The sequence below is a fragment of the Paralichthys olivaceus genome, chromosome 2, assembly GCF_024713975.1.
Source record: "Paralichthys olivaceus isolate ysfri-2021 chromosome 2, ASM2471397v2, whole genome shotgun sequence".
NCBI classification, from domain to species: domain Eukaryota; kingdom Metazoa; phylum Chordata; class Actinopteri; order Pleuronectiformes; family Paralichthyidae; genus Paralichthys; species Paralichthys olivaceus.
This window is the reverse complement of record NC_091094.1, coordinates 23,218,513-23,289,484: the sequence shown is the minus strand read 5'-3', so window position 1 is coordinate 23,289,484 and position 70,972 is coordinate 23,218,513. Positions and strand designations below refer to the sequence as shown.

At 41.1% G+C, this 70,972-nt stretch overlaps 4 protein-coding genes across 12 annotated transcripts in view; 3 read left to right on the top strand and 1 right to left on the bottom strand.

Annotated features, from left to right (window-relative positions):
• Positions 1–32,857, top strand: part of frmd4ba (FERM domain containing 4Ba) — a 45,223-nt gene extending 12,366 nt beyond the window's left edge. The window contains exons 1-24 of one of the 8 annotated variants that reach the window (XM_069512559.1): positions 3,787–4,088; positions 7,979–8,044; positions 8,159–8,253; positions 8,850–8,942; positions 9,259–9,343; positions 10,641–10,697; positions 11,026–11,048; positions 16,093–16,176; positions 16,936–17,001; positions 17,511–17,568; positions 18,110–18,196; positions 23,731–23,807; positions 24,333–24,471; positions 25,484–25,625; positions 25,736–25,869; positions 25,949–26,065; positions 26,426–26,654; positions 27,124–27,180; positions 27,286–27,421; positions 28,017–28,181; positions 28,285–29,033; positions 29,146–29,281; positions 29,587–29,819; positions 31,740–32,857. In XM_069512559.1, coding sequence (XP_069368660.1) covers positions 3,927–4,088; positions 7,979–8,044; positions 8,159–8,253; positions 8,850–8,942; positions 9,259–9,343; positions 10,641–10,697; positions 11,026–11,048; positions 16,093–16,176; positions 16,936–17,001; positions 17,511–17,568; positions 18,110–18,196; positions 23,731–23,807; positions 24,333–24,471; positions 25,484–25,625; positions 25,736–25,869; positions 25,949–26,065; positions 26,426–26,654; positions 27,124–27,180; positions 27,286–27,421; positions 28,017–28,181; positions 28,285–29,033; positions 29,146–29,281; positions 29,587–29,819; positions 31,740–31,750 — 3,201 coding nt within the window. In that variant the 5' untranslated portion in view covers positions 3,787–3,926 and the 3' untranslated portion in view covers positions 31,751–32,857. Of the gene's footprint in view, positions 1–3,786; positions 4,089–7,978; positions 8,045–8,158; positions 8,254–8,849; positions 8,943–9,258; positions 9,344–10,244; positions 10,440–10,640; positions 10,698–11,025; positions 11,049–16,092; positions 16,177–16,935; positions 17,002–17,510; positions 17,569–18,109; positions 18,197–23,730; positions 23,808–24,332; positions 24,472–25,483; positions 25,626–25,735; positions 25,870–25,948; positions 26,066–26,425; positions 26,655–27,123; positions 27,181–27,285; positions 27,422–28,016; positions 28,182–28,284; positions 29,034–29,145; positions 29,282–29,586; positions 29,830–30,143; positions 30,292–31,739 lie in introns of those variants that run through there. The other 7 variants (XM_069512556.1, XM_069512563.1, XM_069512574.1 and 4 more) reach the window with 7 other exon arrangements.
• Positions 32,858–37,330: 4,473 nt separating this feature from the next.
• Positions 37,331–41,716, bottom strand: arl6ip5a (ADP-ribosylation factor-like 6 interacting protein 5a). The gene is made up of 3 exons (XM_020086755.2): positions 41,441–41,716; positions 38,000–38,217; positions 37,331–37,642 (listed from the first exon to the last, which is right to left on the bottom strand). Exons 1-3 carry the CDS (start codon positions 41,617–41,619, stop codon positions 37,467–37,469), a joined length of 573 nt encoding a protein of 190 aa, XP_019942314.2. The 5' UTR covers positions 41,620–41,716; the 3' UTR covers positions 37,331–37,466.
• Positions 41,717–41,748: 32 nt separating this feature from the next.
• On the top strand, positions 41,749–47,887 carry trnt1 (tRNA nucleotidyl transferase, CCA-adding, 1). Of its 2 annotated transcripts, XM_020086752.2 has the most exons (8): positions 41,749–41,907; positions 42,030–42,159; positions 43,025–43,218; positions 43,674–43,812; positions 44,277–44,403; positions 44,532–44,725; positions 45,856–46,109; positions 47,014–47,887. In XM_020086752.2, the coding sequence occupies exons 2-8, from the start codon at positions 42,030–42,032 to the stop codon at positions 47,257–47,259; spliced, it is 1,284 nt and encodes a 427-aa protein (XP_019942311.1). In that variant the 5' UTR covers positions 41,749–41,907; the 3' UTR covers positions 47,260–47,887. The 2 variants fall into 2 exon arrangements, with proteins under 2 accessions (XP_019942311.1, XP_019942312.1); XM_020086753.2 differs by having other exon boundaries at positions 41,892–42,159.
• A 227-nt stretch (positions 47,888–48,114) lies between these two features.
• On the top strand, positions 48,115–49,955 carry avpr2b.1 (arginine vasopressin receptor 2b, tandem duplicate, 1). Its single transcript, XM_020086537.2, has 2 exons — positions 48,115–49,117; positions 49,607–49,955. The coding sequence occupies exons 1-2, from the start codon at positions 48,253–48,255 to the stop codon at positions 49,813–49,815; spliced, it is 1,074 nt and encodes a 357-aa protein (XP_019942096.2). The 5' UTR covers positions 48,115–48,252; the 3' UTR covers positions 49,816–49,955.
• Positions 49,956–70,972: the final 21,017 nt, after the last annotated feature.

Sequence of the window (70,972 nt, the reverse complement as noted above, 5' to 3'; positions counted from 1 at the left end):
TCTCTGATGAAAAAATAGAATTTTACTCTCTGAAATGGAAAAACCAGCTTGTTTGGCTCAGGAGTTGACAGCATGTGATCCTGACCCTGTCATATTGACCTCAATGTTATTGAGTTGATTATTTAATACACAGAGTTTGTAGCCGCTATAATCACTATTTTTATTATTACAATAGATCACATAAATGGTCTTCAGTCTGCAGTTCCTTGTAGCTATATAGAGCATTTTAGCACCTTTCAGCTTAATGTTTTGGTTTTACGGCCCACAACCATGTGTTTTGTTTCACTCTCATTATCTCAGCAACATTTCCAGTTACACCAGCTAGGGGCTTTCTAAGAAGAAGCACTCATAAACCCTCTGTCGTATATTCCCAACACCACAGCCAAAGTTAGAGACTAGCTAGTGAACACGATGGAGCATTTAGCTGCTAAAGAGCCAGATGTTTCCAATGAAAGCTGGTAGAAACCATATGAAGACTAAAATAAATTTGAATTTGGGAAATGAATGGAAACCCTCCAAATCAATGCTGCTGTTGCTGCCATGCATAAAGATGGAGGACATGACTGCTCCTCAAAAGTGAAGCCAAAGTGTCTCCGTCGCTACCTGGTGGCTGGCTGCAGAATAGATCACAAACCCTGCCTACACACATTTTCTGACATTTTTATCACACTGATTTATGTTCAAGTGAGAATATCTCCCCTGAGTTTTTATTAATCAGTTATTTGTGACTCAGACTGGCTCATGATTGGTCAAGTTTCGCTACTGCGCACACTCTGGCTCAAAGTGTGCCCGATGGCAGTGTTCATATCTGGGATTTTTTAACTTCCTTTCTGGATAGAGGCAGGAAGTGGAGACAAATCATCCATCTTTCTATACAGTCTATGGTTGCTTACATTCAGTGTATAAACATCCTAAAGTGATAATATGTCAGATGTTGTGTTTACAGCTTGTTCCACTGCCTCCAAGTGACCAAATCTGTGTATGTATGCATGTTAATGCTATACATATATTATCCATATTATTAGTGAAAGCTGCCACTGAGCTAAATGTTTGGATCAGACTTAAGGATCAGATCAGGCTGCTTATTGTATATCGCTGAGATTGTACATCTCGCAGACAGTTAATTCCCACTTTCCCCTGGGACGCCGTCTCTGAGCGTAGACTCCCACAGATTGATTCTCACTGAGGTCGTTGCCTCTTCCTACATCTTCACCTCACCAAACCCCCAGCGTAGAGCGTGGAAATCAACTGGGATTATTAGTTGCCTGCAGGCATTCCACATATGTGTGTGTGTGTGTGTGTGTGTGTGTGTGTGTGTGTGTGTGTGTGTGTGTGTGTGTGTGTGTGTGTGTGTGTGTGTGTGTGTGTCTGTGCAGCACGGTATGTGTGCAGCTCCCAGTAGACACAATGCCTGCATGCTCTTACATTGAAAAATAACCACTGCTGACTGGTTCTCAGTAGTAAATAGTGGTTATACGCTGGTAGGCTTCTGAATAGAAATGTATTGTTAATTTATGTTTTGTTGTACAATATTTTAAGAAAAGTGGCAACTTGTTTTCTGAAGTAAGTGGAAAGTTAACGTGTTTGTACATCTGAAATATGTGCCACGCATGCCTCAGTAATCCTGTACCCTGTGTACTATAACAATACGTGGACCAGAACACACTGCTCTCCTTCATACACGTGGCGATCATGTGTGTGATCACCAGCGGCTTGTGTCCACCATATGCTTGGCTGTCCTGACCGCTGTCATTCCAGACAGCCGTGCATGGCCTCACACGCCTGTCCATATTTATCATGGTAAGCTGGTCACGGTGCATCTATAAACCTCCAAATGGGTCTCAGATGATGAATCCTGCCCTCCAGAAATAGACCCTTCTGGTTCATGCATTGCTGGATTACAACATCCGTAGTATGTAATCCTGTTAGGACGCATGGAAACAACAGGAGAGCAATTGAATTTTCTCCCTCGAATAGTACTCATTACAGTAATATTTACTGTGTCATTATTTTTTATTACATTTATGTTTATCTAAATTTTATCCCAACTACCTCCACTATGTGTCAAGAAGCTGTGATTGTCTAAAGAGCATATTAAGAAATTGACTGCTGACCACAGAGAGCCTGCTATTTATTTTCCCATGTCGTGAAAAAATATTTTTTATCATTTTTCCACTGTTCAAAACATAGCATCTTGAAATAAAGATACATGTATTCTGTTAACAACACTAATCCATTCTAACCTTCAACATATCTAATAAACTGCGACCATGTTTCAATGGATATCTGATACTATCCACTTACAGCAATTCCTGCACAGCACCTCCTGGAGGAAGTCTTTTGTTTGTATGTGATAAATATGAATTTTAATTCAGCTGTCGGTTAGTAATGTAAACTGGAAACACAGGGAAACACTAGAACCTGGCTTCGGCCAATCAATATCCCTGGATGCTCATGTGCTACAAACAGTGTGGATATTTTTGTGCCAGAATGAAGATGCACATTAACACACGCCTCATCCTCATAATCCCATTTTCTATGAAAGCCCATTTTCACAGCTGCCTGCCGCTGCTCATGCTTAGTAAAGCCAGTTCACTGCCTGTATACATGCAGTAAATGACATGATTATTGCCAACATGTGTGCTTCAGACACATTCATGCAACTGCACACGTTGACTGACGCAGGCCTGACTGATAATAAGGCAGATCTTTGTAACTCAGGTGGACTGGATGGATGGATGGATGGACGGATAGATAAAAACATAGAGGTGCAAAATCCTCTATACTTAAACTAGAGTGACTGGCCTCATCAGTCACAGTAGATGAGGCAGAAAACAGCATTGCTCATTTACTCTGCTTTGTTTTTTATTTTGATCATTAGTATAACTGTAGATGTGGAGGTCACAGTGTTCCTGCTCTGCTCTGAGACAGTTATGTTGATCATGTTCAATGAACCTGCGCCTTGTTGACTGAGGACACTTAAGCATTCTGGGAAACCAGGGTCACATAAACAAGCAGTGTGATATTGTTTCCAGCTGAACTGCAACACGTAGCTGCTGAGAGCTGCTCCACTCATCTGTTCTTCTGCTTTCCTTTTTTCCTCCTTTGTTTATCTGAGTCAGGTGTACAGCCTGTGTGTGCAGCTGTACAAAGGAAGACGTCTGGTTGTGAGGCACAGGCACACTTAAGTTTTTTTTTTCACATCAAAAACTTTCTTAAAAGGTTTTCCCACGCAGTTTCGCTTTTAGTTTTGCCCCGTCAGACAAACACAACCAATTATCTTTAGTGTTCCTGCATAATATAGAGGGAGGAGATGTCTGGTCTCCTCAGGAAATTGCTCTCACATCCCAGACAAAGTGTCACACCATTCCCACACCCCATTTTTCAGACAGTGGAATTACAATACTTGCTAAAATAATAATAAAAATGATAAAAGATTAACTTATCTGCCTTAGCGGAGCAAAATTATATTACAATGGAGGAAAAAATATCTGCCAAACAAAACATTTTCACCACTGTGAGTCATAGAGCTGTGTATTTCTGACTTTAGAGGTTGAGTGGCCAGCCGCAGCTTGTTTCGGTGTTTGTATACAAGAGTGTTTGTGTGGAGGGGAGTTGGAGCCTCTGCAGCAGGGGCCTCGTGGTTCTGTCCTGCCCTCCCCTTGTGCACACTATGAGGCAGTGTTTTGGACCCAGGCCCAGGACCGAGCCTGAGGCACGCCGCTCTGCTCCAGCCTCTCCAGAGCGCCGACTCTCACTGACATTACATCAGCTGGGTAGACATAGTAGACGTTTGTGTGTGTGTGTGTAGATGCTGCTTTCAGCTTGTTGCTCTGAAGCAAAACAAAGTGGTCTGCAGATCATCTCGTCTCCTGGCTCTGAGTCTGTGAGGTGTCATCAGTAGCAGTAGAAAAGAGCACTCAGCCATGGCTGTGCGCATCATACGTGGAATGGAGGACCTGGTGGCATCGAGCAGCCAGCTTGTCTGGGGCCTGGCGCATCAGACCTTGAGGAGGTGGTACAACCGCGGGCTGATGCCATGCAGACGCTTCCTAGAAACCTGGTTCAGGATTGGGAAATGCTACCAGGTATGGCAGCTCTTTTAGCAGCAGGAGCATAAATGCTTTAATTAACTAGGATTTTTATTGATCGCTTTCTCGACTAATTACTGGATGGCAGATGGATTTCTTTGGTTGAATTTGTGTGTGTGTGGTTTATATTACCTATAATTTTGCAGTAACTTTGCTCCGTGTGAGGCAAGTGGGTAATTTCTCTCACTTGGCTCATTTCCGTATGCTCATGTTTATTTGTGCGACTGTGAAGAGGCTCAGGCTGCCTCTTAGTGAGTCACAAAGCCTGAGTTTTTTAACAAGGGTCTCTCTCCCTGCACATGTGGCAACCATTAGAAAGCAGCATGACCGGCTGTTTGATCTCACTGTCTGGTCCGAAGAGGAGAATTTTCAAAGTTGGTCTTTGAAATGAATTGTTGCTGGAACACCTGCGTGCTGTCTGTAGGGTGAACCTTATCCTCCAGATGAGATATATGAGTCAGTCAGCATTTATTACTTCAAGGTTCAGGATGTTTTACAAAACAGTTATTTGTAAAGATTCATTCAGATCACAGTCTTCTGAGTCACATCAGCTGACACAGCGTTCCCTCTGTGACACCTTTTTAGTGCATAAAACACCTGGCGCTCACGTGTTCACTATCAGAGTCTTTTCATTTATAAGCTGCTGTTTTTTCCCTTCAGAGTCACATATCAAATATGCATTAAGTATCCAAGCCTATTTATAAGAAGTCAAGTGAAAACACTGCTTTACAAAGTACAAAGTATGTATTAGCAACAAAATAAAGTCTAATTCCCACGTTAAGTACATATTACACTGAAAATAAAATAAATGGTGAATCACTTCAATTGGTAAAACACAAATGCATTTTTATTTTTATTTTGTAATTATCCCACATCAATTTGTGTGAATATTACCTGTTACATTCAGTTGAACAAACTTTATTGATTTGTGTGCTTCCAATTGATGCAATTTTGGAAATCGGTCCAACAACTTATTTCAGTGTATGGTAAATTGTCCCACTATGTGTTGTATTGTTATTATGTAATTGTATCTGATACAATAGGAATATCAGGAAAAAGGAATGTTGTTGGTTGGTGTGGAAGCTAATTGTAACTCTTCAGTAAATTTTTTTCTACATAAACTGATCATATTTTTTTGATAAAAGTCTTGATTTGAAAAGTAATGAGTAATAAAACATTTACTTAAGAAGTATGAGGAATTATGAATGAAATATGTCAAGTATTAAAGTCTGAGTAATTTGCTAGTTTCCAGCACTGTGTGTTTTATTGCTGTTCAGCCTATAGCTTGTGGTTTACCTCGGGTTGACGGGGGAAGTGGTTGTCGACCTGATCAAAGCGGCAGGGTGGGCCCGGCTCAGCCTGAGCAGGTCAGTGGCTGAAGGTCATGTGAAGAGTGCGCCATTATGAGCTCCGTACCCATAATGACAGGGCTGCAGGGGGGTGACGACCTCCCTGACACAGATGTGACCTCTCAGCGACATCACTCACGTCCTGGCTGTGGACAGAGAGCAGTTTCTGTCAGGATTATTAAATCTTCAGAATACTTTGTCACTTTTATCTGCTCATAACGGGATGCTGTTTAGATGTTTGTGAATGTAGTTGAAACTGGTAGTGTACTGACATGAGGAGAAAAGATGGAAAGATTTTAAAGGTGAATATAAAAGTCATCGTTGAAATCAGACTGTAAACTAAAGGCCTTTGTTCATTTCTCCATGTTTTGACGTCAGTGGTTAACAACAATGCCGCATTGATTGATTTGCAGTGGGAAGGATTGTTCCCTGGACAAGCCACAACAATTCATACAAGGGTTACTATAGTTATTAATCCCTGATTAAACTCTGGGACATACTGAATGTAATTAATAGCCAAAATCATATTTCCTACAGAAGCACTTCACTTACAGGTGTGGTTTTCAATCTCTAGTTATCTTCTTCTTGCCTCTTCTGGACCTCTGAGATATGGAGCTATAAAAGGTTCCTGCTGTGCCACTCACATCATACTTGGATGTACAGTAGGAGTGGGTATAGCGTTAATATCCATGGTTTCAGAGCAAAAGTTAGCACATTACCAAACTAGCGTGACTGCAAATAAAACCATTTGTTGAGGAGTGAGCTCACAGCCCACAGAGCAGTTAATCTCCCTGAGGTTCAGGGAGTTGGAAAAACAACACAGTGTAAAAGCAGCTTGTACAATATAAAAGTGAAATGAAGGCTCTGTTGTGGCGCAAAGGACAATGTGTCCTGAAGTTAAATGCCGTGCCGGAGAGAGTCTTCTCGCCCTGCGGTCACGCTGGACGTCAACATGACCCTCACTTTTCCAGCACAGAGGCCAAACAGTTGGATACCACATGTTTTTCATTGAAGTCGCAGAGAATGAAAGGCGCCCATGCAGGGACACATTCCTGAGCAGCAAAAAGCATCAAGTAAACACTAACACACACTCCTGCCAATGAGGATCTGCCTCGTGTTTCTGCAATTTAACAGTAGTCAGATAATGTCGTTACTTCAGTCATATGAACAACACAGTAATAGAATAAAGAAGAAGCTTTCTAATGGAGTGACAGCTACCCCATTTTCTGACTTTGTGCTCAAAACCAAAGCACCAAAAGTCATATTTTAACACATTAAAGACACTTTTTATGAGATTGTAATGTGATTGTCTAGTTATTCTGACAAACATGATGGACATTTTTGTTTTTAGGAAACTAAAACAACAATCTGACAATCTGTAATTAGTTTTATTTGGGGTTTCAACCCACTCTGGGCTGTTCAGCTGCATTGTTTATTGTCTGTTATTTTACAGTTCAACCATAAGCTTTATATAAATAACCACACATAAAAAGAAAACTAAAATAAAACCATATTTTTTCAGAACTTGAAAATAATACAGAAAAAAAATTAAAAATAAAGTGAAATGTAAACATTGATGCACATCTTTTCTGCATCATTTATTCTGTTGAGTAAAAGTTTGCATATCGACATATTTAAGTAAACATCAATTCCAATGTTTGTGACGGCTTCGTATCGACCGATATTTGTTTGTCTGCATTGTGTCTTCCACTGAGTCTTCTAGTGGGCAGAATTTATAACCATTTAATTGATAATTAATGATTGATTCTTTATTTAACAGAGTATTTAACTGTCATCAGAATCTGTACAAGGAATCAAATGTGTTTTATAGTAACTGAATGTTGGCCTGAATGTTGGTATACAGCTTAACACACTGAAATATGGTTTGAGTATTGTTCATCACCACACAATAATATTCCTACCTTGTCCTGTGTGAAAGGCAGTTCTGCTGACTGCAACAGATTGACTCTTAAAACTATTCATCTTAAACAATGGAATGGAAATTCAATTCAATTATGCAGCAGCACTTCATTGTCCTTCAGTTTGATTACTGTGCTGGAGAGGAAGACGAAGGGTGATGATGACATCTCAGGGATTTTCAACAGACCAGTGTTGATGCAGAGGAAGGATATGGAAGAGTGAAAAAGACAACGTGTGTGAATGGGACAAAAGAACCCGAGACTCTTGGTTTATGATTCATGCAGCACATGGTGTAAATCACAGCTGATTTATGACTCTGCTCCACTTTTTCTAATATGCACTAAATAAGGAATAAGCAAATCATCTTTCAATTGCTTTGATGTTTTGGGACATGGCTCCCACATGGACATCTGCCTGGTGGGCTCTCTTTACCTATTCATTCAGTACAAAGTCAAACATGACACTGAGGTGAGTCATTCCAAAGATGCAGCCATTTTATCCCGGGGGCTAAAACAGTGGAAGGAAGGCTGTGCGTGTGGGGAGGCACAGGTAGAGGTGGAGACTGTGTACTCTTACTTTGTCAGCAGCTGACGTCTCGTGTGGTGTTTTTTTCTCTAGATGACCGAAGGACGTCTTTGCCAGGTTCAACTCCTTGACGACAGGAATCTGGAGCTGCTGGTGCAGGTAGTTTGTCTGTTTCTGTTCCTCCTTCTTTATCTGTGTTTCGAGCACAGTACGTTTCATTTTCTACACAAGTGATCTCAACTCCAATCTCCTGTGTCTCGCTAAACTCTACAGCCCAAGCTGTTGTCCCGAGAGCTGTTAGATCTGGTGTCGTCGCACTTTAACCTGAAGGAGAAAGAATATTTTGGATTGTGCTTCATAGATGATACGTAAGTGCATTTCCTAATATAGAACACATATTGAAGACCAAAACATGTCTTGGTAGCATGGGTGTGAGTGTTACTGTATCACATTTTATCTTAAAGGTTCAGTGTGTAAGATTTAGGTGAGAGGGATTTTTGGAATATATATAACTGATTATAAAATAATCCTAGTGATGTTTTCACTGGTGTGTTTCATCTAAATTGTATGAATTGTTGTTTTCTTTACCATAGAATGGGCCCTTTGTATCCTGGGTCCTCTCTGTGGAGGCTGCCATGTTTTTTACTGTCGTCCAAACTGGACAAACTGAAACCTTTTGAGTTTTTATGACAACTGAAGTAACCACAGGTTCTCCTTCATGTTTGGAAGGAGAGGGTGAGGTGAGGAGTATTCAGCTGCAACATGCAACTTTACCTCTAGATGTCACTCAATGCTACACACTGAACCTTTAAGTAAGATGATTTGTTGATTTAGAACCAATCATCCAAACAGAAGGAGAGAAAAGCCTTTTGAGAGGAGAGAAAAGAAGAGAAAGAAATTGAGACAGCAGTATAATATCAAAATTACATTTCAACTTGTGATTTATTTGTTTATTCCTGCACAGTGGCCAGAATAACTGGCTCCAGCTGGATCGTAAAGTCCTTGATCATGACTTCTCCAAGACTTCAGGGCCTTTGGAGCTCAGGTTTCTCGTGAGGTAAGTGCTCTTGCTGTTAAAGCTTTCCAGATCTTGAACACTGGTGTGCTTCCTTCATGCACATCAGTCTATAATATCGAAACTCTTGTTTTACATGTAAAACTGTGGTCTGAATGATTAAATGATAGAAGCTATCTTGTTGTGTCAAGAGTTTCATGGCTTGTCCTGGCCAGCAGGTGGCACTGATGGTTTAAAGTCCTGCTGTGTGACTGCCATGCTTCACATGATGAAGTCTGCTGATACTGCTGCTGAAATAAAAATACAAAATGCATTGACATCACATTCCAAGTGAACCGTTCTGTTAAACTCTCCACAGGTTTTACATCGAGAAGATCACCTTCTTGAAAGAGAACACCACAGTGGAGCTCTTCTTCCTGAACGCAAAATCTTTAGTGTTTAACGTAAGTGTGTTTTTAGCATTTATTTTCTAAAAGCATGTCTCATATTTTTCTTTTGGAATCTCATAAAGCAAATGTGGCTTTTCCTCTAGCTCCAGATCATTGCACACATTCATTGATTTCCTTATGAGCAGACGCACAGTCCAACTATTGATCAGCTTCAGATGGTCACATGATGATCAATATGTTGCATGCATGTTGTTGACCATATAAGATTCACACGGTCTGTAACTTTGTAGTTGATGTTATGCAAGACTTTCCAAAACAATCTTTGAATGGGCATTGTTGTAGCACATATCACACAAGTATATTTCCTAAATCTGCAGTTATTTTCATACATCCTCTATTATCTTATTCATTCTACATTCATACATTTATAACATTTTATTCATGATATGCCTTAAATTGTGGTGAAATGCGTTTCTACATTTCTTCAATTCTGAATAATATCTACTACTTACAATATTTACATGTGAAAAACTTTTTTTTATGAGCACACACTTTCAGAATGCTGCTTTCACTGTTGGGAATTCTACAACATAATGCAAACGACTCAGTGTCCTGCAATCACAGTTTGGTAAAATACTATAGACACTGACTTGAAGTTTATGAATGGATTTTGCATAATGTGGTTTGTTGTGTATTTACATCGCGTAAGTAAAGCATCAACTACCCACACGTTGTCAAATAAATATTTGCATGGTATCGATCGTATGTTGACCATTATGAATGTGTGAGTGGTGTTTTTTTACGCTTGGCTGGAAAATGGAAAATACACATAAAAGCATATTACTGCATATTACTGCAGTGGGCAGATAGGTGCTAAATGAGGACAGGGGAATGTACGAGGAGCAGTGAACGCAGCACGTGATCAAACGTTGCGGTGGGGTTTTTTTCGCGCGGGGAGCAGACTGGTCGCCCTGGGAGACGGAGACTGTTGAACCTGCTGTCGGACCGTACCACTTCACCCAGAGAGGGGCTGTCACCTCCCGCGGGACCCCCAGCTCGCCTTCCCACGCACCGCCGTGGATTGCTTTTACCGTTTTTTAACCGTGACGATAACTGCGCGGCTGGAAATCCCCGTCAGAATCACGTCGCGGTGAGTTGGAAACAGTGTGTCGGGTGAGCGACGGTGGTTGAGTCGGTAACGGTGGGGCCGAGGTACGAGGATCTCTGAAGTCAAGTGTTCGGTCTGCGGCTCAGTCAGCCCGGAGACTGAGTGTGTGTGTGAGTGTGTGTGTGTGAGTGTCTGTGGAGTTCCTCTGGAGAAATCACGCTCATTCACCCTTTCCCACCACAGGAGACCATCGAGGTGGAGAGTGGGAATGTTTTCAAGTTAGCCGCATTCGCATTGCAGGTAAGAAAGAGTTTCTGTCGCAGGCTTTCCACTCTGTAATGTCTCCTCTCAGCCCCAACGTGAGTGAAGACGGTCCGGGACACGCAACATTTGAAAACAGGCGTCTCTGGGGGGGGGGGGGGGGTTACTCGCAGCCATTGTATGTATGTGAGCCTTTATTATTCATGTTGTCCTCTAACAGTCAGCTTGTGCTTCAAAGCAGTGCTGCAAATTAACACGGGGTCAAATGAACTGTGTTTAATCCTGTAACTTTGTGCAGATAGCTACATTAGCATGCTTAGTCCATTTGTGTTTGTTTTTACCAACTGCATCATTTTCTCCCTTTCAGGAGGCTAAAGGAGGTTTCACCAGGTAAGAGATGATTTTTATTAAAGCCTTAAAGTCATTGTAATGAATTAAAGAACAACGATTCATCTAAAACACATTTTAACTTATAGGATCGAGTTTAGCTGAGTAAAAGCTTCTTACACACGTTACATATCTTGATGTTTTTGCAGTATTGTTATACAAAACATTTAAATCAACTAGATTCTTGAGTTGAGTGCACACTACACAATCTTTGTCACATCAAGGTGACTTTATTTCCAACACATTTTGAGTTGCAGAATCATTTTTACCTGGTGAGAATCTGTACATACAATGTTTTTGTCTTCTTTAAAGTTACATGGACTAGCTTATTTTTACATGTCTGCTATGATTGTATACAGAAACATGCATAAACAATGTTTATGAACTAGATTCTGCAGTTAAATGCACAATACACCTTCTAAAGGTTCCTTTTCACTTCAGGAAGATTATTTATTTATTTTATTAAGTCACAGGTTAATTTTGAGCTGGGGGGGGTGTCAATGTTTTGTCCTTTCAAAGTAAAATGCACTTTCATATTTTTATATTTCACTAAGGTTCTACAGTAACATGCATAATGATCTACATTCTACAGTGGAATGCACACTACAGCATCAACACATAATTTAAAACAGCTTGAATTTGCAGATGATTTTTTGATGGGGAGAGTATACACACACATTTTTTGTTCTTTAAAGTGACATGCACCAGCATATCTTAATATTTTTGCTATTAAGAATGACGTTTTAGTGAGTTGCATGTTCAGTACCCAATCTACAAATTGTCGGTCGCTTTACTCCAACAAGAAAGCAGAGTTAGACTTGTCTTGCTGTTTGGTCAGTGCGCACTGAGTAAATATTCACTGTGTACAGCCAGTTAATGCTCAACTTATCAGGCTCAGAATTTATTTTACACTGGACTTCTCTCAGTTAATAATTTCCTTTTTTATTTTGCTCTTGTGACATTGAACTGAACCCCTGCTGGCTTGGTGCCATCCACTAGGTTTAAAGGTTGTGTTTAAAATCAGAACACTTGTTCTTTTGTCACATACTTGCTAGGGAAGGCAGACAGCGTATTCACAGTTTAAAACTCAAAACTTTACCGAGGCCGTCCTTTCACTAATGTAGTGATTGTGTTATCTCTAAATAAATGTCACACCACTTCACACAAACAGCCCATGTAACACGAAATACTACACAATCTGGTCACTGACGCTGATGGGAGATTCTGCACTAAAGCTCCATAATCTTTTCAATAGAGAAGATAATGTTTTTGTAGTGGACCTTGCTCTCAGAGGCTTGACCTGCTGGTAAGGTATGTTGTTTTTTATAATAGCCATAGGAGTGAAGGGCTGCCATTGGTTAGCACTACTTGTTGGAGTGAGTGGGTGAGCAGGTTGAAGCAGAACAACCTGTGTGTTATCCCTGTGCTTTGCCTCTAAAGGCCCCTCTCTCTAGCCATTATGTGAATACAAAGATATGTGCTCTGTAAGGAATTGTGTGTGTATAGTTTGAATTGTGAAATATGCAATACCTCTTGTCATCTGACGCTTTTGTTCTCTTGCAAAAAAAGTGAAAGCAAAACTTGGCTGTGTCTGCGTGTACTCATTAACTGCCCTGCACCATTGACCTGATACATGTTAATTATCATCTATTACAGCTTTAGTACAGATATATACCTCAAGTGTTCAAATTACTTCACCATGAAGTGTAGTGCAATTCATGTGGGTGTGGGGATGGGCCGTACTTTGTCTTGACTCTGAAAGCACAATAAGAGTCAACCTGCCAACAAATCTGGTCAAATCAGGATGAATGGGTGTGTGTCCAAATCTTTTTTCTTAGTTGCACAGATACTATTTTCCCCCTTTTGTCTCTAATAATGGTTTCTAATATGTTGCAGGACACTTGTAGCATTTGTATAGTGTCAGTTGACTACAACTATTGAGAAATGTGTTTTCTCTACTTTTGAGGAATGTGTAGAAAATGGCATTATCCTCAAATGTCTGGCTCCAGGATTTTGTACTGGTGCATCCCCTGCTGTCCTGTGGCAGCATTTCATCATTCCTTTGAATGATGTCCTTTATTTCTTCTTCTTTTAGAGAGTCCCCTCCTACACCCATCCAATATAAATGTGTCTCCTCTATACTGTATCGCCAAAGGGCTGTGGAGTAGTGAGATTAGCTGTTGAGGAGTTAGGAGAGACCTCCTCCTCCTTAAGAAGGATGAGCCAGACACACTGTCCAATGGTAGACAACTTGGCGTCGGGAGGACTCGCTGCAGTCGTGTTATTGTGGTAGTGCGGGCCAACCCCCTGCTGTGCATTGAATTAATGCACCATCAGGTTTCACATTGTACTTGGAGTGAATTCCCTTTGCTTTGTTCACATTGCATCTTGCTCTTACTGTACTGATTCACACACTATTGCTGTTGTTCTCGTCACCTGCAGGTATAACTAACAGCCAAGTTCTCTTAAGTTGTTGATAAAAGGGAAATCACCTAAATTATGTCTTTAAAGATCTGTTTTAAGAGTAACTGAGTGGGGATTTTTTTTCCTTCTTCTTCAGTTGTCAACAGCTTCAGCGATAAGCTTCAAATGTTTTGGCTGTTACAGGTTGTAATTTTAAATTAATTTTGATTTACACATATGCGTTCTAATCGTGTCCACAAGAATCCAATATTACACCCAGACAGTTTTAGACTTCAGTTCTATTTGCAGGTGTAGCCTCTAGTTAGTGGTTCATTCACAGCAACAGGCTCTCTCATTTTGCTCCCCCCATAGTCACCACGTCTCGGCCCTGTGGAATAGCTGACACATGAGTATTATCTCTCCCACACTGAGTAGGCCGTGTTGGGCTGGGCTGTACTGGGTGTTGGATTTGCCCCACGCTGCAGGCTGCTGGGAGATAACAGACGTTATAATGAATTCCAGATTGCTGACGGGGCAGTACGGCTGCAAAGTAGATCACCCCGACAGCACCAGGCCCTGGCTCCCTATAAAATGTATGCCATCAAACACACAGCGAGGTGCCATGGCAGCAAAACCCAGTCAAGCTCGGAGAGGTAGCTACAGGGGAGAGTGATTCAAGTGCCTCTGCCCTTGTGGTGGCGGTGGCTCACCTTTGTTTTTTGTTTAGTAAGCTGTTTCACGTAACTGGATCATTATGCTTTTGTACTACGATGTAGCAGCATTGAAATTCCATTAGAGTTAAATTGAGGTTCATAAAAGGCAACATAAGGTCAAATGGCTTTTGACCTAAAATTGGATTATAATTTATTTTCTTATGTTGAGGATACTGTCAATGACTTAGCTGGTACACTAATTGCAGATGTTCTAATTGCTTTAATACTACATTGGGTCTGACCTGCACATCTGAGTTGTGTCTGAGTAATTTCTAACAGCCGTGGGTTTTGTACAGTACTTTTCAACACGGGCAGAGGCTGCCAAGTGCTTGTGAATGGCTTTTGTTCAGGTCTCTAGTGAACTGGCCCAGCAAGCCAGAGCTCTTTTTGTCCAGTAGAAACTGAAAACTCTGTTCTCCCTCCTACATGATGCTGGAATGATTCATAGGTCACTGTCATAGACCTTGACAGTGACAAACACCACAGTTTTTCTGTACAGATAGCATGGTCAGTTGCTGTGTTTATTGTGACACTTGAAGTCTGTGTGTAATAGAACGGTACCTGCTGCATCTGTCATGGTTTGATCACTGGCTGTGCTGTGGAGATGAATCAGTATACTGCATTTTATCTACAGTACAAAAGATAACTGATATGTGCTGTTGAGCAGCTGCATGGAATGGCTTTCATATTATTGAATAGATTTTAAGAAACTTTCTGTAAGTTAAGGGCCTTCCCCTGCTTTTATAAATGAATTCTGGCAAGACATAAGTGAAGCTCGAGTTTAGTCTTGGCAAGCAGCATTACTCTTTATAGATAAGAGAGACGAAAACAATATCCTGACACTGCGCCTTCTCTAAAGGTTTGCAAATATGAGTTATTGCTGCCATGACTGAATTCAAACCACACTGTGAAGGTACTAAAAACATGGAGAACTGTTCTCTACATATTTTTCAACCTTGGGTTGAGCTTTTGTGTAAACATTTACCTTTACTTTCCTTATGGTCCACATGCTGGTATGGAACATTCATTTTAGACACACACTAGTATGTCATTTTCTATCGCTATATAAGGTCTCTTAATCCAAACAACAGAAAACTGTGAAGTGAGTTCAGTGGCACTAAGCAAATCTAAGCATTAGCGGGGGCTCTTTGAGTGTGAGCGCAGGGCTTCAAGTGAAATCTAATAGTAAAATAAACAGTCCTAGTCATACTCTGAAAGACCACGCTCATACAGTTCGGAAGTTAAATTATAGAAAAGTTATGTTACACTGACTTTTGCTGGTGAGCTTGTAGGGTGAATATCTGTTTCATTACCTGTTCAACTTCTTTGGACATAAAGTCAACCACATAATGAGATTCAATTTGTGGAGGTAGCTGGGGAAGGTTCAGGTTTATGAGGATTGATTGCTGTGAACATGCACACAGTACGCTCTCATGCAAACGTACATGACAGGTACAGATAGTTGTTAGTATGTGACAAGCCTGCCCATGGCTATAACACGCATATAGCTAAAGTGGAAACTACTGATTTTATGCTGACTGACGCATGCCTGCTGAGGAGGATAAAAAGTTTATGGATTCACGGAAATCCCACAGATGTGGAAGGTTAGACTCTGACAGATGTGCTAATGTGTTTGTACACAACTCTACAATGAAGCAACAGCAAAAAACCCTAAGAGATCTTTTTTATGGTAGGCGAAGTGTAAAAATTTTATCGGATCGTTATGGAAGCATTGGGACAAATAAGACCATTATGGGCTGCCAAAGTCTAGGTAATTAATGAGAAACCCTGGCATTCACACATACAGTACAGCTCCTCTGGGTAAAGAGTGATAGCAAGCTAAATCTGTTCCCAGATCAAACTGTCTCTTTTTTTGTTATTGTGAATGACTGTATTTGCTGTTTGTAATCTTGTGTATGATTTTTTTCTAGTGCTGATACTGCCAGATCAGACCTGAAGCAGCTCCCAGTTCTGCCAACAAGAGTTTTAAGGGAGCACCCATCTCTCAATTTCTGGTAAGATATCTGACGTTGTGGGTGGTTTGGGAGAAGAAACACCCTTTTCTATAAATACACTTACAATTCTGCTGCCAGATTTCCTCAATGCTCAGTAAAACCTGCTTGTACAGAGTGGTATGTAACCCAGAAGAGCAGTTTTGGGCAGTATGGTGGAGTCCTGCCTTGTGCTTGGCAGACAGGTTTTGCCTCTAATGAGGTGACTAATTAATGCCTGGGTTTTGTTAATTAAGTTTGCCCATTAGCCCTGAGAGTGCACAGGAAGGTGCTGACAGACACTGACTGTGTGAAGGATTGCTGTCTGTCTGTTTCTCTCCTCCACACTGCTGTTTTTTCTCCTCTGCCTGCCCCTCCTCCTCTGCTTTGATAATCGTCTGAGGTTGCTGCAGCTTCTGAAGCAGCTGCATTGTGTTTAATATCCAAATTAAGATTACAGTCTTACGGTGCATGAGTGAGGACATATGCCACCATGTCTCTTTCTATCTTTCTCTCTCTCTCTCTCTGTCTCTTTCTTCCTGTTGTGAGTTTGCAGCCGAGCTATGCAATTAAAAGTGATGATTACAGTGGCAAGTAAATGGGATGCATCTGCAGGAGAGGAGGATGAGAGCCATCAACAGGCCAGTAGGCCAGACTGCATTTTCTGCATGAGCAGACACAATGTGTATCAAAGAAGGGGCCCTCTCACAACAATCCCTATTTGGCTGGAATGTGTAACACTTGATGGATTATTCATTTAAAGTTGTATTTGTTTATTTGCAGTGAGGACAAAGTGATTGAACATTACAGGAAATTGAAGGGACTGACCAGAGGACAAGCAGTTGTGCAGTAAGTAGTGAAATATAAATACACTATTTTAATGGTTTTCAAAATGTTCCCTCCATTAGACATTACTGCCTCTGATTCCACAGTTCTCTACACCAGGCCTTCCGCTTTAACCTCGTGTGCCTGCTCTGTGGTGGCTGTTGTTATAAGAGGTGGCTGCTGTCACCATGCCAGAATGTGTCATTAATTAGAGGAGGTGCTCTTAGTTTAGGCAGCCGGCCAGCATGAGGAGGATCACAGTCCTCCTCTGTATTTTTCCCGGGACTGTATTTCAGTGCATCCCTGGGTCATTTGCACTGGGATGATTTGTGTCCTTGAACTGATCAATAGACTCTCTCTCTCGCTCTGTCACAGCCCTGAAACAAATCGATCAACTTGCCACTGCAAATGACTGTGGCTTCTCATTCACTGTAGCTTAAATCCCACTCTGTGTGTTTTACAAGAGCCAGTGGTTGACAGTGATGAAGTGTCAGTGGCTGGATTTCTGTTAAATTCTTCCTCTTCCTCTGAAGGTATCTTGCCCTGGTGGAGTCCTTGCCGACATACGGAGTCCATTATTACCCAGTGAAGGTAACTGTGGGACCCTGATTATTCTACCAATATCTTGTCTTCATCTCTTTTTCTGCATTTAATGATTTGTTAATATCACCTTTATTCTCTTATTTTTAAACCATTTGCTTGAAGATTTTTCATGAGACATTTAAAATATGTCTTGTAGCTAAAACAGCCACACATATATGTTACTGTAGAAATATACAGACCTGTTCAAAGGTTCTGAGTCTGCCTGGGTGGGATAAGGAGTGCACTCAATCATTACTGCAAATGTTAAGTTTAGCATGATTTCTTTTGCTCACTCTCTCTACCAAACCCTATTAAATCAAGGTGTCTGAGGAGATCAAACAGTGATGTTGAAATGACTCAGTCAGGCTCAGAGATTTTAAGGCCTTAAATGTATCTGATCTCTTCTTTGCTGTGCACCTAATGGGGTAATTGCCTCAGTAACAGGCCTCTGTTTATTGTTTTTTGTTATTTTACTCCCACCAATAAAGCTACCTCTTACTCCTCTAATGAGCGTTGGTGTGTGTGTGTGTATGTTCATGTTTTCATGCAGGATAAGCAAGGACTACCGTGGTGGCTGGGAGTCAGCTACAAAGGCATTGGCCAGTACGATTTGCAGGATAAGCTGAAACCGAGAAAGGTAGACTGACCTCTTTTTACAGCTGCCCTTTTTTTCATCAACTAACTTAGTTTTAATTTGCAGTGTTGTTATTTCAAAGCACATTTACTGCTTGAGACATATTTCTTATCTTCTTATAATGTTTTTCTACATCCGTGTCAAATATCTAAGGATACAGGGTTTGATATAATGTACACATAAAGCCCTCTGGGACTACCGTCTGTGTGTATGTGTGTGTGTGTGTGTGTGTGTGTGTGTGTGTGTGTGTGTGTGTGTGTGTGTGTGTGTGTGTGTGTGTTTAACTAGTTTAACTTACTAGTTTTTTCTGAAGTTACTAGTTTTTAACTTTTTTGTGGATGTATTTCTTGAGTGATGAAAACTTAGTTCCTACTGAAATCCCAATTTTATTGGTTTGGGAACATGAATTTAATTCACGAGACAACAGTGTAGACATGTAGCTCAAACTGACCTGTGATCCTTATCATGGAGTTAAGTTAATTACTTATCACAGTAGCCTAATTATATCTAAAAAAAAGCAAATGTCAAGCTCACTGATAACATCTTTGTCTCCTTTTTCACCTCTGATGAGTTCGCACCCCTGTGTTAAACTCTATTGAAATACATAACTTACCACTTTTCAGCCCCATGCTTTTTGTTAGCTGGTTAATGATCCACCCAAACAGTAAATAGCTGTAATTAGGACCCTGTTTCCCATGCTGGTCAGGAGAAAGAAGGACACAGATGGGAAAATACTTTGGAGTATCAGTACAGTATGTGCTGTGTGCAGTCAAGGCTGAATGTTTCACAGCAAATACAGTAACAAACCAATATTAGCAACAATTGAATTGAATGTTAGGTATTATAAAAAACACGGCTAACACATTTGGAGAGAAAATGCACACATAAAGTGAAAGTTTATTTGTGTAGCCCATATTCTACTAGGGTGAGAAAAAATAATTGAGAGTCACAAGTGAGGGAAACCTCTCCCAGGCCTGACAGAAGTAGATGTTAGATGTTGTTACAGAACAAATAAATTAACAGTGACGTGATTAAAAAATTCTAAGGAAAGAACATAAATGGAGAAGTGAGGCTCAGAAAAAGTGTATAAAACATAAAAGCAAGTAGAAAACTCTAATTGCAGTCGGACATCTGAGCTTTCGGCTCAAGGAATAGTTGTACATACGTCTAACTACATGAAACTTTGGCCATGTTTGATATACATCTGACATTGTAACATGTTCACTGTACACAAAGATGTACTGGTCCTGAGCCAGTATTTCTGCTTGAGCACTTTCGGATAGGTGTTATTTAGCAGTGACCCAAGTGTGGATTTCTCCCCAACCTTTTTCATTAAACTCGTCATAGCTGGTGTTGTAAGGCAGGAACCTGTTGACATAGCAGGGTGTGCTGTTATAGTGAATACAGAGGCATTAATGGGCACAGCCACAGTGTGTCTCTGCCCGGTCCTCGTAGTGGAAGGTGTAATTATGGCGCTCTGTGGGAAGCTGTGGGCCTCAGGGACTTGGGTTGGCAATCTGCCAGCTGGGTGGGTGGGTGGATGCGTGTTTGGAGTTGGGAGAAAGCAATGAAGGTGTTGGGATTCAATAAAACTAGACTCTGCCTTCCCCAACTCCTCCACACAAGGGGGGGTTGCCACATGGGAACCTGACAAGAGCGTCCTGCTGTGGGAAAAAATGTTGCCTTTCTAAACGACCTTTTTGTCACTCTTGCTGATAACTGGAAGTGTGTGGATACTTTCCCTTTGCCTTGGAGGGAGTCCTCTGTATCTGGTAAATATTGATGATGTTTCCGGTCTTAGTTCATAGTCCCTGCATTCAGCCCATCCCTCCCTTCCCTCTGCAACCCCTCTCAGCATACCGCTGTGTGTGTCTGGTCTAGATATTCATGTTGAGTCCTAAATCTTTTTACAAAGTCATGTTATGGAGCTTGTCTTTCTCCTGGGGACATTAAGCAAATCACTTAAAAATTAAGGTAAAGACATGCTTCAATGTAGATTAGTTTATTGTGAGGGTTAGGTTTAGGCAAGTACTAGTTATGGATAAAGTAAGTTTCCAGGTAATGAATGTAAGTCAATGACATATATATATATATATATAGGGGTGTACATATGGGATAATATAACCAGTATATGTTATACAGATAAAAGTAATATACAAAGATATGTTTAACAATGTTTGTTTAAAGTAACCACAGTAGCATAGCATCATATTATCTCTCTGCATGCATACCAGTTTTATCATTCATTGAATATCCTGAAACAGAAAAAACTCCACTGTGTGTGAGAGAAGTGCCATTTATGGTCATGTAATTAACCCGTCATTACCATTATGTATAGACACAGTGTATATATGTGATCTTAACATAATAGGGACCAATCATGTATTACACAGATCCAGAGGGGACTAAGGAAAGAGATGTTAAAGAAGTGTTGTATTTAGAGAAGAAGATTTGCTTATTACAAACTATTGGAAATGTGACTGCAGCTGGGTTCCCAGGTCAAACAATGGGACGAAGCAGATGGCAATTCAACACTTAATTCTTTGAATTAAACTGGGAAACTTTCTGTCTCTGTGTCACTGGGGCTCTCCCAGCAGGAAACAGTAACACTGTAAGACCACATGCTGGTCCTCATATATGATGAGCCAGCAGAACCAAAATACATTTTCAGTTGATTGTGGGTGACAGTGTCTGCTTTGGGGTAATAACAACATGATATAAGACCCGAAAGGATAATAAAGTTTCTTTGTGAAAAAATAAGTTTAAATGGAAACTGAACAAATCCTCCCCCTGGTCACTTATCTTTTAATTAAACTCACTCTATCATAGATCAAAATAGCATACAGTTCCTTCAGCTGTTTTCCTGTTATCATGTCTTTCCAACTTTAAGCCATGTGTCATGGCGCGGAAACGTACAGTGTTGCTAATCAGCCAGTGCCGGTATGTTACGTCAAGGGTGGGGCAGATCTTTTTCTGTACGGGCGTCTGAGTCAGAGTCTTTGACACATTTTCTTCCATGTTTGTTCCTGTGGACTCATGGCTGTAGGGGACCTTGAGTTGTCGGTGTGAGCTGGATCTGAACACCCTGCTCCCATCTGAAAACCACAGGCATTTCTGGCAAACTTCCACTTGTAATGAGACATTTGGCAAAAACAAGACAAGATGTTAATACTGAAGATACAGACATTCTGTGTATTCATTCAAATCAGCTTTGCACTGTTAGGTGGGTGGTTTTAAGGAAATGAAAATATAGTTTTCTCTACCTCTGAGTGCAGAGTATGTCAACGTGCTTGTGTACAGAATGGTTTTTCCGGATTGGTTGACTCCTTGCAGTCTTTTGATTGCTGAGTTTGAGGTGTGTCACATCCTTGACATATTTTGTCTCCATGTCTTAGTTTCATCTGTGTGCTAGCACTCAGGTGTGGAGTTTCTCTAACAGGAGGCATGATCCAGTGGAAGTGTTTATTGCCTCGGCCCTTGTTATCTTTTGTTACAATGTAAAAGGTGCTAAGTGATAGCAACTGGGTGAATTGGTGTGGGGTTCCCTCCACAATGGGATGAGGTTTTGGATGCGTCCTGTTGGCTGGTTCCCATTGTTCATTAAATACCGTGCTGTTTGTTTCACTGGCAGACAGACTGTGTAATTGATAATGAGTGCCATATTGGTACAAACAGTACGTGGAGTGCTCCATCATGCCCACACCAAAAAACTGTATTTTTATACTAGAAACCTGTGGATTTGTTTTGATGGGCTACAGCAGTGTGATCAAGAACAATAGCAGTATATTAGAGAAGTGTTAAATCTGCATTTTAATCAATGCAAAATGAGATTTCCTCTGGTTTATCAGGCTTTTTAGCTATTATTAGAAAGATATATCACAGGTTTTCTACCTGGTTAGAGGCCCTTGCTATTAATGATTAGACCACATTGACAGATTCATGTTTGCCCGAGGGGGCGGTGGTGGTCATAGTGAATTCAGCTACACAACAGTGCTTTGTGTGGTATTTAGAACATGAAACGCAGAGAACTGCTCATAGGGCGCTTTTCCTGGGGGCTGCCCATCACTCTACCATCTCTCTCCAAAATATGCATGTCTTTGAGCCCTGTGTGTGTGGGATTGTGGGTTAATGCATGCAAAATGAAAAAACATGAGTGTAAAAAGAATTTCCCCTTGTGGGATCAATAAAGGAAGTTTAAGTTTAAGTAAGTTTAAGTTTAAGTTTGATGACCAACACCAATGTCTGTGAGTGACGGAAATCAAAGAGCAAATAGTTGTAAACAACCTGCTGATCTGGTCTGGCTAAAAAGGATGTGAGCTGTGTGTGTGTGTGTGTGTGTGTGTGAGAGGAAGAGAGGGAGAGTGCAGAGCAGGTTAAAGCCTCTTTATATACAGTCTATGGTTAAAGCCTTGAAGGCAGTGTGAGGTGTCAGTGATGTCAGGGGAGGGAGGGGGTGGTTAAAGGGGCGTGGTCAGCCCAGCTGAAACTCTTGCAACACCTATCTGGCTCCTGAGAACAGACAAGAGAGAGTATTGTTCGAGCAGGCTGTAGCCCTGTGGGAATCTCCGTCAAAGGATTCAATACAAACCCAAGAGAATCCTACCAGGGATTTGATAAGAGCAAAAAAAACCTTCACGGTAAGACCTTGACTAACGTCCACCTATTACCTGTTCTATTCAATAGGGTTTTATGTTTCATTTTCCTTATGTCCTCCTGTAAATGATCTGTCTGGTGTGGTGCTGTACCTGCTTTCTGAGATCGGGATACAAACACTGTGTCACTGTGTGAGTCACTGCTGTAAAGGAAGATATGAAATGTTCTATAGTTTGTTTGCTGAGTACAAAGTATGTTTGTCCTAGTGGGAGTGGGGTAATATCAGTTTTTGGGATATCTTTCACAAAGCATCAGCTAATTTAAAAAAAAAAAAAAAAAGTTTAATCTTCTGCAGCATCTAGTATTTTCTAAAATAGGAGCAGGGAGGAGTTGTTCTCAGGCAAGTGGCTCCAGATCTGTTCAATGAGCGTAATATCCGTGGAGCAGATGTTCCATTCTGACACAGAGAAGTTCTGCCTCTGTTTCCCTCCACGGTAGAATGAAATGAGAAGCTGGCCCGCCGCCTGGCACAATTTTACTCCCTGCAGTTGCAGCAGCATTATAATTGCTCCTGTGTTAGCCTGGACTTACACCTGACTGACTGGCCCTCTGAGCCCCATTCATGGCTTCAGCTGTTATATGCTGTTTCTGCTAATGCTGCAAGTCAACCAGTAAAAAAATGTTGCTAAAAGGCAGGGTGCTTTGGCAGAAACAAAGCCAATTGTTTTAATACTTGCCGGCCGGTTGTGTTCTGTTAGGAAGATTGTAGCTTTTCTTACCAAATGAATACAAAAGGGTATTTGTACAGTCTTTTGTTTATGAAGTGATCCCTCTGTTAAAGTACTGTAAATCAACATTTCAAATCCAGTGTTGGCTTGTGTACTCATGGGTGTAATTTCTCAATACCCACCCCCCTCCCCTTCTCTGTCTCATTCTCTCTGCAGTTGTTTCAGTGGAAGCAGTTGGAGAATTTGTATTTCCGCGAGAAGAAATTTGCAGTGGAAGTGAACGACCCGCACAGGTCAGACAAAGCAAACAACCTTATTTTTCATATCTGTTTTTAAAGTGTTCTAATTTTAGCTGCTGTTTTCTCAGCGCTCTTGTCCTTAACCTACAACTTTCACATAGTGAAGGGCATCTGGAGCCTGTGGTGCATTTAGGACACCATGTTAATGGCTGTAACCTGCCTGTTAAATGAATGCTTCCTACTGGTCAAGGGGCACTTTATTATTCTATGGTTGTTGTAGACCTCTGCTCCTCTCACAGCATTAACTTGGTACTCTCAGCCTTCAGAGCTGTCATTAAATCCCACAGTCTGTTTCAAAGTGTGATGTCACTGCTTGTCTCTTCAGTAAATTTACTACACAAGCTCTTATATGTTTAATTGGATGAAGATTTTTTTCTTCTCCAGTCTCTGCTTAGTAAGACATTTTATTTTAATGAAAACCTTGTTTATCTACCATCAGTGTTTTTTTGTTATGTAGCTGAAAAGACTTTTCTTCTGGATCAGTAGAAGTACTTAGTGTCTGTTTATTATCTTTTATAGAAGAACAGTGACCAAGCGAACCTTTGGACAGACTGGTCTGGTTATTCACACATGGTATGCCAGCCACTCTCTGATTAAAACCATCTGGGTGATGGCCATCAGTCAGCACCAGTTCTACCTGGATAGAAAGCAAAGCAAAGTAAGTCTCTGTTTTCTTGTTTGACATTGTTCACATTTCCCACCAATGCAATCAAACTGGCCGATAGTCATCTTGACTTTTGTAGAGAGAGCTTGTCTTGTGTCGGGTGACCCACATACAGATCAGGGTCAGTGTGTGGAAAAAAGCCCACACTGGAAGAGTTAATGACTGGCTGACACATGCTGCGTGTTTTGTGTTCTCCACTGGTCAGTTTATTAAACCTCCTGACTTGATTTTGGGTGATAACGTTTAATATTGTCAAATTAACTCCAGTTGTAGCTTAAAATGATCAAAACCCACTGAGTTTGAGTAGTTTGAACATGGACTGAAAAAAAGTTATTGAAACTACAGTCTAGTGCAACTGTGACTGTTCATCATGTGATGCACTGCCTGATCTGTGTCCCATGTTTATGACTTGTGTAAATAGTTTGATAAAGAGATGACAGGTTTAATAGCAATGGGTCCGATGATGCCAGTCAGCTTATGTTGTTCTGTAAGGCTCCCGTTTAATAGAAATAAAATTAGTGTAACCTTTTGAAAGTAACGCGTTTAAATGCTCATAATTGTTCTGAGGGTGTTTTTCAGTCGATTTATATTCAGAATGATACAGTCAGAGTAGTACATTTGTTTTCTGACTGTGTCATACTGTACTGTGTTGACAGTGCAGGTCCTTGTGAAAGTGTTAAAACTTGTCCCAGTGCCCCAAAGACATTCAGTGCTTATGTGTTTTTGTTTATGGTGCATATTTGCTGAGCATCGGAGCTATGAGTGTGTGTGGCTGCAGTCAGATGAGGTTATTCATCCTCTGTCTTGCTCAAAGGCAGATGGTTTGTCATCCAGGAATAGAGCCCACACTGATTGATGAGAGAGCAGTGAGCTCTGAGTACAGAGTATGCAAATGGGCCACTACTATCGCAGTGCGCTATCATTAAAATGAAATACTTCCAAACCTTCCTACACCACCCTTTCTTGTTTTCCTCTCCTAACTGTCCCCTTATTTTGTCCCCTACAGTCGAAAATGACCACAACCAGGAGTTCAGGGGACATCGCTGTTGACCTCACAGAGATCTGCGCCCCCCGGATCACTAAACTCTCCAGCATCGAGAGCAAAGACCAGCTCATCATGGCCAGCAGTGGGAGCCTCATCTCAGCCGGTAAGCAGAGAGTTAACCAGCTAATTGCTTCTGTTCCACATCAGACTGATGAACGATGATTTATGGCTGTAGGTTTTTTTTTAAGCTAATCAGATGTGGGCTTATTCCAGGTTCTGCTGATTCTGAAGTCAGTGAGGAGCAGAAGAAAGAGAAGATTGCAGAGTTAAAGAAGAAAGAAAAAGACCTTCAAGACAAGCTGACGAAGAAAGTTGAAGAACTGAAAAAAATCTGCATGAGAGAAGCAGTGAGTGTCTCTCCCAGTCTGTTGTTTGAAGATGTGAAGTTTTTTCACTCAACTGACGGGTGGTTGTTCTTATTTCTAGGAGCTTACAGGCAGATTACCTAAAGAGTATCCCCTGGCCACGGGTGAGAAGGGTCCCCAAGTCCGTCGGCGTGTTGGAACAGCCTTCAAGCTGGATGACCTCTTCCCCTATGATGAGGTTAGTAAAGCTATGGTTGTGATATATTTCTACCTTTCCTGCTGTTATGCATAAAGAGGGTTTGATCACCTGGAGATCATTCAGATCATTGGACTTTTTGAAATGAGGAGTAAAAGTTGAACATGTGCTTTGAGGCTTACATAGCATGTTTTGAATTAAACTGTTATGAGTTGTAGCTGGCTTACATTTACAAGTCAATGTGGAAAACTGAATATGAATGAGAATATGTGAGCACATTGAAAATGAATGTTTTATCTGTTTTTAATAAATGGTGTTTTTGAACATGGAGCTTTTTAAAGTCTGTTTCTTTGTTCGGAGGACTGCTAACAGCATCTGTTATGTGTGTATGTGTGACTACAGGACCCACATTTGAGGAATCTGGAGAGCATGTTTGCGCTACAGCAGAAGATTGTAGAAGCAGCCATCAAGTTAGCCAGTGAGGGCGACCTCTGCAAGACAGCTAGAAAGAAGAGGAGAAATAACTTCTTGGACGCAAGGCGGAAGTTGGAGAATATCGAACGGGACATCAATGCCTACAGGATCAAGAAAGGAAAGAAGCCCACCCAGAGAGCTTCACTGATTTTAGCAGGTACTCACACACCAATATCGAAGCCCATTGGCTATCATCTTATTATGAATTAGCCTCTGGCGAAACAGATAAAATGTTTTGGCTTCCAGACACAAACAACGATTATTTTTGTAGATGTTGTAGGTCGTGACAACATTTCGGCTCATCTCTATGAACAGCTATCTCTATATGAATGCAGAAAAGCCAATAGCCGTTGGATTTCAGTCTACATGCTTTGCCTCCCCACAAAGACTGTTTACATGCAGGCAACCGAAGCAAGCTCAAACGTGATTGCTCAAACTAGAAATGGCCCAAAAATCGTCCTTCACCTAAAGATTCTGCATATTCACATGTATAATCTGTTTATAGAAATCAGTCACACTCAGATATCACAAACAATTACAAATCCACATAGTAACTGATTGTAAATACTGCCACTGTCTATAAGAAGAAGCATTTGTAAAGGACCATTCCTCTCCTCTGTTATCAGATGATGTCAACCCTTCAGACCTCAGTTCTCTATCTGACAGCCTTACTCTGGATGATGGTGAGTGTCCAAGCATTAAAATTCTCAGTGTGCATGTATTTACACCCTCCTCACAATCCTCCATTATAGATGAGTTATACCTAAGTTATTGCTTTTATCTCCTAGATGATGAGTTTACTTCCCAGAGGCAGCGGTCCAGATCAGTGCAGTATTCTCCAAGACTGCACCATGCAGAAACCCTGGACCTCCACTACAACAAAGAGAGACGTGTTTCTGCCAACGAGCAGCACGCAGAAAACAGGTACACAGCTAGCACTGACACGAAGGGAGTGTATTTATGTTTCTGATTTTCTAGTGTGTGTGTCTGACTGAGCAAGGAGCTAGTACAGACCTGTAGAGCAGATCCAGAGCTACATTCCTGCCAGTAATCCCCACCCATTTTCTTCTGCCTCTCCAGCAATCTCCCTCTTATCAAGTGCCCAAATGCACTTGCCTTAAAAATAGATGTAGAAGAACATGTCACTGCCTGTGAAGGAGCAGTCAACAAGTCCAAGTTGAGAGGAAAAGAAACAGGAAAGTGGCTCCGGGAACTTAGTTTAGATGGCAGCCACTTCACCACTGTGTAGAAATGATAGAAGCAATGTGTTGCCCTCAGCTACAGACATGTCTTGGTCACAATGCTTACTGTTGCATGAAAAGAAAGATCAATGAACTCTGAAATTACAGCCATTCAGGTGGAAGTGATGACTAAAGTGCAGCTTTTATGCACATGCAAGGTGTTTTTTTTCTTCTTCTTTAGTTTTGTGAGCAAGTAAAGTGAAGGGTAGAGGTGTTTACCTTAATAAAAAAGGCAAGAAGGGAATGCCCTGAAAACATTGTTCTTATTTGTGTTCCAGATTAATTTATGGACAAGTCCAGGAATCGCTCCATTACAGTCACCGTGATGCCTTATCAAGCCACAGCAGCCCTTTTAAACCGGCTTCCAGACAGCCACGTGATGCCCGCAGCATGCCCCCTACCCCTCTCCTCACCCGCAATGCCTACAGCAGCACCCAGCTAAGGTGAGGCTCAGAGATGGACTGTTAATTCCTTTATATTTTCATCAGCAGCTGGTCTATTTTGCCGTACATGTATATCTGACGGAATTATGTTTCCCTGTTGTAGGACAGAGGATGCTCCACAACATTTCCGCCAGCGTAGCGGGAGTCTGGAGTCCCAGTCTCAGTTCCAGACAGAAACTGAACCTCCCGTGCCAACGGTCACCTTCTCCCCACCCCGACGCAGCAACAGCACAGAGGTCCTCGATGACGGCTCCTCCTACACAAGCCAGTCCAGTGTGGAGTACAGCGTTCCTGGTAACCACACGCACAGACGCAGAGCCCGCGGCCGCCACAGAAAAGACATGTACGCCAACACAGGCAGCATGCCCAACCTGGCTCAGCCAGACACCCGCTGCTATGCATACCAGCCCCGGGCCCGACCCACCACAACAGCTTATTACGTCACAGGTTACCCCAGCTACGCCGACCCAGAACCTTACTCCAACGGACTCTACATGTATGACAACGAGATGGAGGGACACTATAATGTCAACCCCTCCTACAATCCCGCCCCGACAGATTATCATGACATGCACAGTCACTACGGTAACGACGAGATAGACGGCATGTCGCAGCACCCATATGCCACGCTGCGGCCACCAAGAAACCGTCAGGTGGCCCACAGCAACGAGCATGTCAGCAAGAACATCCAAAAAGCCTTGGTGGCTGAGCACCTGAGAGGCTGGTACCATCGCAACGCCGCACACAAACAACCTACATACTACGACTACGACAGAGGCTCCCAGCAGAGCCTGGGCTATCAGACCATGCCTGCACCCTACAGCCACAACAACAGAAACATGTTCTCATCAGGTCAGACCACGGCACCCTGTCACGGCCACACAGTCTCCAGCAAATAATGTTGTTTACACAAGTTTTACACGCAGGTTGATAATTACTAAATTGCACCATTTGTTTTCTACAGCGTCCTCAGCATCCTCCACTGGAAACTGGCACAGCCAAATGAGTGGTGGCATGTTGGAATACGACATGCCAATGCATGCGCCGCCGCCCTCCTACTCTTACAGCACAGCCCCATACACCCACTCTGCCCACAGCAGGTGAGAAAAAAAAACTTGGCCTCAACTCAGCTCCTTATCCAATAAGACACTCCCTGATCCTCCTTATCCCCAGAGCTAAGCCCAGTGTTTAATTACCTGGAATTGTTATCCCTTACACACAACACTTGTGTAGCCAGCGTTACCTTTTCTTTAACTTCACCTCCATGTGATGTATGTATTTAATGTTACAGCTTGGTTCAGCAGTAAGATTATAGACAATGTGGCCGGCTGTCACTTCCTCCTCAGAGCTTCAGAACGGTTCTCTTATCCTCCTTAACTCTCCACTGGGCCCTGCTTTCTTATAGATACGGCACCTCACAGCTTTTAAAGGCCTCCTGGCACAGCCCTGATGGTCGGAGGCGCTGTGCCTATTACCCTGCTAGTTCTTCCTCCTCAGCTTCCTCCTCCACCTCCTCCCTGCCCTCCTCCTCCTTTCCCTCTTCCTCCCCTGGCTGTCGGGCCAGACAGGTGGCCTCCAGCCCTGCGCAGCCTCAATCCTCCAGAGGGCACAGGCTCAGTAAGGTGTCCTTTGCTAAAGGTAGTTCATAGTAAGTAAACAGCGACAGCTGGAGCCTGTGCGTTTGCTTCTTTCAGTTTGTCCGCAGTGTAAATCATAGTCTGCTCGTCGATGTTGAAGTGAACTCTTTTGCATTTTTGAGATGTTGTATTGTGCATTATCATGTATGATAAGGTAACTGCATGGCTTTACTTCCTCTTCTGGCAAGCATATTGCCATCCAGTGGTCACATTTCTCTTTTTTGTTTGTTATTTCTCCTCTGCTGTTTGCCGTCTCGGCCCATGCAGAGGCTCCCTGCCCATGAGCTGCCATTCACCCTTCACCTTTGCCCCCTCTCATGTGCAGATGTCCCACAGAGTTTGAGTGGCGGAGCAGTAATAGGATGGCGTGCCCTGCGGGGCCTTTAGAGAGGTGTGGTGCTGCAGTCTATGCTACTGACCAGGAAAATTAAACCTTTCCCCCCAATAATCAAAGTTGCAGCACAGAGGAAAGGGTGAGAGATGAGAATATAAAACTACCCCACTTGGTTATCGTGGTGATGGTGATCTTTTTTTTTAAACGTCGCAGGGCCTCACAGAAAGCTCCAAATAATGTTTACCTTCATGATTTCGGGTGTCTTTCGGTGGTGGGAAAGCACTTGTGTGGCAGAGGAAAAATGTGACCCCTGATCATTGTCGCATTTGAAGGCTGTGCGTGTGTTTAATTTCTATGTGCATCTGCTGCATTGTTGTGTGAGAATGTTTCGCTCTGGGTTTGAATCTGAGTTTAACATTAAAGGTGGAGTAAGTGATTCTTGAGAGTGACATCAACAGAAAAACAATACACACTCCCTTCAGTGCTCATCCAGAAGCTCTGCACCTCCTAAACTCATGGGCGTACATTGAACCAGTCTCATGGCGTGAAAATGAAAAGAACTGCAACAAAAGACAAAAAAGACAGTAGTTTAGTAGCTGTAAGTTAACAAACAGGTTAACATTACCTGGAATAGTATTTCAGATATTGCATCAAACCAAACAATCCCACTGTGCACGCAAACTTGTGTATGTAGTTGTTTGTGGCTATAAAAATGTACATACTCAGACAAACATCATGATGCGGTGCAAACAGCAAGACATCAAACTGTTGTTGCAGTTGCCGCAGGACAACGTGCAGAGACTATTTGACTTTTAACCAGGGCAACAACACCAACTGCAGACCACGATAATGAACTGTCCAGCTCCTGTAACATCACACTGATAAAATATCTTATTTTTTGTAGACTTTGTTCTTCTGACCTTCTATTCGGCTTTGCCATCTTTTTTTCTTGATAGTGTTATTACTGTATATTACTGTATATACTACTGTCATGACACACTCTCCGTAACATCGCCGCCGGTCTCTCATCTCCAATCAATACTGTCCTCACGGTCTGGCGGTGATGGAATGGTACATTGCTCTATGTCCCCTCCCATCCCCTTCCCCTGGTAATCCACTCTCCGTTAGCAAGTGTTACCTTCTCTCACTATCCCATCTCCCCTTTTTTTTTTACTTCTTTTCATTGCCCTGTGCACAAGCATGAACGCCACCTGTTGCTGACGGACTGTAATCATATTAGTGTGGCTCAACCCCGGCTACTTTGTTGGTTTCCCATTCACATAGCCAGCTCTGCCAGGAACACAGGCCAGGCTCTGCTAGTGCTTGTTGACCATGAGGAGATGATCACTGAATTGGATGAAAAGTGTATTGGATTAGAATCTCTTACTCCACCTTGAGCAGATCTGAAACACATGGTAACTTACATTAGTGTGTGTTTTAACATTCCTACTTAAAGTGGAGCTCCTGATCAAGGCATTGGGTTGGATAATCACAGCCCTGGGTTAATTCATTGTAAACCCATTCTTAACCAGTCACATTCATTTTGCCACCTGTCTAATGTGTTTCAATCTCCTGTGCTTATTCCAGATCCTACATAGATGTCAGCAGCCAAATGCACACGAACATGGACCCGGACGACCAGATTCACTGGCACGAGGACTCAAAACCGGGAACAATAGTGTAGTTGCCTCACTTGTCGTCGCGCTGTACGAATCTCTCACCTTGACACGTTGTCATTGTGCCTTAGACTGCACTTACCCACGTTTCTGTAAATGGGATCCAAAGAATGAAGGAACTTGTTTGTCACAAACACAGTTGCCAAACCGACCCACATCCTTGTGTTTTAAATCATAACAAAACCCAAGAGGGAGCGTCTACGTGTGTGGAATTGCGAGTGTTTGTGGTGATGGCAGTTGTGCACTGAAACTTTACCAGGACCTGCTGTGGACTGAAACTCTCCAGTGTTTCTCTGAGGAGATGCCGACTTCACTAACCAAGGACTAAGAATGTCTCTGGAAGAGGATACTGAGCCGTTATGAACAAGGAGAAAAGACTACTGCTCTGCTAATGTTCTCCTATTTACACACACATGTTACTATGAAGGATCACACAAGGATTGATGTGGACATCATCAAAATGAAGGATTGAGCTCATTAAAAATGAGTCAGAAGAGTGGGCTACTTCCTGGAACGATGTACAGCCACCAGATCCAGTTTTATCAAACAGCGTTGTTTCAAACTACCACTGTGCTTCCTGTCCTTCTGTTAGTCATTTACTGAGTATTTAGTACATCTCAGTGTCAGTACTTAACAATACAATTGAGCCAAGTACTTCTACTGCGTCACACCACTTGAGTATTACTCGAAGTCATCAACTTTAATATTACTGCCACATCTGATCAGTCACTGCAAGAAGACAGTTCAGTTTTGTTTATATTATCTTTTTTATTTTTTTTTATTTTAACATGATATTTCATCCATGCTGGAAATCATGGACTGGTGCTCCCAATTTCTCTCAGAGAATGAAGCTGTATGTAAATGTTGGTATTGTAAATACACTGGTTTTGTCTTTTTTTCCCTTCTTTTTTAGACATTTTTATGTATTTGAAAAGCATGTAATATATAGTAAACAACTGTTGTTAAGCTGGTTCTTAGTCATTTGTATAATTGCATTTGTTTGAATAAAAAAAATCAGCGTTTGAATGATTGGTGTGTTTTGAAGGTGATGTTTGTCAAGTTATAGAGACTTATAGCTTCTGAGGGAATTCCAAAATCCTCATCCCTTCTCTCAAGAAAACGCAGGGTTTAGATCCAAATCCCATAAATTAGATAAGTGAACGTCTGTTGATCCACTTCAATTAATGAAATGAGGGTTTGAAAAGTACCACTGCTCAAGAGGTAAACACCTAAATAACCTTAAGTCTGGAAGAGCAGACTGTGTACACACTGATCCTGAACAACTTCATTCTCCACGTATGAACGGTTTAGAAACAGATCATCTGGGGAATGTTCAAGGAAGCAGATTATAGTTTGAGAGATAACTGGCTACATCCCAGCCTTTGTTTCCTTTTTGGGGGGCCTGTAAGAATGAAAGCGGAGCTGCAATCAGTCATGATGATAGCTAATTATGAATAAATGATCTTTTTTTTAAATTGCTCCCCTGCTGCAGAGTTCTGTCACTCAGTTTTCTCAACGTCTTTCGCAGTGCAGCCACGCTGTTTTTTTTGTTTGTATGTGTCTTAGGGCCATAAACCGACCAAACCAGTCTTTAAATGCCGTCACACCCTCCATGAGCTAAAACCTCTTCTGTCCTCCCTGTGAATGACAAGCCAGTGTTTATTGCACCAAACCCTCCCTCCAGGCATCTATGCAACACAAGTCTGCTGTAGACATGCATTGAGCTTCCTCCACCCTGCCACAGATAATGCTGTGACCCTTCACCCCATTTCCCTCCCTCCCTTTCCCCACATTTTCTACCACTAAAAGTGTATATCCTGCCACGCTCGCCTCTCCAGGAAGGCCGCAGTCGAGCAGCTTCACTTGCTCTCAGTGCCTCTCGGTGTTATGCTTCTTGAGCGAGCTCGGGGGAGGTACTTCCCAGCTCCTCGGCTGTACCAGAGGCAGCGAGATGGGGCTGGAGTGTTTTGGATCCAGCTGTCTCGCTGTGTCTGCTCTTGCACTGCCTCGCACCAACTGCAGCCAGACGTCAGGGGAGGCTTCTCCAGCTGACACGCCACTACATAAACAAAGGGCTCCTATGTGCTTTCGTCTCATCTTAACTACAGACGAAACTACAGAGCAGATTAAAGCTGGGTCTCCAACTTTATAGTTAGATGGCAGTGATTGATGCCTGGAAAGCCAAGTACCAAAAAACCATCAAATACTGAGAGCTGGTATCAAATGTCTGGTCAGGACTAGGCCTAGTTTATAATCAGAGGATTCCCAATTTAAAGCTGCAGCGATCAATATTTTGTATGAAATATCTTTTACAAAAGTGATTCTCAGTTCCTTTTTTTAATCGTAAACCTGTTATTAAAATGTTCTGGATAAGTATCACCAACCACCATTTTTAGTTGACATCTGTTTAAAAGATGCAGCTCCCCCTCCTCCCCATGTAAAAATAAAAAGGAAGCCAATATATCCAAGTTATGGGAGCTGCCATTTTGTTTGTAATTTAGTCCCAGAGTCTGCGCAGTAGTGATCAGGGAGTAAAACCATGGTTTCGAGGTCCCACAGATACATTGGCACGACCAATCCTGAATCAAACTCAGCTGTAAATCATAGTGTTTCACCCAGATTATATTGCATCAAATAATTAATTGAAACACTTAGCAGTGATAAGAACTACCAAAAATGACAGAAACCATCTTTAGGAAACATTTATTTTTTACAATTTCAGTACATGTTAGCACTGTTGCCTCACAGCGAGAAGGTTCCCGGTTCAGTGGGGGTCTCAGTGGCTAGTCTCCCGTTACTCCAGTTTCCTCCCACAGTCCAAACATGCAGATTGGGGTTAGGTTATTTAGACTCCAAATTGACATATGACCTCTTCTGCAGGCAGCCACTAGGGGGCAAACCCGGATTATTTGGCTATGTCTTTGTATTCAGCAAAAAGGCTCTGATGAACCATTTGTATGCTGCCTGTTCCAGGACCAAACTGCATGTGGACAGATAATGTTAGCAGCTACCTAGCAGTGTTGCCTGGTAACTTTGTGTTGCCCTGGGTAGACATTTCTGTCCACAGGTTGAGTAGAACTGTTTTGCGCAAACAACTCTAAATACAAAATATGGTATGGCAGGGGTATATTTTGAGTTCTGGTATTGGGCCTGTTTAGTTCTGCAGAACCTGGCAACCTTGCCTAGTAAACAAGGCATAGCATTTAGCAGGAAAATAACCAGATATTGCCTTCAGGAGTTAGTTGCGAATGTCATTTAATCCTTTGGCTTGAACTAATGCTGCTCTGCGTCTGCTGGAAGCTTTCAGCAGCTATTTACACAGGGAGAATTAAATCATATCGACTTGGGCTCAGTTCAGTGTTTATGGATTGTATTTGCAATGCCCCCAAAAATAAGTTTTTTTCTATATTTCTCAAAGTAAGATATTGAAGAAAAAAGTACCTTGGACATTGGCGCAGAAGCTTAGGAATCAAATCCGTGCTTGGGTCAAAAACTTTCATGATGTGACCCAACCCTTGAGCAGGTATCGTAGGTGTCAGACATTAAAAGCTAAGCTCAGCCAAGATCAGATTAAAGTGAGAGTAAACCATCCCAAGGATCAGCACATTGCACCTTGATCCAGGCAGGAACGGCTCTGACAAGTTATGCCGTTTGAATGGTTGGATTAGCTGACCGGTCACATGCACAAGGCCGGGTTCATCTGCTAACATGGCTGAGCTCTCATGAAGGAGGTGGAGGAGAGCAGTGTGGGTGTACGGGAAAGGTTGAGGAGATCACATGAGGATACATCAGACTGCGGAAAGGTCCCAGCGGGTCATCGCTAACGTGTCACGTGATCCACCGCAGCAGTGTTGGTCCAGGCGGCTGGATCTGTTGAAAGTATTCTTGAGTTCTGAAGCTAGCTAACCAGCTTAGCAAGCAAGCAAAGAGCCAAAGCCTCTCAGGCGGGGCGGGGACTGAAAAAGGTCAATCTGAAGGCAGTGTGTTGTCAAAGTGACCAAACAGACTTATGTACTATATGATGCAAAAAAGATTCCCTGACCCACACCTACTGTATGTGTTGTGGAAACTAACCAGGTGGAGGATGTTGTAATATAAACTCCTGCAGAAGGAGAAGAGTTGTTACTTAGCAGCTGGAACCAAAACAGCGCACAGGTTTATTTGTAACACCACCATGTTTCAAAATGACAAGTTAGTGAACTGTTGCTGACTCATGCAACAACACCAAGAAAGCATGAGCGTTGTTTTGTACTGTGCAACTGTGTCCAAAAACACACACACCTGTTGTGCGAGCGGCAGCACACGCGTGTCGGTACGAACCTCACGGCAGCTGCAGCAGTGAGAACAAGGGCCTCCACTGTGCCCTCAGGGACATGACTTCAGTTCTAGTTTAAACCCACCGGTGCTTGTGCTTACTCCCCCAAGTTCCACAATATGGATGAGGATGAGGCACCGCACGCAGCGGGAGACATAAATCACTACTGTAGCACAGGCGGTGGGGGGGAGGGGGGTTAGCTTGGGAAGTCACTGGAATACTGTTTCACCTGAGTGTGCAGGGGTCATCTGTAGAGCTCGCTTCAAAAACATCACACAAAGGAAGGATTTTAGTCATTCTGAAGGCAAAGGGTTAACACGAACACAGCGTTCTCATTTTAATGCCCATCATTCTTATCTTCACGTTTTCCTTCACATCCTCACTCTGCCCCTTGAAACCAAATAACAGCACGTTATGTTCCAGATGGATTCTCGCTATCTGCAGTCAATTTTAAATGGAATCCAATATGAAACAGCCAAAGTAGCTGACGCAGCAAAAACTAGCTCGGATTTGGAGGTGAGTGACTGCAGATGCACTTTGTCACCGCGCGGCGTGCTCAGCTCTCCACACTATAATCTACTGCAGCCCATTGATTAGCATTGGGGGTAAGTGGAGAGGAAAGCAAAGTTGGCCAATCCATCACCCAGGGGGCACTGTCAAGATTAAACAGTGAGAGGTGCGGGCGGAATACTGATGGGCGCGGGTTAAAACCTCACGCTGCTTTGAAGTTTTCATTTCAAATATCACCACTCATCTCACTCACTTCTCTCTTTTGTCTCGCTCTTTTTATTAGCGTGAACATGAGGTTGCTGTTTATAGTCAAACGCATGCTCGAGTAAACTGTTGTGTTTTATGTGAGCAGACAACCCAGAGTCTTGGCAGTGATGTGTGTTGACTGTGCACTTTTTAATACTTTGTTAAAAAGGCAACACTTGCATTGCTTTCAGTTTTAGTCGAGGGATAACTGCAGGGCTGAAGCTCTGATTAAACGCAGATCTCTGTACCAAGGAGAGGAGTCTGCAGCTGTGTGGAGCACTGACACGCCACATAGCAGAGATGTGAGGCAGCGTTGAGGTGCACTCATAGATGTTTTGAGAAAAAGTGCCCTGACAAGTTCTGGGTGGATTGGCAGATAACCCAGGTAAAGATAACAAGGCTTTAGAAAATACACACAAGTTCACACGCTGTGTAGGAAAAATACTTTTAAGAGGTTTAGACTGAGAGATACAGACATTTGTTAAATCTAAGAAAAAAGTCAAAATCTTTGGCCAAAAATATGGACGTTTGTGTGTATTTGTGCATGTGGCTCTGTTCCATGTCCGATCACTCCTTCAGTTTTCCCTCCAGAAAGCTTTGGATCTTTTGAAAGTTCTCTTCTTGTTGACCTAGAGCCTCCAGCAAAATACCCATGGGTGACCTCTTCAGGCCGGCGCCCTCGATCTTGTTCTCCAGTTTATTCTTCATGTTGCGCAGGCGAAATGAAGAGTGTGCAAATATCACTGAAAGACAGATGGGAGAGCAAATGGTTACGGTTGAAACGTTTGGCAAAAACAAACCATTAACTTATGTTCGAGTCAAACTATGATAAAAGTCTGTGAGAATCTGAAACAACATGTTTGACTAATTTAAGAAGAGTGAAGATTTTTTTATAATGGCACAGATGAACAGATCACTGTACTCTAAAAGAAAAATTACTCAGACATAAAAGGTTTTTATTCAGCTATTAAATTATTTTTCATCTCTCATCACTTTAATGCCAAAAATTATATTGCAGTAACATGCATATATTAACTTCATGTGTCATTTATGGTTTAAAATCAAAATAGGACCTTTATGAATTACTGTCTTGAACTTACATGCCAAAGGTAAAGTGATTGCCGACATGAACACCATGACACTCCCCAGCATAAAGATGAGGAGATAGCTGGCAATCATGATGGCGATCACAAATGCTGTGGGGTTCTGTCTCTTAAAGTTGTTGATCACTGCTCGGTTCTCCCCGGCCCACACCGAGCCGAGGAAAACGCCCGACACCACTGCCATCGCTGTGAACATCCCCAGAGGGTTCAGGAACCTGCAGGGTGGCAACACAAGACGCCACAGAGAGCAGGGGGTCAGTTTACAGCATGAGCAAAGGCAGGGTTCACGTGTGTGGTCACTGGCTCCACCCAGTGTTTAGATGCTGTCAGTACAACAACAACACCACTTAAAGTATCACAGATTGTTTTCATCAAATAAATAAGGTTTGAGAAGTGAGTATCAATTTGCATGGATTTGAATTTTTTTTTTTTTTTCTCAACTGAAAGAACTAAAATTGAAACGGTAGTGAAGATAAATCTGAAACTATTAGGACAATAGAAGAACAGTTTCAGAAGGAGATAAAGTTGCTTTCCTTTACTTTATGTGGTGGAAAATTTCCAACTAGAATGTCTCTCAGTAGAGTGCATACCTCCACCAAGGCCCAACACCTTAAATTCAACCAAGCTGCACCGAATTACACACACTTATTAACACAAGTTCCCTAAACGAAATCCTGGATCCCTCCCCTGATCTGCCCAAACTTCTATGGCTTCTTCTCATATCAAATCCTAACACCAGGTTTCATGGTGATAAGCTCAGTTGTTTTTGCATAGTCTTGTTAACAAACAAACCAACTGACAAACAAATGGTGGAAGTAACAGTTTTGAAGGTATGACTTCTTGGGCTCTACAGAAATACAATCGGGATTTCTTCACAATTTTCTACCATATATACCATCAGCATATATATTAGATGTTGAAAGTAATAAGTAATTGCTGTTGTTTTCTCACTGACCAGACGCCTCAGATATAAAAGCTCTGTGACAAATCCCGGCCTGGCGGCAGTGGCGGCAGTGATGTCATCAGGTCACGTTCGTGAACTAAGTGCGTGACCAAAGGCCTGTCTCACAGTTACTCTGCCGCTCTTTGAGGTTTAAAGCCTCACACTAACATTGGGGATCCTGAGTAACTGGGCCCCTCAAGGCTGAAGAACCTCTTAAAGAACACAAGGCTACATGAGGGTTTGTGTGTGATTATAACACAGCATCAATCAAGCAGATATTCTTATTTCCTAAAGTAAAGGGCCAATCATTGTCTGCTGCCACTTCAACACACTGTGTACATTTAATTTATAACATAAATGCTTGTATAATATAATGCATGGCATCATAGTGCATGAAGAAATTGTCAGTATTAACATTTCCTCAATTGTAATATCAATATACTCACCACAGGTATATTTTTTCACATAAAACTAGATGACACTAAATCTGTGACCTTTTAAATCCTTAAATTCCTTTAATCCTTAAATTAGGACCAGTTCAAGTAACTTTCCAATGCCCTCTGCTGGACAATCTATGTGAAGACAACACAATACATTACCTCAAAACCACTTCTGTCTTGTAACCTTTTGCCTATTTGATGATATCAATAGATCTGTGATATTATATCTGCCCAGACAATTTAGATTTCAAGGATAAACCTTCTACAATTAAATCTAAATTTGATTTATCACTGACACCAAATAAACACTGAACTGTGAACATTACATGTATTTAAGCCTAACAGATTGTCTCGATTGCACCATCTTTCTAAAGATTTGTTTAGGATCTCAGTCTAATCCTGAGACAAACTGCTGTTAGAGCTCGCAGATTATTGTCTGTGTGTTAAGTTTATTGACAACACTTTACCAATAATGTTCATGTAAACTCAGAGATGTGGGTGAGCTGTTTTCAAAATGCATTAACATAGCACATCATGATTTAATGAAACAAGTAAACTGAACATGTCAAAGTTCAGCCTTGTTGCCTGATGAGTCAGGATTTACTCGCTGATGAAATGTCCAACTCTTTTGTTTTTCCTCCTCAAAGATACAGGGTCCATCCAGCTGATTAAGCTGCTGCGCTCATGACTGTGCTATCAGCAGTGCAACAGCTGACGAGACAATCCATAGCAACAATATGTCATCACACAGCCCAGCACACAGAGCGTGACTGAGGGCATCACTATTTTTAGTAAACTGGGCTTAAGTTGGAGCAAAGTGCCAACTAAAGCCAAGATATTTCATAAAGTGGAGCCTTTGCCCCTGAGCTGAGTGAATCTGCCTTGTATGGAGTCATCAGATAATAGAAGTCTGATTATGGCTCATGATACAGAATGAGTCAGGACCAACTTTAATATTATCATTATTAACTGGTGCTGCTATCATGAATATTATTACATCTATAAACATCACTATTATTATTTACACTATAACAACCAGTCTGAGCTGAAATATGATGGTTACACAACTGTTCCTGCTCTCTCTCCCCCATTTTTCTCCACTCACCCCAACCTGTAAAGGATGATGGCCTCCCACATTGAGTATAGCTCTGCAAGAGGTTTCTTCGATTTATCCATTGGCCGATATCATCAATCAATATTGGCCTCTCAGAGTCATATCAGTGAGTATCGACATTGGGCTGAATTTGCAGATTTCACCCATTTCAGTATTATCTGTAACAGAAGGGGGGACTTTTATCTTCTTCTTAGGTTAGTTCAAAGTTTATCCAGGAGAGGAGGTTGGTTAAATACACTTCTATATTTAATCTCTTCTTTGACACAAACATTTGGGGATGGATACTGTGAAATTATGCAAATCAAGCTTGGATGAAGAAATTCAGTATATATGTTGGATGATATATCGTTTCTTTCACTTTGATCAGTATCAGCAGCGACCCCAAAAAAACCCATGTCAGTCGGGCTCTAGTTTATTTCTGTTCCGAGTTTGTTCTCTCCACACTCACCAAGTGTTTGTGCTCACTGTGTAAATATATGCTATGGTTTGGAGCTATGCAAATAAAACGCTGCTTACAGTTTCCTCTTTTCAGTCACTGTTTCCAACAGGCACATCCTCGAGATTTGACTCTTTTAATTCAGATGTGTGTAAAACAATAAAATGTCTGAAATCCTATTCCGACAGGAGAGGGGACTGTTTGACTGTAGTTCCTGCTGACAACACAACAATAACAATAACAGTGCATCACGTGGTAGCAGGAACAATAATAACGGTCTGTTCATTCTTCTGACTTTGACTTCAGCTCTTTTCCGCAGCAGCACCCCGCATCCTGTCTGTGCCCTCATTCTAAATCCCTGCAAGGTGGCAGCTTACACCCCAGCTAACAGGGCACAGACCAACACATACAAACAGACACGAGAAGATCACAGACTTCTTCAAAGTGAGCTGCACTCAGATGCTAACAACTGTGCAGACACCATAACGTCCCGTACGTAACTTACCCGACAATAAGGAAGACAACGACGGCTAAAGCCAGATAGTTGGTCTGGTAGTACAGCAGGTTGCTGACCACCCTGTTGTTCCACTTCGCCAAATCCTTCACGTCCGGTTTGGCGAATCTCTCGGAGCCGGGGAAGAAGTCGTCCCACGGTCTGAGCGGCGCCAGCTCCACCTTCGCCATTAGCCTGCTGCTCGCTGAGTTGTCTGATCTGACAGCGGCTCCTCTCACCCATCAAACGTGATCTCACCTGAAGCGCCAGGCTCCAACATCTCGCGAGAATATACCGGCTGCACGCGCTCCCTCAAGCCCCTCCTCGCGAGCCTATTGGTCAGCAGCCGCACGTCAGGGAACGACTTCCTGTAGCGCAGCACGGCTAATGACGGAAACTATGTTATGAAGAGATAACTAACTTCTGTATCCTCTGACACGCGTGTCCGTGTTGTGCTCACTCTATGTGGGATCTGTCTGGTACGTACACGCTGACACGTCGCTGTTGCTCATGTTGTGTATGTACCTAACTCGACCGGTGCACGCCGACATGCAGCGTTAGCTAGCTAGCTCACAGCTAACTGACAGAGCTGTTTGTGCAGATGTGGAGCAGGTTGCTGAGTCCTCGTGTGGTTGGCAGAGCTGGTGTCTGGTGGAGGAGTCTGTGCACGATGCAGCTGAAGACCAGTGACTTCCGCTCTCTGTTCACCGAGGGGCTGAACGGACTCGTAGGTGAGACACAGAAACCTCCAGCTCCTCTGCTCCGCTAGTTTCCCCACTCACATGTCAGCACAGTCAAGTGTTCCGGACTGATCTGTTTTTTATTTGTCCTCAGACACACTGCCTCTGACACATCTCCACATGTTCCCAGATGTGATGTATTAATAGAGTGGATAAAAATAAGGATATTTGCTGATTCTTTTAATTCATAAATCAGTGTTCTAGTAGTGGTCACTGGGGAATCCAAGAAAGAAAAATCCACATGTAAAGTCATGTTTAAATGTAACTATTAGTTTTAATGTGGGGTTTTACATTTGTGTTAGAGATGTAAAATGATACTCCAACTTTTTATCATTGGCCCTATAAAATGTTTTTTGTGCTTTGGGCCTGAGTAAGAAATAAACAGTCAAAATTGAGGAACCAAGTAACAAATATTTAGACTTTTAGCCCCGGTTACAGGCAAAGCACCAAATACAAGAGCCTACATTATTTTTTTGATTCTGTTTAATGCAGGTTGTATTCAAATGAATAGCCTCCAAGCCAAGTTCATTCTGAAGATAACAAAATATAAACAGACTTGACAAAGCTCTCCTGGTCCTACTTGTCTCCATGTGGTGGTGGTTGTGGGTTACTACCACTGCACACTCATTTGTAGCCTAAAAATACTGTAGATTTCTAAAGTTACTCTGGTGGAAGAAATTATTTTTGTTTGAGGAAAAGTTGATTGACAGAGAGGCAGAGTCAGAATTTCTATGGAAAATATAATTAAATGTTTTTGTCTTGGAAAGTTATGTTTTTCTCATTTGTAAAGTTTCTTGTGCTTCTGGCCACTGACAAGTTACCAGACTGCTTTTAAATATGTGTTTGGTCTTTGCAGAGATATTCGAGAAGAATAATCATGAGCTGAGGATAGCTGGAGGTGCCGTGCGGGACCTGCTGTCTGGGAAGCGGCCTGAGGATGTGGACTTTGCCACGACAGCAACTCCAGAAGAGATGAAGCGCATGTTCCAGGCTGCTGGCATCAGGATGATCAACAATAAAGGAGAGAAGCATGGGACCATTACAGCAAGGGTGAGACATTTGTTCCATGTACAGTCAATCTGATTGGTCAGACAAGTAGGTTTTAAGTCTTAAGGTTGAAAAAGAGGCCAATTGATTAGCCATCCTGGATTGTGGGTATTCCAGAGATAAGCAGCCCAGTAACAGGAAGTTCTGATTTGATGTGTTTATTCATTTGATATGTAAATAAGTTGCATGTAAGAGGAGCCTGCAGTTTCTGACTGAAACATGTGTCTCCATAAGAGTGGATAAATATCAGAAAATGTTCTTAAATTTGAAAGTACTTTTACCATGTACAGATTGTGGAAAGAAATGTTTTGAGTTTAAAACCTAAAAGTGAGAGTGGGTAGAGGGACACTAAAATGAAAATGACTCCCTAATTACATGTCACCTATATTTTCTCACAGCACTAGGAGGGCAGTCTTGCTGTGCCCCCATTCATCTGTTTTCTTGCTCTTTATTTACAGCTACACAATGAGAACTTTGAGGTGACCACCTTGCGACTAGACGTTCAGACAGATGGACGTCATGCAGAGGTGGAATTCACCACAGACTGGCTAAAAGATGCAGAGCGGCGAGACCTCACCATCAACTCCCTGTTTTTAGGTAAGAGTGTTTTTCTATAGTTACAAACTTTGTTGAAGACTTCACTCTGCATTTGCTTTTGTTGTGGAGATCAATTTCTCAATATTTACGCCTGGCATCCACACTACTCCAGAGTTTTCAAGCCTGAGATCAGAGACTTTTGGAAAGGCTGCTGGTACAGGTTACAGTTTGAAAACTCCAATTTAATTTACACAAGCAGAAACAGACTTGATGATGCAGTCAGTTGTTCCTTGTTTACTCAATGATCTGCAAACAACTGCAGAATAGACAATCCACTCCCTATTTACACCAGCCTCCTCATGCACAGTGTCTATGAATGGTCATGTGATCTGTGTTTTCAGATACTGATCGACAGACATTGTTTGTGTTTTTAAATGAAACTGTATTGGTGTGAATGTATTCTCTGTGGTGATGGTCACAGTTTCTCGGACTCTGTCCTTAATTTCCTAATCGTGTTGTTATAGGTCTCGATGGCACATTATATGATTATTTCAAAGGATACGAAGACCTGCAAAACCGCAAAGTTCGGTTTGTTGGCAGCGCTGAGCAAAGAATCCAAGAGGATTATCTGAGAATACTGCGATATTTCAGGTGGGCTGTTTCATTTTATTTTCGTCTTATCCAATTCAAACTAAGCTCTGAATAAAATGGAGGGTGAATCTTCTCTTGATTCAACTTCTTTAAAGTGTATTAACCATAGCCCTCTAAATTCAACCCAGGTTCTACGGCAGGGTGGCTTTAGAGCCTGATGACCACGAGCCCGAGACGCTGACAGCCATCAGGGAAAATGGCAGAGGACTCGCAGCGATATCGGGAGAACGGATTTGGGTGGAACTAAAAAAGATGGTGGTTGGTAACCATGCTGCTCATCTACTGGAGCTGATGTACAAGCTGGAACTGGCCCAGTACATAGGTGAGATGGATGCAAAGAAGTTTTTTATAGCTTCTGGAACACTAGATAGGTTTACATGGCCAACAATATTCTGATATTAACCAGATCAAGGCAAAAGTCTGAATAATACACTGCCATGTTAATAGCTTTTTCTGATGACCTGGATCTGAATAAGGTCATACTCAGAATAAGCAATAATTGAACTGAGGGTATTCTGGCCTTGGTCACATTATGTAGACATGTACTTATTCTAATCACATTATGAAATACATAGACACACAACAGTTGCCAACCTTCACAACTCTTTGTCCTGGGTTTGAGTAGAAAGACGTAATGTTGATGTTGTTGTAGAGTCATAATCAGACTATACTCTGTAACATTATGTAACTATGAATGTGAATGGAATATTCTATTAGCAACTAATATAAACATCATAATTGTAATAATGTTTTATGCAGAATAAGGTCATTATAATATAGGCTTCCATGTGAAACAAGAAGGCTTGATCCTTAGCTTAACAGCATCTCTCATGTGTCCTGCCTTGTAATTGGCCTCTTTCTCCACACCCCAATCGGTCACACAGTTAACTGTTATAAATTTGAAGACTCAACCTCAACAAAAGAATAGGTCCATTATTTTCCTATTTAAGGTAGAAACGTTTATAATGGCTCCATGGTAGCAAACATTTTGAGCATCTTGCCAATGTATGTACTGTATGTACATAGGTAAGTTTAGTAGAAAATGTTCCCACATATTGGAACATGCGTTTCTCTTTGTTATGACTCACATGCCTGAAAATGAAGTAGGCTACAGGACATAATGACTGCTATCAAGTCATTATCTGAGAAGTGCGAGGCTCAGTGAAAAGGATCAATAGTGTCAGTAAAGGTCAAGGACTGAACAATTTGGAGCAGTTTCTAAAAATGGAAGGAGTCAATGTCCTCTTCTGAGATGAAGTGGACTTTGAGTCCTCTTGACTTCTGTGGCACTGTGAACTCTAGCATAAATCAGATCCAGTGTCTCTCTATGATTAATTTAACAAAAGGTTATTTAGTAATACTTGTTTGAGCAAGATATTAGCATTGTTACAATAAAATCCATTTCTCTTGGTTCTGCTGCTGCTCATCCCCCCGATCCTTGATCCTCCATAGGTTTACCTCCAGATGGCGATGTTGGCGAGATGAAGCAAGTGTGGCAGAATGCCAAAGACCACTCTCCCAAGCCCATGACCATCCTGGCTGCTCTCTTTCACTGTCCAGAGGAGGTGGAGAAGATGGATCTCCGACTGAAGGTCTCAAGGGAGGAGAAGAACCTGGCTCTGTTCATGGTCAAACAAAGACGGGAGCTGTGCAAGAGCAAAGACGAGCCGCACAGTCTCAAACCCTTCACTGACTTTATCATTGACGTAAGTTTGTCAAAAAAAGGCTACAAATTTCACTGTGTTCATTCATTCAGAGATTCCTAGCAGAATGCTGTGAACTGTCTGATTGATTTTAGCCTCGAGAGTTCCCTGAATTTGCAGTCCACGTGTCCCCTTCTGGGCAGACCTTAATTATTCTCCAGCAGGTAATATGTTACGTGCCGGTGAAAGCAGCTGGTGATTGCCCATGACAGCTTGATTGGGTGATTGTGAAGCTCAATGCAGCGGCTGCTCAACAAAGTTCAGTCATATTATTGTAATTTTTTTAGCAAAAAGACAATGAACCAAACACAGGTTCCAGCTTCTGTGATAGAAAACACTACTGTGTGTATGAATTTGGTCGAAACAAGACAGTTCATATCCTCACCTTCAAGGTTTTTAGATATACAGACAGCACTGCTTTTAATACACAAACCCTTCCCTCTGTCTTACCACCCTGCTTTTGCTGAACTGTGGTCCACCTGCATCAATCACCCCCATCTGCATGCAACATGTTCCCACCCATACTAATGAGGCTCAGGGATTCTCAGAAATATTACTATTCAGTAGATGGGAATGTGTATTGATTAAGATGTGCTTTTGTTTCCTTTCTATTTAGAATTTGACTTTTCTCAAAAACATAGCGACACTAAAACAACACAATCATTCAATAATAATACTGGTTATTTTAGTGTTTCCTGCTTTTTATGCCCATTTAACTGGTCAGAAGTGGGTGATGATTGGTTAGAGAAAATGTGATGTCTGTGAACCAATCCAGATTTAGGAATAGAGACGATAATTATATAAATATGGTTTATTTTATTCTGATTATTTCTTATTGTACTGAATATGTAACTATATAGACAACACTTAAAGATCTAAAACTCTTACACATGCTGCATATTTCCAGAGTCGTGAGCTGGATTCTCAAATTAAAGTGTGCGAGCTGCTGAAGTATCAAGGTGAGGAGAAGCTGCTGGCAGAGCTCTGCAGATGGTCCATCCCTCGATTCCCGGTCAGCGGTCACGATCTGAGGAGGATGGGCGTCACGTCTGGCAAGGAGATTGGGGCCACTTTACAGAATCTCCGCGACATCTGGAAGAAAAGTCGTTATCAGATGGACAAAGAAGAACTCCTCAGTCACGTAAAGACTTAGATAAAGCAGAGGTGTTTATTTTTATTTTTTTTTCTTATTTTGACAAATAGTCTGGACTCTCTGCATGGTAACTGCTGATCACTGGTATTGATCGAGCACACTGGTGCATTTTGTCGAGAGAGGACGCCACAAGAACAGAGACATGTGTACCTATCGATGGAAGCAATTTCATTCTAAATTACCTGAGGGCTTCTTGATTTCATCTGCATCACCATGTAAATCTGAAGAGCTAACATACAATATGGTCTGATCATCGCAGCTGCCACATCATGGGAAAACATGTTATGGAAAATGGCAGCTGATGTGTTATTACAGAGCTGTTTGTGTCAGTCCCTCAGAATAACAGCTGATACTATAATGATGCAGATTTGAATCTGGACAGCACTTATTCACTGCTTGCACTGGTGTGGAAAGATGAAACATGAGGGAAGTGAATTCAAATCTGAGCTCAGTAAATAAATATTTATTTTCATTGATAAGACAATGATGGGAAACAGATGTCTGGTTTTGATTTGCTGGTTTTCTCTTTGGTTCACCTGCAGTTACATGAATATCTTTTGTTTTTAGTGAAGACAATGTGTTCTGTTGAAAATATTCTTTTTAATTAAAAAGGCTGAATTGCTCTGCAGATTACAATGCATTTTATGTATGTATGTATGTGTAAATCCCTTACACTTGTGTATCTGAGAGATATGAATATTTTCTCTGCAGTAGTGAGGTTGCTCCTCCCTCACACAGAGAAGAGCTATAAAGCCCCCTACTCTCCATTACTAACACCTCACTTTCTGCCTGGACTCTCAACTTCATTCTTATTGGACTTTATCCTTTAAACCCCCACAATAGAAAATACTTTTGTTGAGAGAAAAAAACTAAAACTGAACCCCAGGCTGGCTGCTGCCATTTGTGTTTTTAAATGTCTCTACTTTAACTAGATTCACTTGGAATGGTAATATCAGGGTGGTGAGCTACTCCGCTGAATTTAAGCCTCAGAGCATGTCTTGGTCAAGTGTGAATATCAGTAACATCACTTTGGAGACTGCGTTTCCTGAGGATGAACCGCGGAACGAGCGCTTGGCTCAGGTGGAAATAGTTCTTCTGTCCATCATCTTCATCACTGCGGGGATCCTGAACTTTGGGCTCTTGCTGCTGCTGTGGAAGCGCAGGAAGCAGCTCTCCAGAATGCGCGTCTTCGTTTTCCACCTGTGCGTCGCAGACCTGGTGGTCACCTTCTTCCAAGTTTGTCCGCAGCTCATGTGGGACATCACGGACAGATTCGTTGGTCCAGACGTACTGTGTCGCGCAGTGAAGTACCTGCAGGTGGTGGGGATGTTTGCCTCCACGTACATGATAGTGGCGATGACGATAGACCGATATCAAGCCATCTGTAACCCCATGGTGAAGTTCCAGAGGCGCCGGGCGCGCTGGAACGGTCCGGTGTGCGCCGCCTGGTGCGTGTCTCTCATCGGCAGCCTCCCGCAGGTGTTCATCTTCTCCCGGGTGGAGGTCGCTCCGGGTGTGTACGACTGCTGGGCGCAGTTCATCAAGCCGTGGGGACCGAGAGCCTACGTGACCTGGACCACTCTGGTGATATTCGTGCTGCCCATTCTCACGGTGATCGTGTGCCAGGTGCGCATCTGCCGCACATTGCACGTCAACTTCCACATGAAGACGCAACACGTCGGGGAGGCGCACACCAAGGCGCTCTCCTCCAGGGCCAGCAGCGTGGCCGGGGTGTCCAAAGCCAGGGCGAAGACGGTGAAGATGACCGTGGTCATCGTGCTCGCATACATCATCTGCTGGACGCCTTTCTTCACCGTGCAGCTGTGGTCCGTGTGGGACGTGGAGGCGCCCACTCACTGTAAGATCACTGTGGACTTGTTACATGAAAAAACACATTTAGGATACATGTGATATGGATAATCATAATATATAAATAGTACATTAAACTGCATTTGGAGAAATGGTAGGAGATGCAAAATGAAGACAAATAGAACATACTACGCTAAGAGAAATATGCAAGCTACAACACAGAGGAAATAGTACATGAAAATGTAACAAGATATTACACAATGTGAAGTACTACATTAAGAGAAATAGGACTAGAAATTATGTAAGATAAATACAAAAATTAAGAGAAATAGAGAAAGATATTGCATTTAGAGAAATAGTACAGTATACTACACTAAGAGGCATAGTATAAAGAGTTCTTCATTAAGATCTGACTTTTTATAATCTGGGCAAACAGTATGTGTAACCAAGAGTAGATCCTCTTTACTTAAAGAGATACGATTAAATAACAACGAATATAAATAAAACCGAGCTCATATGAATCTCTGTGTGTTTCCAGCTGCAATCTTCACCATCCTGATGTTGCTGGCCAGTCTGAACAGCTGTGCCAACCCCTGCATCTACCTGCTGTTCAGCGGGAAGCTGCCCAAGAGACTGGTGGCTGTGATGTGCATGCGCGAGTCAGAGCTGAAGGACTCCATCCAGGAGGAGGCCACCATGGTCAGCTCCCTGTACATCAGTCTCAAGAGCCTGTCGGTCAGCAGATAAAAAGCCGGACGTCCACAGTGATGTCTCTACCTCGATAGTTCTGGACACCGAGTGTGAGGACACAAATCAAAGTATGGTACTAAGTCCCTGTGGTGAGAACACATTGTGGAAATGAATCAGTGAATTGTAAAAAGTCACTGCTGAGTAGCAGAGACAAGTCATTAAAGGGGCATTTCTCTAAAACCTCATATGGTTGTCCCTCTTACATGATAAATGGTTTGTATTTATGTAGAGCTTTTCTAGTCTTGATGAAAACTCAAAGCTTTTTTGCCATCACACATACAGTGTATGTACAGTCATTTTAGTGTTCAGTATCTTACACTTGATCCGCCGACTCTTTGGTTAGTGGAAGACCTGCTCCACCCCTTAGCAGTGGATTGCTGTATCAGTTGTGTAATTGATGTGACTTGAGAGATGATCTGTTGATCCATCCAGGATAGTTCCAGTTATTCCTGGTCCCCACAGGATTAATCCGAATTACTTTGGGGATCCCTTGACTTTTCCTATATTACCACCACCATGAGATGGACATTTATTACATTGATTGGACTGTCATTGATTGGACTTCCATCACGCTGCCTCATATACAGCATGCATGATCTCCAGAGCATGAACTGTACCTCTCGTGTTTTGTATTCTACATTTGTTTCCAGGGTTCATCTTTATTTGGAATCCGCAGCAAAGCATGGATTAAGTCATTTTGTTGGAAAGACAAATATTGAGAAGAATCATTAACTGGACACATTATTTGAATTAATGACGTTACTTCTATTTCACTGCATGTGATCTTGTTTCGACAAAGAACAACAACTGATCTTGAGAAGTGGATGAATAAAATGTGCTGCATAATATATTTAAGTGACAGAAAGAAATATAATTCATATTTAAATGTATCATATGTATAATATTGACTGATTCTTCAATATACATTACAGCTCATCAGTATGATCACATATATTGTATATGATGATGACAGGTTGGTCCCTTTGTTGAATGTTAAGTATCTTCAAATCTGCAGTAAGATGCTCACTCATATATGTGGCAACATTTTTCGAAATCTTTTCTCTGTTGCAAAATAAACTGTTGTGACTTTTCATGTGTCTGTTTTCTGTCTTGCCAAAAGCATCATTGAGGAAATGTCCCTTTAGATTTATAATATTTATTTGTATTGGTAAAGGGCCTCACAGGAATGTTTTCCTGCAGATCCTTGTCTTTCTGCTGTGCGTCATCTAACAGAGACGTTGTCAGGTGACGGACACAGGGAGAGATACATTTTTCATGAATAACTGCCATGTTGTGTCTGAGTAATTTACTGATGTCACATCAGCTGCAACTTTAATGCATCATAGTAACTCAAGGTGAGCAGGGTGAGGCATATAGGGATTCTGCCATTTCCATGAAATCGATCTGCAAACACACCAATAGAAAAAAATGACACTGGTGCTCTGCTCCGTGCTTTTTCACTTTACTGCACAGACAAATCCAGCAGCAACCTTCCTGCAATAAGTCCTGACCCTCATCAGTGACAGTCCAGGCAGCTTGCTTGTTCTCAGCTCTGACCTTTAACTCTAATAGAACGACCAGCAGCAGCAGTGTGAACCAGCTGCTGGACGCTGGGAGAGGAAGAGGGGGAGGTGGGCTCAGATGACAGGTCAGCTAGGGTATCATTTTTAATTTGAACCATGCAGCATGTCTAATTATGTCATTGTCGAGGTGGGACATTCTTTTAAGCCATGTTTTTTAGGATTTTTTTAATGATTTTAAATGTTTCGATTTTATTAGTAGTTATATATTTTTTACATTTGGTTTAATTGGTGTTGATGTGTGTTGCATGGTTTTAGTCGTTTTTACACTGCATGTTTATTTGGATAAGGGATCAAAGTGATGACAAACTGGACCATACCTCACACGGTTCAGGGTTGGTCGACACAGCACGGTGTACTGGGTGAAGACAGGTACAGGGGAAGGAAAAAGACGACAGAAGAGATAGGGAGGACAGACACATCTATTTTTTGATTTATTCATTAAGTTTTTATTATTTTTAAGTGGCTGTCTTTTATTTGTTTTAGCTTAGCACCTTTTAGTCTGGATATGTTATTGGTACTAAGTAAATTGTTTTAAAGGATCTCTTTTTTAAGTGTGGAATTCATTTTTGTTGCTGGTATTATAGAACCAGAAGCTCACACACTTGTGAGACATAATTCATATTTAATAAGAATCTAAAGAATAATGCTCTAGATTTACATATATCCTGCAATTTACAGTGGAAATATTTAGTAGATATTAGGTTCTGATGAAGAGCTCACACCTTGATAAGTACAAGGGAACAAGTACAGGAAGAAAGAGAGTGACAATTTAATCTCTAGTAGGGACCTAGATATGAAATACACTTCAATATGATATATTCCATTATACACATGCTGGAAAGAGTGAAAATTGTGACATACTTGCTATATGGTTTGGGTCTGAGTGTCAGCATTACTCAGTCTAGCCGCCAATTTGCCAAAGTGGTCCACTGCTGTACTGCCACCAAAAAAAACCTTTTGGTACAAAAGCATTTCCCCCAGAGACCACCATGAACAGACAGACATCAACAGGACACCACCAACTTCAAACAAGATAATATTTGTAAGAGCATCATTCATTTTTAATCCATTAATGTTTTATATTAACTAGTGTAGTCCCCGTACCTAACCTGCCTGTTTGGAATGGGCTTTTTGATTGGCCTGTGGAAATGCTCTGGAGCATCAGAATTATTAAATAAATAATTAGAACACAACAGACCTCCAATTTACTGTAAAGGAGTTTTGATAAACAGTCTGTGCAGCAGAGTAAAGTTTGAAAACTGTTTTCATCCTACCTGGTTTATCTACAATGAAGATTTTTTTAGTCAATGTTTTTGATCAAATGAAACTAAATTAGCTTCAGTTCAATTATGGCACAAAACGAATGTTGTACCTTTACTCTGTGGACAAATTTATAGAGGAAGTGATCACCACTCACAACAGCTGGAATGTTTGTGTCTCAGTGCAATATGATGAAATAAAAAGAATTCAATGATCTGTCGGCAATTCTGACCCAAGGTTTGATGCAGTTACAAACCGCTGCTGTAGTTTATCTGAGGACATAGAAGAAGACATGATCAAGTGCATTAAATCTTTATTAATATTGACCATATCACATGTCCAAATCTCCAAGATTTGCTGCTGCCTTTTTCACAGCCAATAAGAATACACATAGCAAGCGTGAGGTTGATAGATGAACAGTTCACGAGATATGTGTTCCACAGACAGACAGACAGACAGACAGACAGGTGGAATTAGTGGGTCGATAACTTTCCCCCAGATTTTGGGTTGTTGTGAGTATTTGCAGTGCATGTGCTTTTTTACAAATTAAGAAAGATTTTTTTTTAATTTGCATATTTGTCTGTTTTCTTAACTTGCGTAGTTGAGCTCTCGGCTACTGTCAGGAATACAAGCTATATCCAGGACCAAATTGAAGAAATAATTTTCAATCACAGCAGTTGTCAATGATGGAGGTTCAGTCAGCAGTGGGAGGCATTCGGCTGTACTGTAAATGGTACTAGTCAACAGGAACCATGAGTGGTGATCAGCAGCAGGCAATAATCAGTAATGCAACATGTCAACTTCAAAAAAATGCTCAGCGTTTAAATGGAAACTTCACTTGAGATCAGGTTAATAACAAGCAAGAGGCAAAAACCATTCAATATATTTTCTTTTCTTAGTGATAGAGAAATGACAGGAATGAGAAGGAGGTTTAATAACATGCAGCTGTGGAGGTGAGGGGGCAGGGAGGGCACCTTCACCTCTAGAGGATCACTCAGAGCAGGTGAGAGCTGTTAGCTGATTGATCCTCAGGTTTAAAAGGAAGCGGCTGAGCTGCTTCAAGAGGACACAAGGAGACAGAGACACAAAGCTAAAGGAGAGAAACCAGAAAACAGAAAGGACTGCAAAGCTAGAGCCTTTGAGTTAGTTAATTTATGTTTGTTAACGTGTGCATGGTGATGATGTGTGTGGGAGAGCCCTGTGGCCTGGGCAACTGCTGAAGAAACAAAGGTCTGCATGCAACCAGACATGGACGATGCATTTCAACAGTGTCAGTGCCTTATGGCCTGTTACATTACACCTCACACCCAAATAACCAGAGTTCATAGCGTTCCAGCTGCACTGGAATAATGTTTACGTTAGTCCGCCAGCCATTGTTAGCAAAACCAGTATATTACGATGCATTACATGGCATTTCATGCATACTAATGCCATGCATAGTAACCTGTGTATGATAGATTTAATGACAGATGTGCTAATAAACAGTAAAAACTACAGCTTTCACTGCTGTTAATACAGGGTGCAGCCATCTTGGATTTCCAAGTTGGGGGTAGTGAGGTTCTCTTTTGACTTTCCGAGAGGAAATTCAGACTTGTTGCAGCTTCTGACTCAGAGGTCAGTAATTCCGAGCCCTGAGGTGCAGCATTAATCCCAAAACAAACAAGTGATGGACAGTTATCGCTTTGCTGGGATTCTGCCTGCACTTGTGAACTGACCTTATTTAAAGATTTTATACATTAAGATTTCTGTATTTTTATTCCAATACTGGGTTATTTGTTAGCATTTTTGAGTTCTTTGTTTATTTATAAAAAAAGTCCTTGTGTGTCTCTCTTACTTTACTTCCTGTCCTATTTTCCGCCCTTGAGAAAGTCTGCACCCATCAAAGTGTTTCTCCAGTGTTCAATTATTCCTGCATCCTTGCCTACATAGATGTACAAATGTTCTCTTTTGCTGATGAACTCACCATGTAGTCTGAAGGAGTGGGTGATTTCAGATACAGCCTTTTGTTTGTGATTTTCTTTCACAGGATTTATTGAGAAGAGTAAAAGGAAAAATATCCACTATACGTTCTCCTTCTTGTTAAGAACTATGAAAATATATTTTTCATTCAAGGGTTTAAACTGAAAACTTGAATGATATGACAGGGCAGTTAAAATAAGATATGTATTCAAACTCCAAATGGCTGCTTTTGACTGATTCAAAACATGTGAAATTAACATGAGAAGTCACTTTGATTACTTTTTCTGCTTTTCAAATCGCTACTTTTTCATTCCCTGTGTACATCAGACAAAACAAACTGCATTAGCATCAGAGTAAATTCCACTCACGCCTCTGAGATTAGAAATATTCGCTGATTTCTAAATTAGCAGACACCTGTTTTTACAAACTACACTGAAAATGCTAGAAGTGCCAAGTAAATGATTTTATTTGTTATACATAAATGCAGTCAATTAAGTAAAATGACCATCATATTGCTTGACCTGCCTGATTTTTCATTTCCTCTGATTGAGAAGATTCGTCACAAAAAACCCCAACGATAGAATATTCCACGTGAACAAAGGAGGATTTTCTCCATTTCAGAGCTCTGTACTCAGCTGTGTCCGGTGGTGTTTATACCCTGCGTGCACACAAATGCTTCCTCATGTTGGTATATGTATTTTTTAATTTTACTACACAAGGAGGGGGGTCTCTGAGTTCAAACTGTATCTTGGTGGGAATAGTAGTAGTGCACCATAATATTATGGAGCACCTCCTTGCCTTTCATCCTAATCCTGCTTATCATTGTCTTCTTTTTTTGTGCATTTTGTCCCATTGTGTGAGTCAATAAACAGAACAAACACTGCAATATAGAGTCTGGATAAACAAGCTGTCCATGTGATACATAATGTCTAAATAATCGACCAAATATGTCTTGCAATGCTTTGAAACATTGCAGGTTTCAATCACGATTGCCTATGATGATGTATATTTTAAATCTTAGATGATCACGGGATTATTTATACCAAAGACAGAAATCTACAAAAGGAGGAAAAATACCAAAGCTGCTATGGTCCAGATGTTTCACGGAGGGGTTATAATATCAAGTAAGCATGAGTTTCTCCTGAAACTTTTAAATAGTGCATAGATGAATAAAGGACTGTATAATTCATGTGCTCGACTTGTGATTCATGCGCTGGTTTAATTAAAATGAAACAGGGCTGTGAGTCCATGATGTGCCACCAGTCCCAGGAATAGGTCTGAGTCCTTATTATTTCTCAGGCTTGAAGGCTGAGTTCATTTATCAGAACAGCTGTAAGACACTAGATGAGTGTTGTACTGACCTTGAAACATTTTTACTGCAGTGTTTGAGAGGTAAAGTTACCCCCACACATACAGTAACATCACAGGCATTTACTTCACATCATGTATCAAGCCAGTAAAATATGACATGTTTTATTTAATTTATATCTGAATACGTTTGATAAAGATTTTATGATACTGATGAACAGATAGTCTTGTATTAACTATGAATACTACAATATCAATCAGTAGAGCATGTACCTCCATAAAAGCCTAGTCCCCTTATGAAACCACATTCAATTCATTAGATTGCACACACTCATAAATATCAGTGAACATGTCTGATACAAGAATACAAGATCCATGAATTATTCTGAGAAATATGTGAATCTCGCAATGACTTATACACATCAAAGAGGTTTAATTCATATTGAAAAAACCTGCATCTGGAAGAAAAAGAAATTACATAAAAGGGATATACAATACATACATCTGATGCCGTCATACAGTTCATGTATCCTCAATATAATTGTGGCAAATGCTTCATGCAAGGAATGTAATTCTCGGTTCGCACCCATCAGTTGTAGACTATTTTTTTGGGAAACAATGAGTCTTCTATATAGGTTATATGAAAATATTCGTATAGTACTTCAAAATGGAGAACTCACGATATAGTCGCTTATATAGTGAGTATAGAGTGAGTCTTTGGCTTCATTTTATGGATAGTCCATCTTTCTATCCAGTCTATAATGATCCCTGATAATGTAACATATAATGTGAATCCTTACTCAGATAAGTTATTGTTGGAGCTTAAACCAACCTTTTGCATCCAAGGAATCACAAGATAGCAGTGGAAGAGAACAACACATTTTATTTAAGATCCAGATAAATTGAAGTATTTTAAGCTAAGGTGAGAGGACAGAGTGAGAACCAAAGAAAGAAAAGAAGAAAAAGAGCAGGTGAAGTGAGAGGGATTAAGAGGAAATGGGAAATGATGACAAGACACAAGAAAGAGGAGGAGAAGAAGATGGCGGTGAAGAGGCTGAGACTGGAGTGGACAGAAGATGATGAGAGTGTGAGTGACTGATGTTTTCAATCAGCTGTTGCTGGTTCCTGAAGTGGCTGTTGATCCATTAAATACGTAAGAGAAAAAGATGAGTGTCTGATGCTTTCCAGTTCAGTGAAGTCGTTTATCATAGCGTCCAAATTATAGATGTACACGGCCCACATAGAAGCACAGAAGATCTGAGTGTACAAAGACAAATTTCTGCTCGCACTTGCAATTTTGTGCATGTACAGGTATGTGCATTCACTGATAAGTATGGCACCATGTGGTGCATTACAAGCATGGTTGGTATAGGGTAAGAACTGTTATTTAAATTCTACTCAAGCAAGAAGATGAGTTTAGATGTATTTAGAAAACAGAAGGAAGTAAGTGAGATAAAATGTTCAGTATGTTGCAGAGAGGAGGAGATATATGAGTAACAAACTCCACAGGGACTGCAGGGGGCAATCACAGACAAATGCTACGTTGCTAGGCAACTCGGTAGTTGTGATGTTCTCCTCTGTAATAATCAGTAATTTGTTGCATGCAGCTTTCTGACTATCATTCTGTGAGTCCTCCACAACCTGTTCTCTATCCAACTCCTCAATCTACCCAGCCTCTGTCTCCTTTCTTCCTCTTTGTTCGCAAATTAAAAGTTAGGCTAAAGAATTTTTAAAAAAACTATTCATTGAATAAATGAATATTGAGCATATATGTAAATTGTTACTGACCCCTAACAATAAACATCACAAAGTTGATGGTAAAATAATGGACACTTAACCTCAACAGCTGCTCTCTTTGGCTGCATAGCTGGAGTCACAAATATAATTTAAAATTTTCAACCAAGACAGGACGACATGTTGTGTTATTGTTTTCATGCTGCATGACTCATCCTGGATTTTCATGTTTGCCTAACAATGGACATGGAGGTGAATTCTTGGAATGATTACCTAACTAAGTCCACTCTTTGTGCAAACATATGTGTAATTAAGATTGAGTTGCTTTAATGCATATGTGGATGTTCAGTTTCCACCATGTTGGATCATTCTGAATCTTACCGTTAGTTTAGGATACACTAGACCACCCTTTAGACAGGCTGAGGTTAAGGTTCTGCACCAGAAGGTAGCACGTCAAAGTTACCACATCAGAAAAAAATTAGAAGGGAAACCTCCCTCTTTACTCCCACTTCCCACAAGATCAGAAGTGGAGACCGAATTCCTCCAGGGTACAAGACACCGATAACAGTAAGCTGTTGTAAATGATAAATTGTTGAGGGTACATTTTCTGAGGGTTAAGGAGTACTGTGCTCATTTTGTGAAGGCTACAGGGACAGCACGATTTTTCAATTGTATGTCCAACATTCATGCTGATTCAGCAAGGTGTGAATTTCAATCATTCCTCGTTTACTGTTAGCTCTATAGCATTGTGTACTTTAAAAAACTCCAAGTCAAATTTATCATCAGTATTGTTAATAAGTATATTTTAAAGACTACTGACAGGACAGGGGCACTTCAGGGGCCTATCAGATTTCAGCTGGGGGCCAGTGCCCCCTCTGGCCCCAACCCTGGGTCTGCCCCTTCATGGCTACCTCTATAGGGGCTCGGAAAGACTAGCTCTATGTGTTAAATGCATTCTTAGTGAGAGATACTACGAAAGCACAAAAATACCTGTAGCAGTTGTGAAGGAGACAATGTACCAACAACAACTGTTGCTTCACTGCTCAAAGCTTTAAGATTACAGAAGATAGCTGTTGAATGCAACTCTCACAATCACAACTGTTGAATGAAACACACACCACATCTCATTTCCCCTGTAGGAGACTGAAACGAGGTGGAAGGAGGTGCTTTGCTCTGATGATACCAAAATGTAGCATTCTGGCTCGCATGGAAAATAAAACTACAGGGGGAACAGTGACATGTGAAAAGATGAATTTAACCTTGAGCCTATAAACATAAAGTCAAAGCTGTGATGGCCTGGAGAGGCTTAATTTGTGTCCAGACTTTAATTCAGTGAAACATTTGAGGCGGAATCTGATTCTGATTCTGAGGAGAGTAACTCTTCACGTATGACCCCAACTCAATGTGGGAATACTGTGATCAATGGCAATTGCCTGTCCATGTTTCACAGCAATAACTTGGGCATTTTAATCCAAGTTAAAAGGTTGACTTGGTTGTGTGGATGGGGTGTGGTCTTATTCTATTATAAATTGGCAAGACCAGTGGAAACACCAACAAACATGGCTTCTATCAAGCATAATATGTTCAAAAAGAGTGGGGCTTAACCATTATCGGCTATAATCTGTCCAATTATCATTCTATATGTTCAGGCCTGTTCAGGAAATGAGCAAATAATTGCGTAAATAATAAAGTACATTTATGTCAAGATATTGTAAAAGATGTGAGTAAGTGATGATGAAAAATTATCACAATAGCAAGTGTAAGTGCACATATTACTTAAAACCAGAACCATCAAGAGACTAAGAGCAGATCCTGCACCTATAGATAGATAGTTAGATATTTAGGGCTCTTTTTGTTTGGATCAAGCTCTTTGTTGGTAAATCAAAGGTGCAATTGTTGGGAGTATTCTAAGCTGCAGCAGCTGAAGGCAGGGACTGTAGACAGTAGGAGATGGAAACCAGAGGTACAGGGAGAGTACATTGACTGGTAGATTGTTTGCAGCATTGACAGCTGGCAAGCTGAGAGCCACGTGTCAGTGATGAAAAACGTCTTATTAACCTTGATGCCCTCTATTTAGGGCTGACTCCAATTCAGGACTAACATAAAGAACTGTGTCTAGTGGCACGCTGTACTTGCAGCTACATTTTACTCCCTTTTCCACATTGTTGGACATGCTGCCTACTTTGTGGATGAATCAGATAGAAAACATTCATTGAAAGAACATGAGAAAGATTTCGGAAACATTTGAATCACAACAGTTTTTCCATGTTTCAAAGGTTAGGATTCCATTACAAATGTATAACATGCCCCGATCTGCAGCAAACGTAAACTTAATTTATCATACCATTTGATAATTTCTCAAAAAGACTAGATTAATGACAATCTATCGACTGAACTTGGCAGAACTCAAGAGAAAATAAATGATCAATACCAGGAGAGCACAGGGATGTTAAACCACACTTGAGTCTTGTAGAATAATTGAGGACTATAGAGCTATGGAATGGCATATCAACAAGACAGATACTGTGATGAATTCATAATGAGATTCAGTTTCATTTATCACATTTATCTACCTATCTACATGCTTGAAAGCTGTCTAGTGATGAAGAGAAAAGTTACCTTTCTTACATTCAACCCATATAGCTTCATTAAAAAAAAAGAAAGAATCAAAGTCACTCTATATTCTAGTGTAACATATGATGTCCATTCATCGTGTCTTTGTTAATTATACATAGACTAATCTGGCGCTGTGCAGGATTCATTTACCAGTGAAGCAGACTATAAAGTGCTGAACAGTCTACCACATTGAGGTGTCTGGTTATGGTCAATACTTTTATGGAATAGTTTGATAAAATCCACAAATACAATTAAAGATAAAGGGTTCAAATAGGCTAAAATTGTGTAGGGCCAACAAGCTTTAAGTGCCATTGATCGCAACATTTTTGTAAAAAGCTGCTTCCCTTTTGCTAAAATCAGATTCCTCCTTTTTAAAGGTTCAGTGTGTAGAATTTAATGACGTCTAGAGGTGAAGTTGCATGTTGCAGCTGAATACTCCTCATCTCACCTTTCCCTTCCTAACATGAAAGAAAACATGTGGTGAACTTCAACCTTATAATATTGCTTCAAATTAAGGCCCCATGAGGTTAATGAAGGTGTGCCACAAGGATCGAAATGAGGTCTCTTGCTATTTACTATTGGTACAATGGCACTCAGTAGAGCACATGCCCCCACCAAGGCCAAACAGTCATCTTAAATTCTGCACCACATCCATTAGGTTGTTTGGACATAGCTCTTAAACATATAAAGATACATATAAACTGTTGAGTTCCTACTGAAAATAATAATTACCTTTTGGCCACTGAAAATTATTTACTCTAACTGACACATGGTGTTACTTTTTCTTTTTGTCTGCATCAAGTGATCTGACAACAAGTAGACACACAAGTGGACAATGCTATCAGTTCATACTTGAATATGGCTGCATGTGTCTCAACATGAAGGGAGAGATCCCCTTTAAGGATCTCTCACTTCATGCATAAACACATCATTTCCATTTGGTTGTGTAACTGTGCTAACCTGTTCAAGGGTTAGTCTTCTCTATTCAATAGATTCAGAAGATATTGATATATGAAAGCAGTAAAAAAAAAAATATAGACTACAACTTAAGTTAAAATAAAATATAATATAATATACACCTAAATATAATTGTTTAAACTCAAATAAAGTATATTGCTACAGAGTAGACTGAATGAATGAATGACGAGTAATACTGATGAGTGCAAATATTGCTAGGTGCAGAGTTTAAGGAATGACAGTGTCCTGGCAGATTGGAGGAGTTTGTGCTCTATTACTTTAATGTTTTACCTTTTGGAGTTTTGGATATTTCAGTTGGCCCTCCTGCCTTCCAGTGACTTGGTTAGTTCAGTGCACTTTCTGCTAAATCAGTCTGCATTTGGGTCCTCTGCTTCCTCAAACATAACAAAAATAAAACAACATTTCATAACCATCGTCTTATCTATTTTAAATGTGGATAATGAGAAAGGTTGTCAGAATTTCTTGTGTCTTGATCTGACTTACTCCCCTCCCTCCTCCGAGCACTGAACTAAATCAACTGTATGTAAAGAGCATGAAGCTTGACGTTCAGACACCATACCACAAAAGTACGACATTAGGCTAACAAAGTACAACATTATGCTAACTACTTAGGAATTTAGTTAGAAGGTCTTACTTTTGGCTCATGCTCAGTTATCTGTCACTAACACGGGTTATCTATGACAGGGAGGCAAACTAAAAACTGCATGCCATATATTTGTAAGATGATTGAGCATAATGCTGTTCATACTGCAAGGTGACACTAGCTGAAATGAAACAAGCTGGACGATGAAGTTTGGAAATAAATGTTAATCTTAAATCTTGTATGTGATAGCTAGTAACAAGCAGTCCATTTGCTATGTTGCATTAGAGGCACTTATGCACAAACCAAACTGCTCAAGGGAGGAAGCAGCACACACAGGGGTAACACGTGAAGAGAGGATGAATTTAATTGATGCCTCCGCCTTGCAGGGCAAAGGTTCATTAGCAAGTCCATCACATGTGATTGAGTACTTGTGGCATTTTCACATCCACATACAGAATTTGTGCATTCATCATCATGACTCTCTGATGTGTACTTACTCTTAAAGACACCAATCCATTCTCAAGTGTGTGGTTGGTATTTCTACTGGATGAACCCGCTTCCCTCATATGCTAGTGTTCCACAGACAGAGAGGTGATGGTTTGTCAGGTGGTTTGTCACCAGTTAATGACATTCAAGCTCTTTTCAAGCTTGAATGAAAGCAGCACCCTGCGGCACATTTCCATGTGCCTTAAATGCAGGAGAGTGTCATTGGGTAACATCTACACCGCATACACACCAAACTGTGGCTGACAGAAAGAGATCCTTTTCACTTGCAGACTGACTTTAGATAAGGCTAGATTAGCTCTAAGATAAAATGTGAACACAAAACCAAATAGCATATCCTCTGTATTTCTAATAAGCAGCAATGTCAAACATACTGTACTGCTGTTATTAATATGGTGGGACATGGAAAATATGTGAGTGGCTCAAACTATGTCATGATATGAACAGATCTATATGCCCCAAGAAATATGGGGGGGGGGGGGGGGGGTCATCATGACGTGATGATGGGATGAGACCCTTATGGGGACTATATAGAGATGTAGAAAGTGGAAGGTAAAATGATTCAGTGATTCATGTGTCATTGGTATCAGGGATAACATTTCAGAGAATAAGGCTACCATCCAAATAATGCGGCAAGGCCTAATTCAGTTTTGGTGGTATTGCATCTATTGTTTTCAGATTTGGTTTATTATGTCTATATACACAGACACACACACACACAATATATATTTGACAAGAGTCCATCAGGCCTGAGAGTAGAGATGTCAATTTTTGATTTCTGCAGATCACGGACCTCATTTGCAACTGTTCACACAATGGGGTCTGAAAGGGGCCTCTTCTTAAGCAACAGTTGGGATCTATAAAAACAAACTTGATGGTAGAATGTGCTCACCTTTATGCTAACTCTAACCCATATGTAAGTATGGGTACAAACATTTAGTTGACAGGAAAGTGGTAAACTGAGGCCAGTTAATAAATCCATTTAAACATTGTAAAAGATATAAGTCAACTTAAAGGTTCAGTGTGTAGAATTTAGTGACATCTAGTAGTAAAGTTTCATGTTGCAGCTGAAAATCCCTCACCTCCCCCTCACCTTCCAAACACGAAAGAGAAGCCCTAAGTTGTCATAAAAACTCAAAAGGTGTTTAGTTTGAGATACTGTGAAAAACATGGCAGCCTCCTTAGAGAGGACCCGCTGATGCACACCACCCATCCCTACTACCGATTGGATGGTTTAGTGAGGTCCTCGTATCGGCCCCGTCGGAGTCGGTCACGGCCCTGGCGGAGCGCCGAGAAGATGAACAAACTTGACTATCTAGAGGAAGTAAAAGTCGTAACAAGGTTTCCGTAGGTGAACCTGAGGAATGATCATTACCAGTACAGCAGCTCGACTCTGGTCGACCATGGCAGCCCGACCAACCTTTGGACCCCCCCCCCCACCGGCACACACCCCGAGGCGGGTTAGGGTTAGGGGGTTAGCAGGTCAGCGAGAGGTGCTCCATGTGTAAAAGCATTTTTTAAAAAAATCAATTTTGAGAATGTAAGGAGTACAAAGTACAGATATTTGTATCCAAATGTAGCGAGTAAAAGTAAAAAGTCATCAGGGAAATAAATATTCAAGTAAATTACAGATACCTGAAAAATCTAAGTACAGTAACAAAGTATTTGTATTTCATTACTTTACAACTCTGCCCTCTGAGTCTAAATAGTAAATAGTTTAGTCTCTGCTGTAAATGAGAACACAGAGTTTCAACATGGACCTTCCAGCTGAAGGTGACATTCAAGTGAACACCTCAATACTTGTACGAGCAGACCTGGTTTATATGTGTATCATGTATGAACACAGGAGTATGATCTCCCACTGATCTAGGGTCCATAGCCATCTCCTTAGTTTTGTGTCTGGGGGTAAATGGTGTCTCTTTATTTCTCTAGCACAACTTCAGTCAGGATGTGGGCATAGGTGCCATGCACACAGGACAATCTGGTATTGGGTATGGTCAAATGCTCCATAGCGAACTTGTTCCTAGGACCTCCATGCCACCTACTGCTCTCATTGACTGTGAAGGAGAATGAAAATATATGAATCCATTGTACTTTTCTATGTGTTTGTATATTCTGTAAAAGTGTTTCACCTGGGTCGTTTGGTCTCAACCATGTCTATGTCACTCCTCTGCAACATAATGCCACGCACACTGGTTTCCACAAGTATAGAGGCCTTCTTGTCTCCAACGGTGACAGCTCCTGTGTCTCCTTACCACCATCAGTAGCAGTCACGTGCAAAGCAATTACTTCATTTTACCTATAAATCCAACCACTTGTCCTATCTGCACTCACCACATTTACTGCAGTAGTAACACAATGCCAGAGCATTTTCTTTTGTTCCTTATACCACCATGGCCACCAAACTATGAATTTCCTCAGCTCCACCTCACTCACAAGGACCTTGATTTTGCCTTTAGCTTTTCTTCTTGGTCTTCTGATATGATTCACCATAAAAACTATTGAGCAACAGGTTCATTTTTAAACATCATCTATTATTTAAATAGAGACGCATGAGGTAGAAGCCCCAATTTCAATGGTACCAAGGTACATCAATACAAAAAACAATAAAAGAAAAAGCAGCAGCAATTACAATTATTTAAATGTTCAAATATTTCACAGAACTGTCTCAACGATCTTATCAATCGAAAGACTTTCTTAGTGTGAGTTGCTCCTGTGTCGCTCCACACTGATCCTGTTTTTATTAGTTTGACCATCATATCTTATATCACAGTCCCCGCTGGACTGAAGCTTATACTGCGTTTCAGCTCTCATACATCTTCTGTATCCAGCGATTTGCATACTTCATGTAGGTAGCTGTAATGATTGGATCTGAACAATGGCTGTCAGTTAACACGTTTCTATAAAGTCTTTCGAAGACCACAAAGCTGCTGAGCAGATCACATGCAATCACCCTCAAAAGAGACAATATGAAGCACAAATCTTACCCACAATTCAAAGATTCAGCCAAACATCAATCCATCAACTGAAAATCCAGTCTTGTAATTTCCAGTGTGTATGTATATGATAATCATCACTAGTTCTGTTTTTATTACAACTGCTCATCCAGGGTTTACTTTGAACTAGATGTAGCCTAAAGGGGATTTCTTTCACAACACTAACAATACTGTTCAGTGAAGTGAATGCTCTTCTAGTTGATGCTCTATAACCCAATTACTCCCACATGTATAGAATTAGGCAGAACAGGAGCAGAAACAACAATACACATGTCATGACTACACTGAAATATTCATATTCAAATTCTCTACCGATATAATTATCGGAAAATGTCAAAAATCTTCAACATTGCTATTTGTTTGTGACATACCTCATTCTCAATAATCATCTATTATACACACCCACCTTATTAGGCAGCCTATCTAAGCCGAAGGAAATTTACCATCAACCCTTTTGCTCGCACTGCTGCTGCAGTATCACTACCAGTTGCTTCAGCCCCTCCACCACCCCAGCATCCACCTGTAGACTCCGGGAGGGTACCACGTTTTTTCTCGTCCTTCCCATCAGTGAGTGATTGAGTCGGAGCCTAGTTCTACTACAACAATAAACGGTTGAACGTGAGTTGTCTGATTGAAATCTAATCTTGTCACAAATGATCTTTGGTTGTGCAAAGACATTTAAACCAGAAAACAGACAAGTCTGATCCTGGTGTGACATCAACTCATGTTGACAGCTGATATGATTGGCCATCGCTGGTGAAAGTAGCAGTCAGCATCATCTAAAAATAAAAAGATTATGTCTAAATGTTTTCTATTATGATCTGATACAAGCAAATCACACATTAATTTTGATTCACATATTCGGTAAAAATAAATCAGGCTTCCAGAATACAATTTTGATTTTTTGGTTTCATCTGGTATATCACTAGTGTTTATTCTTTAGTCAATACTAACCAAGTTCCACTTTTTAGCTGTTTTGTGTCAATGTCACAAGACAGGCTATTTGTCAGTTTGTCAATAATGTTTAAGTCAACTCATATTATTTACAGTTGCAGATGTTTTATTAAAGAAGCTAAAACAGCAGAGACATAAGCAAACTGTGAGATACTACTCATCCCACACATACACACAAACCCTTTTTTACCTTAATTATGAATGATCTGTTCCTTGCTCATTACTTTCTCCAAAGAATTCAAGGTCCCTAAAGTGAGGCTGGGTGCTCTACGCTGACCTATTTATGCTCCTTTGCGTTGATTCATCTCCATCCACCATCAGACAACCTGAAGATCAATCATATTCATCAAGGATGTTTTTTCTAGTCCCTCAGACTTGGAGGAGATGAGGAAAGAAGAGGCATGAAGAGCCAAGAACAAGGAAACAGATGTATCCTCTGTTCCTTTTATGGACAATACAATTCCATTAGTGTAAGTCAGTATATTGATTGGTTATTACCACAGATCTGATGGAACTGTAAAACAAAAGGGCAAGGCACAGCAGAAATGGCAAACAATCAATGGGAAGAAAAATAACGCAAATCATTTCTTTTCCTTTTGATGTTTCTAAGTGTGCTTTGTGTCCTTCAAGGAAAGTCTGATGACGTTTTGTATCATAGCCTTGAGTCAGTTGTTAGCAAGCGTCCTAAGCTTGGACAATTACTCTTATAATGGCTGCCTGAGCTTGAAAAGGAGCAATCTACTGTACCTACAAGGTTTCACAGAGCCATTATATTGTATTTAGAGCATTTATAGACTTTTTAATTATGTTCTCTTCTTCCAGTAGCAAACAGATTTTGTTGTTCTCTCTATTTCTAAAGGGAGGGACAAAGTCATACTCTGCATTGGTTTGTTACTTTGTGCATGAAAAGAAGCGTCATCAGTACTTTCGGTGTATTTTCTCCTCAGATCATGCAGGATTGTAAATATTTTAAGTAATGTATGACTTTCAAATGTCAACAGTGTTATTTAATCTGCAGCATAACCACAACAGGCAGGACTCTACATAACACCACTACGACAGCCCATTAATGATGGGCTCAAATTTCAATTACATAAAACCTATCTTCATACTATTTTGAAGGATGGGGGATATAGAGATATGGCCAATAGTGTTTGCATCCTTACACCTCATGTCACCAAAGCTGTGTTCTCCCTGCATGTCTTAGGTTTGTCATACAATGACACAAAAAAGCTGTGACCTGATTCTTGCTAATTTCTCAGAAATCTACAGTAACGACCTCGACAAATTATTGACACTCTGTTGCAGTGGTGATAAATGAATAAGTTAGAAGACTGTTGTCTCTAATTGGTTCCACAGGCATCTGTCATTCATCCTATTTGAAATAATCAATGGGCTGTTTGGTATCATTGTGTGCACAATGGGGAACAAGGGAAAGAAAAGAGGAGTTGATTAAGAAGAGGAGGTAAAGTAAAGAATACTCCAGGGGACTGTACAAAACCTCCATGGACATGGACGCATGAAGAAAATGTAACCCAAATTGAAGGAAATTAGAGATACAAGTGGACCCTAAGATCAATGCACAACAGTGTCCAGCTGCATGATTTGTAGCTCTATCGCTTTTTGCAGAGATAACATGAAATGAGAGGTTTTTGATCACACAGTCCAGCCTTTAAAGAAAGAAACAGCAAAACATTACATATTCAGTCATTATTGGGGGTTGCATACACAGGGTACCTTGAATCTGTGCAGGGCACAATGAAATCAGAAGAATCAAAGCATGCTTAAGTAAAATGTACTCAGTGGCTGGTCATGGCTCCTCCAATTAGAGAATGACTAAAAACTTACATCTAAAAGCACAAAAGAATGGAGCGTTTTATTCATGGTGGTAGCGGGGCGCACAGGCACAGAGGTCACACGCAACAGGTACAAAGACAATTGAGTGAAAGACAAGAGAAACAATTGCATTACATGCCACAATTTCAGCATATGAGAGGTGACTGTATGCATGGGCGGTAGAAGTTATGGACCTGTGCTTGCAGTAGGAGGAGCATGTGGTAGCATTGCAGCATGAGTGAGTGTACAGCTAATTGTACTGCACACACCAAGTTAAAGATGTCACATGTAAATATATGAAGTGAAAAAAACATTGGTTTATAATGAAACAGTGGCAGGACAAACTGCAGGCTGCCACAGTCGAGATAATTAATGGGAAACACTGGAATGGATAAGAAAAAAAACCATAGCAGGCTTTGATTCTCGATCTTAATCAAACTGAGCATCTATGGAAAGAGATCTCTCCAACCTGAGAGAACTGGAGCACACTGCTCAAAAACTCCAGCTTAGAAGTGTCATTACGAGCTACATCAAGTACCAAATTATGTGATTACCTCCAGAGGAATAAACTACAAAATAATAGATTGTTTGTATGAACTTGTACCTTTGTTTTGTTTGTTACTTCCTCTGGATCACACCTGAGCTCCATCACAGCATCAGCTCTACAGGCTGCTGCAGTATGTGAGGAGCACTTTGTCACTAACCTTTGCAGTGGAAGTGCTTTGGCTAATCTGTTTCTGTGTCCCTCCTTCTTTCCTCCTCCTGTGTATGTATTTGTGTGCGTGTGCATGTGTGTGAGTGTGTATGCGTCACCAGATTGTTACAGTCACTCCTGTGGTACACACTCTCAGCTGCTCTATAGTACTTTCAGTTGAAAGGATCTGCTTGTATGTTTTTTGTGACCTCAACTAATTCTCTTTTTTCCCTGTACCTCAGGGTCGCCGGAGCTCAACTTGCCTGCCCTCGCTCCTGCTCACCCTCAGCCTGTTGCCTGCCTGCCAAAAGCTTATAATTATAAAAACTCTGTTCATTCACAAACCGTTCCTCTCTGTGTCTGCTTCCGGGTCCAGTTGAGAAGACAAGCTTCTGAAGTCATTGAGTGTAAATATCAGGTCTGCAACTGCTTTTTGGACCTATATAATACATTCCTATACAGCAAAACAAAATATACAGTTCCTTACTGTACAGATGGTCAAAGCAAATGTGATGTCTACAAATGCATGTGTACAAATTATTTTTTATATCTAATAATGTGTTGATGTACAAAACATCATTGAATATATTGTGGTACACTATGTCTATTGAGTGGTTTGAGTCCACAAATCACTTCTGGAGCTTCAGGGGTAAACATTGTTGCAGTCAAATCCGATGCAATTAAGGTAAATGGCGACATACACTTCAGGTGTAATAAAATAACATCACATACTGCTCATGTGATGTCATACAAGTGTCCGCAAGCCCTGACATTCTAATTCAACTGGAAACGAGATCATTTACATCGTGTTTTAAGCCTGAAACCAACAGCTGCTTCTGCTCTGATCGATGCTGAGTTTTCAGAGTACACGACCTCCCTCACATACCTATAATTAAATTTCTAAATACTAATGACCAAACTTAAAATATATAGAAATATTCTTCTCACCAGCTAATCACTTTTGAGATGCTTTTACATTTTCCTTTAGCACTACCATCAAATCCACTTATTTCAATATAACAGATTTCTGTAATGTGATAAACCAAACACATTCTGGTCCTTCAATGATCAGTCGATGAATTTCCTCCACTAGCACGTACAGTGATTTCAAAGTCATAGGCTGACTGTGCTCCTGTGACGGTTTTATCTACTAACACTTCCCCATAATTGGAAATGGAGCGAAGAAGCCAAGTAAAACCCTCTCAATGCCACATTATCTTGCAAAGTAGATATCGTGCTTTTCCACAGCAAAGCCGATTGTGCTGCTATAAATTCTGACCGAGCAGTTTGTAGACTCGATTACCTGTTTCCTGTTGCCATGACTGAAGTAGCATTAAACAAATGTTTAACATAGTCAAGTCCATCTAAAAATCTTGAAAACCTACTGTGTAATATTTCAGTTTGTTTAATACTTTTTAAGGCTAAAATTCAGATATTTAAAGATGAAGCTTATTCAGCCTCCTGTGGAGACCCTGAGCAGAGGGCGCTCACTGTAGGCTTGATTTATTGCATGCCCTCTTCACCAATTGGTAAAATAAGCCAGTATTGTAAAGTTATTTTGCTATGAAAATGGAGCAGGCTATTCAAATATATTCAAACAAATTGCATGCCCTGTCAAATTCATTCAAATTAGTTTTGGGGAAAAGCGACAGCCCTAGTACACAGCCAATAAACAGAATTAAAGGGTAGAATAGAATTTGGTTCATTATTTTATTTCCTAATAATTCTATTTGGTCTGTATTAAATTTCAATGAAAACAATACACATCTAATACAACACCCAGGAAAGAGAAATGTTTCATGAGGTCAGTGGTGTTAATTACCAACAACAGCTTCAGGTCTCTCCTGACAGTCTCAGTGTTTGCCTAATATATTTTACCCTTGTATTGACTTTGGCAAGTCTCTGTATTGAGGAACTGTCAGGTACTTCAAGTATTAGTTTTGACCCTGCGGTTTTATTTGTGTTTTACTTGCACAGTTGTGTGACATCAAGATCTAAGCAATGACAACAGTTACAAAACACACCTGAGGCTATTGGCTTAGGATGGATAAGACTCAGTCATGGTTTTGCTCTGAGATGCCTGGAAGCTACACCGAAGGATTTGATGTGCTATGTGGAGGTAGCTGAAGGTTTTTTCTGCCAAAGCCTG

What these genes read in the sequence shown, in the direction of transcription:
- avpr2b.1 (XM_020086537.2), top strand. Translation starts at nt 48,253, where the DNA reads ATGTCTTGGTCAAGTGTGAATATCAGTAACATCACTTTGGAGACTGCG. An exon ending in CGTGGAGGCGCCCACTCACT is followed by an intron (nt 49,118 to 49,606) that starts GTAAGATCACTG and finishes GTGTGTTTCCAG; the next exon opens with CTGCAATCTTCACCATCCTG.
- trnt1 (XM_020086752.2), top strand. Translation starts at nt 42,030, where the DNA reads ATGTGGAGCAGGTTGCTGAGTCCTCGTGTGGTTGGCAGAGCTGGTGTC. An exon ending in GGGGCTGAACGGACTCGTAG is followed by an intron (nt 42,160 to 43,024) that starts GTGAGACACAGA and finishes TGGTCTTTGCAG; the next exon opens with AGATATTCGAGAAGAATAAT. An exon ending in GGAACTGGCCCAGTACATAG is followed by an intron (nt 44,726 to 45,855) that starts GTGAGATGGATG and finishes GATCCTCCATAG; the next exon opens with GTTTACCTCCAGATGGCGAT.
- arl6ip5a (XM_020086755.2), bottom strand. Translation starts at nt 41,619, where the DNA reads ATGGCGAAGGTGGAGCTGGCGCCGCTCAGACCGTGGGACGACTTCTTC. An exon ending in GTTGTCTTCCTTATTGTCGG is followed by an intron (nt 38,218 to 41,440) that starts GTAAGTTACGTA and finishes GCCACCCTGCAG; the next exon opens with GTTCCTGAACCCTCTGGGGA. An exon ending in AATCACTTTACCTTTGGCAT is followed by an intron (nt 37,643 to 37,999) that starts GTAAGTTCAAGA and finishes TCTGTCTTTCAG; the next exon opens with TGATATTTGCACACTCTTCA.